The 67,426-nt window shown below is 40.8% G+C and overlaps 1 protein-coding gene across 2 annotated transcripts; it reads left to right on the top strand.

Moving 5' to 3' along the window:
* The first annotated feature begins 779 nt into the window (after positions 1 to 779).
* Positions 780 to 59,695, top strand: LOC120931542 (sodium/nucleoside cotransporter 2-like). 2 transcript variants are annotated; one of them, XM_040343095.1, is made up of 18 exons: positions 780 to 1,027; positions 10,355 to 10,407; positions 16,126 to 16,196; positions 18,368 to 18,459; positions 23,361 to 23,550; positions 28,451 to 28,592; positions 31,489 to 31,602; positions 31,725 to 31,802; positions 34,196 to 34,276; positions 34,561 to 34,641; positions 34,811 to 34,936; positions 37,948 to 38,078; positions 50,813 to 50,981; positions 52,158 to 52,355; positions 55,909 to 55,990; positions 56,112 to 56,210; positions 57,927 to 58,038; positions 59,284 to 59,695. In XM_040343095.1, exons 2-18 carry the CDS (start codon positions 10,357 to 10,359, stop codon positions 59,363 to 59,365), a joined length of 1,899 nt encoding a protein of 632 aa, XP_040199029.1. In that variant the 5' UTR covers positions 780 to 1,027; positions 10,355 to 10,356; the 3' UTR covers positions 59,366 to 59,695. The 2 variants fall into 2 exon arrangements, with proteins under 2 accessions (XP_040199029.1, XP_040199030.1); XM_040343096.1 differs by lacking the exon at positions 16,126 to 16,196.
* The last annotated feature ends 7,731 nt before the right edge of the window (positions 59,696 to 67,426 follow it).

A 67,426-nucleotide genomic window follows, 5' to 3' on the forward strand; every position in this document is an offset into this window, starting at 1 on the left:
CAGTGAATCCTGGCCACTTACAAACAGGCAAAATCAAGCTATGGATACAGTATAAGTTTTCTTTCATTTTATGCTAAGTTGCAACAACTACAGGCGGCCCCCAGGTTACAAAAAAGATGGGGTCTGTAGGTTTGTTCTTAAGTTGAATCTGTTTCTATGTCAGAACACCTCACTTTCTGTCCCAATGAAAGTTGGATTTTGAAAATTTTGGGTTGTTGTGGAAACGAGCCTTGGTGATAAAGCATCAGTGGAGACACCTTTTTCCCATAATAACTCTTTAAGGAGTGAATTTCACCTTCCTAGGGGTAGATTTCCTCTCACTTCCTGTTGTCTCCCTTTGTTTGTAAGTAGAAGTCGTTTGTAAGTCGGATGTTTGTAACTCGGAGACCGCCTGTACTACTGTTTGTAGCACCAACTGGGAATCAGTAGATACACCAGATCTCTGGAAAATTGTGACAGCACTTAGCTGAAGGTAGCAGCGTAGTTATGATTTGCATATGTTATTAAACATAACTTTATCTTTCATTTTATTGGTAGCAATTACTTTGAGTAAAAAAAATAAGTTCAAGGATCACAAGGGGTGTGCATTTTTACAATACCAAGGAATTGAAAGGTTAAGATAGTCAAGAAGGTTTTATCTGAAATAGTAACAATATAATAATGTCCAATGTACACATGATGTGTTAAATTCCAAGGGGATCATTAAAAAAAAAACATTGTAGTCATCAGAATTTATAGACATTTAAACGATTGAAAGCTTCTAGAAGATATAAGTGCCATGGACAGGTAACAGCACAAGTGTGGGTGTGCTGATCACTGACTTATAATAAGTTAATCTACTTTTAAGCAGTAAACCATTACATGGTAGTGGGAATCACTAATCAGCTGACGTAGTTTTGGACTTTGCCGTTATTTGATCATTCTATACTGCTGATATTATTCTCCAAGAATGAGGATACGAGCAACTGAAAACTCCTCATAACTTCTTAAAACTTGGAGAACCAAAAGCGGATAAACAGCAATTCAAGTAAGGTCCTTATTTTATCATGAATAAATAGCACACTTTTTAATGACACTGTACTTATACTTATAGTCGATTTTTTTAGGAAGGGGAAGCTGCCATTGTTCTCTTTTTTCTAAAAAAAAAAAAATATTATTGACTGGATGTTATCCTAACCACTAACTCTTACAGTTTACGAATTACTGACCTGAAACAAGTATACAGATCAGCAGTAAAGTCAAATTTAAGTATTGTGTTTGCATGCTTGCTGAGCCAGTAATTTAAAATATTGAAGCAAGAGAATGTCAGTATGGCAGCCAGGTAACTAGCAAGATCAGCAATGGGAGGCACCATGATTCTCTCTTTACAGGTTTACTTTAAGTTAACTTTAGCAATTGAAAATACACTTCATAAGGGTCAAAAGAAATGCTACTTCTTCTGTAATTATATTTGTTTTTTAAATGTTGCTTTAGACTCACCAACAAGTTACGGTACATCACAATTTTTACATTTTCTATTAAGTTTGAAATCTGAATGTGTTCTTATGTTAGAAGAAAATTGCATAACAAATTAAAAGCTATTTTACATATAGATCATGTATGGGATACTTACACTGCATTGATCTCTGATATGGACAGAGTCAACATGATACTGTATATAAGGTGGCAAGAAACGTATAGGTTTCATATACAAATCTGGCACTGTAGCAAAGATCCTCACATTCAAATTCTAAAAGTTGCAGCCAATTATATCATTGATTTGGAGGCAAAGGGGTACCTTTAACATAAGATTGCTCTCAAGTTATTCATTGCAATATATTGTACACTGTATCTAATTTTGGGTGCTCAAATAGATAAGAGTAGGGACCAAACTTTACCTTTTGGCATTATGCCTTGCCATTACAACAAAGATATATAACAATTCAAATGTATGAGCTTGTGGCTTGATTGAGTAAAAGGGAACTTTTTTAAGGTTTGTTTTCACTCTCACAAGGAATAGCTTCCACTATACCACTATGACAAACATATTTTAATAAATATATTATGTGTTAAAGACTGTTCTAAAAGGAATGTAGGCAATTTTCAGTTTTGTAGTACCAACTAAAGCTATTACTGAAGGGTTAGATGAGTGACAGAATGAAAGTTGTTGGTTTTATTTAATGGGATTGCTGGACAGCTAGTCACCTGTTTATTAGATATTGCTTATTGCGGACACTTTGAATATCAATTTTTAATTGTCCTTAAACAATTTAAATGTATGCATGAACGTTATATATGAAAACTATTATCTGGGGTTGGTGGCCTTTTAAAGTCAAGAACTTTACCATTGAAAAACAACCATGTTTCTCTCATTATATCAAAAAATTTGAATATCTCTCCCTCAGCGATAACAGAGAAATTATTAAATCAATAAATGAGTAAGCAGCCACTATAATAAAACAAGATAAATCAAGAAATATGTCAAAGCAATAATTACTAAAACATTAGCAGTGCTAATACAAACTGAAAAAATAAATTTGCTTAAAAGTCCGCTTATGAAGAGGACATGAATCGTAGTCCACTTAGATAGTGCACCCTAGTGACAGTCCATGTTAAAGGAAAGGGTGAATGTAAAATTGTCCATCATAAAGGAAAACGTTACAACGATCCGAATGCAGATCCGATCTCCTTCACCACACCACTTGTGTCACACACCCTATAGGTAATCCACTTACCAGATAGTGATGGATCATACGCTTATCAATTAAAATATGTTGTCAGCTCACTGCACACTTTCCATCTAGATGTTGGTCGTCACAAGCAATGGATAAAAGATACACATAGCATAATCCAGTACTAGAGTTATTTATTCATTAAAAGTTTCTCACGATAGCACACTTACAATAAATAAATAAAATAAGGGCAAGTAACAACAATCTATGTAGGTTTCGCACTCCTGTCTAACCTCTCACTGCTCTGGCGGTGTTCCCGGGTAAGGAAAGCAAGGAGAAGACAGCGACATAGGTTACACAGTATGGGGCAGATCCACATACATCTGCGTGAGATACGCTACGCCGCTGTAACTTACTTTTCTATTCTTTGAATCCTGAAAGAATTTGCGCCGTAAGTTACGGCGGCGTAGTGTATCTCTCGCGGCGTAAGGGCGCGGAATTCAAATTGGGCGGGTAGGGGGCGTGTTTCATTTAAATGAAGGGCGTCCCCGCGCCGAACAAAACTCCCAGGGTGCATTGCTCCAAATGACGTCGCAATGACGTCACTGTTTTTGACGTGAACGTAAATGGCGTCCAGCCCCATTCATGGACGACTTACGCAAACTACGTCAAATTTTCAAAATTATACGTGGGAATGACGGCCATACTTAACATTGAGTACGCCACCAGATAGCAGCTTTAACTATACGCCGGAAAAAGCCGAACAGAAAACAACGTAAAAAAATGCGACGGCCGCTCGTACGTTCGTGGATCGTCGGAAATAGCTAATTTGCATACTCGACGCAGATAACGACGGGAACGCCACCTAGCGGACGTCAAAAAATTGCATCTAAGATCCGAAGGCGTACGAAGACGTACGCCTGTCGGATCTAACCCAGATGCTGTCGTATCTTGTTTTGAGGATTCAAAACAAAGATACGACGCGGGAATTTTGAAATTACGCCGGCGTATCAATAGATACGCCGGCGTACTTTCTTTGTGGATCTACCCCTATGTGACTGTCACCATCACATTCTGAGCACTTAACTATAGCTTTACAACCCCTGAAAAAGTGCTCTATAGATGCACAACATCTGAAACCACGGCATAGGTCCTTAGAAACTCCTTTTCCCTGAATGCACAATGCTGTGGATGCAGAGAATGAGACAGTAAGGAGTCTGGATAATTTTTCCTGTTTTGCTGTTGCTGCTGATAGTGGGTATAGGCCCTGTCTTTCTAATGGAGACAATGTTTCTAGAGTCTATGTAATTATTTCTCAGTTTTTCTCTTATTATAGTTGGAGGCTAGGACTGTTTAATGTGTAAGCAGGTTAGAATAGGTAGGTAGGTTCTGTCCCGGCTGGGAGAGTAGGGGATAATGATGTTCCCAGTCCTTTTTTCTTTTCTGGCAGGTTCTGCTCAGTCAATCCTGTGTGATATAAAAAGGATTTGGTGGCTGGGGGCAGAGCAGGATAGGAAAGAGAAGAAAAAGAGAGAAGGATAATGATAGGGGTGATGATAAGAGGAAGCAGAGGTCCAAGTTCCATCCAGAGAACCCCCAGAAAGGGAGTTAGAAAGAGAGCGAGTGTCTGTGAGGTAGAGAGATTGAGAATGATACCCACGAGGAGCAGAAGGAGTCCATTCAGACCAGCCTGCAGAGAAGGTCTCCACTGAGGGAGCCAGGGTTGAGCTGCCACTCCAAAGCACTTTCCATGACATCTGCACCCGCCCAGGTTGAATCAAGCTGTTCTTTGGAGGCTACCTTTGAATTGTTCCCATTTCCATCTTCGCCCATCGTCAACTCTGGTGATTATGAAGAAGGACCTGACAGCTTTGACCCACTGTTGGACCTGTAGCCACCAGAACTGTCTGTTGTACCCCTGTGGGAAGACAAGCCACAGACTGCTCATCAGTCAACGCCCTCCCGGAGCCATCCAAGAGGGATTTCTTGAGAGAGACTGAATTTTGACCTGGATAAAGAGTTCCCTCATCCACATCCTCCTTTTCCATGGGAACCTCAGGCTGCTGCTACAGCCCTTATAGAGCATATGGGATACAAATTCCAAGGCCACCTGACCCCTGTTTGCCACAAGGGTCCCTTTACTATAAGACACGGATTACCCATTTGACACAATTACAACGCTACATGTAAAAGTATGTAAATGCCCAATACCGGAGGACCTTTCCATATATGCCCAAACAATCGTTTTTGCAATCAGAGGATAAAAGGCCAAAAATTTACAGCAGAGCCAAGTGGGAGAAAATGCTTGTCCCCGAGCACATGCTGAACTCTTCTAAGTAGAATGAATATGTGAAGGCAGAGTTACACCGACTCTATTAGTACTATAACAACGGATGCCAAATCTACATGGACTGGATGGAGATAGTTAAGCTTGGTGGCTGCCTGGTGGTGCATCGAGTCCAAGGTCACCACCCCACCTCGGGAGTTCCTGTCTTTCTGTCCAATCCAGACTTCTATGTTCGAATTGTTGTCATAGTGTTGTGCCTCTTCAATGCAGTATATTGTATTGCTGTTGCCATTATGTGAAATGTTGCTTGGCCTGTTATGGCACTGCAGAGATGGCTTGAATCTAAGGGGGAAGGAATGTAGGTTGGAATAGCTAGATAGGTGCTGTCCCAGGCGGGAGGGTAGGAGTTATTACCATTCCCGGTTCTTTGGTATTTTTGGTGGGTTCTGCTATGAGCCTGGCCCATTGGTCATGTGTGATATAAAAGGGATGGTGACCAGAAGCAGTGAAGGATAGGAAGTAGAAAAAGGATAATGATAAGGATGATGATAAGAGGGGGCTGAAGTCTGAGGTCCATCCACAGAACCCCTGGAAAGTGAGTTAGAGAGAGAGCGAGTGCTTGTGAGGGAGGGAGAGAGGCAGAGAATGATACCTGTGAGGAGCAGAAGGAGACCATCTCTCATCATCCAAATGTGACTTGCATTTACATGAGAGTGCCTTTGAAGGACTTCAATTGCTTGGACTTCACCTTTGCAGATATACCAGTGCAGCACAAGCCTGTAGTTAGGAGTAGGGGACTGTGGAATGTTAATTTTTGCACTTTTAAGTAAGTAAGATATTGAAATGTTGTCATTGCCTGGTCTGAAGATACTAACAGATGTGTATTGCAAGTAACTGGCACACACATAGTTCACTGGGTGGGTCTTAACACATTGGATTATGAAGACATTGGTGTGGAGTCAAGTAGTGTGAAGACATAAGTGGTTACCAAGGGTAATGGAAGTGTAGCATGCAGTCTGTCGGTAGCATATACCCGGTATAGGTGGAAAGGCCTCTAGCAGCAAGGGAGATGTTGTCCGCACTCCTTCCACCAGCAGTCTGTCTCCCAGGACAAAGGGAGCGGATTTGCACCACAGAGGTTCCAATTCTGTACAGAAGTACAGACATTCAAGAGTTAAGTACACATGTGGAGCCCGTGCAGAGTGCATGTTGGGGGCCCCACTCTGCTACTGGGGATAAGTAGTTGAAAATGCTGGACAAGTGGATGTGGACATTGGTTCAGTGTGACCCCTTGATAAAGTCCAATTTTACGAAAGGCATCAGGCAAAGTTTCTGGTACTGACGTCACAATCTTGGGTCAGCAGCAGCTTCTAATATGAGTTATTTTGTTTGATTTTGCACCTATGTATTTTAAACAATATTTTAATAAAATAGTGAATTATTTTGGAATTATCTTTGGCTCCTGGTGAGCTTTATTTACCCTAGTTCGAGTCCATCTGAAGGTGCCATTAAATACAGCGCATTGGGGATCAATGCACGCACTTCAAGGAGATTTGACATGTGTCACAGGCGATTCTGCTGTTGTGATGACAGCCATTTATTCTGGTGAGTGTTGATTTCACAAGGAGAAGATGGATGGTTCTTTGAGCACCTTAAAAGAGTAATATACACATTTAAAGGCGGTGGATTGTTTCTTAAATGTTCATGTTCTGATTCACTGTGAACAGTGTTTATTGGGACATTTATAAACATTTTGTATTGACTTATTTAATTTAAACACTTTTTAAATTTTTATTTTTGGTGCTACACATTTTATTTTGTCTCCCTCCTAAATGCAAATTACAGAAAAGGTGTACATTGTCACAGGGACCCAAGAGTTAACTGGAGAACAGTTATGGTGCGGGTGTACATGGTGTACGTTCATATCTAATGCCGTGTACACACGATCGAATTTCCGATGGAATTTTTCATCGGAATTCCGATGAAGCTGACTTTCATCAGTATTGCCTACACACTATCAGACTAAATTACGACCGTCCAAAACAAGGTAACGTTAAACACTACGATGAGCCGAGTAAAATGAAGTTCAATGCTTCCGAGCATACGTCAACTTGATTCTGAGCATGCATGGATTTTTCTCCGATGGAGTTCCACACAGACAATCGGAATTTCCTATCGGAAAAATTTAAAACATGTTCTATTTTTTTACACCGATGAAAAAAGTCAGATGGGGCCCACACACGATCGTTTTTTTCCAAACAGACTTTTTTCATAGGAAAAACTGATCATGTGTACACGGCATTAGAGTGGAGGCCTGCCTTAAGGTTGAGAATTCACCCATGGCAGCCTCAGCCTTGTCTTAGGGCATTGATGAAGACAGCAGAAAGCAAAGGTACGCTATGTGTAGTAAAGTGATCCTGTACAAGGTGCCTAGAGTAGTTCAGAATAACCCACCCTGGGGTAGGCCTCTCATGTGACCCTTGCTTGGTGCCCATCGAGGAGGGGAACATGGAAGACATGACAAACAACCCCCACTCTACCCTTGCTTAGATATTATTGAGAATCTTGGATCTTTCTTGCTCTGGCTTGTTGCTGCTGATAGTGGGTATAGGCCCTGTCTTTCTAACGGAGACAAGAGTCTGAGTTAATATTGGTCAGGTTTTCTCCTATTATAGTTGGGGGCTAGGACTGTTCAATTATTCAGAAGCTTGGATCTTTCTTGCTCTGGATAAGCATTTGATGAATGTTAAGGAAAAGTGAAAAGGGTAAGAAGGACAATTGACATTGCTGCTCCTTATACTTGGAATCCTCTGTTGCCCATTTTTTACTGATACGAGCTACAACCAGGTTAACACTATGCACAGTGTTTTTCCTTGTTTCGCTGTTGCTGCTGATAGTGGTTATAGGCCCTGTCTTTCTAATGGTGACAAGAGTCTGAGTAAATATTGGTTAGGTTTTCTCCTATTCTAGTTGGTGGCTAGGCCTGTTCAATTATTGAGAAGCTTGGATCTTTCTTGCTCTGGCTAAGACTTTGATGAACTTTAAGAAAAAGTGAAAAGGGTAAGAAGGACACTTGACATTGTACCTCCTTGTACTTGAAATCCTCTGATGCCCATTTTTCGTGGATACTAGCTACAACCAGGTTAACACTGTGCACAGTGTCTAAGTAGCTAGGGTCTGGTAGATGTGGGCTTTCCTCTGCGATTTCAAGGTCAAGAGGAAAATCAATTATTCCATGGAATTTTTGATTGTCTTTTTTGGATAATTTCAGAAAGTCCTGTAATCTTTTGAATAAAGCTGGCTACATACTAGCCGGAAATTGGCCAGTTCAGCAGGAACTGGCTGACTTTTGGTCAATGTGTACATCTGTCCACCCAACAGATGTCGGTCTAATGTCCAGCTTTTGTCGAAGGGACAAGCTGGAAAACCAACATACAATCAGCGCTTGCAACCAATATCTGTAAGCGCTGATCAGTGTATTCTGGCAGGGGGGAAGGGTCCCTGTGACCTAATACAAAGACACAGTGGGAGAGATCACTGCATCAACATTGCTTGTGTTTTTCATTCAACCCGACAGACTGACAGTGTGTACCCAACTTAAAGGGGTTGTAAAGGAATTTTTTTTTTCCCTAAATAGCTTCCTTTACCTTAGTGTAGTCCTCCTTCACTTACCTCATCCTTCGATTTTGCTTTTAAATGTCCATATTTCTCTGAGAAATGCTCACTTCTTGTTCTTCTGTCTGTAACTCACCACCGTAATGTGAGGCTTTCTTCCTGGTGTGGAGAAAGCCTCTTGAGGGGAGGGGGTGAGCAGGAGTGTCAGGATGCCCACTAACACACAGCTCCTTTCTCTGCAAAGTAGAGAGTGTCCTGACTTGCCTGCTTGCCCCCGCCCCCCTCAGGAGGCTTTCTCCACACCAGGAAGAAAGCCTCGCATTACGGTGGTGAGTTACAGACAGAAGAACAGGAAGTGAGCATTTCTCAGAAGAAATAAGGACATTTAAAAGCAAAATCGAATGATGAGGTAAGTGAAGGAGGACTACACTAAGATAAAGGAAGCTATTTAGGGAAAACATTTTTTTTCCTTTACAACCCCTTTGAGTTGGGTACACACTGTCAGTCTGTCGGGTTGAACGAAAAACTAACAGGTCATTGCATCAACACAAGCAATGTTGATACAGTGATCTCTCCCACTGTGTCTTTGTATTAGGTCACAGGGACCCCCCCCCCCTTGATTTATGCATTGTTTAACTGCATTGCTTTAATACATTAATTTAACCTACTACCAGTTTCTTTGCCTACTTTCTGTGTACTGTCATAGAGTGGTAGCATACTAATGCTTAGGTTACACAGGTGTGTCAGTGAGGACTGAGCAAAACAGAGAACTTATCATCATCACCAGTGGCTCCTGCAAAGGGCTTTTGCAGGAGCCACACACCTAAGTTGCTTCTGGCTATGCACAAGCTTGGGCAGTTTGTGCTTTAATGGCTTCTTGCTTCTTAAAGCAGTACACTTCCATTTCTGTTTCAGAATGGGTCGTTATCAGTGAGGGTCCCTGTACTCAGGAGGTTAGTGATGATTACTGTGCATTGGACCTTAGTGATCTGGAAGATCTCTTTAATAGCTTGCTGGAAGCAGAATAGCAGTGTGTAGTTTTATGCTATTGTGAAATCTTGTCATCTGTCCATGACTTGGCATGACCATAACATGTCTTTGTTGGCTAAACGCAATAAAGTTATTTAGTTCTTGAATGTACTCCTCTGTTTTGAAAGAGAATATTTCTTGTCAGTCTCTTATAGCTTTCATAATCACCTTTTTGCTATGAATATGCACTGCTCATTTTCGCTACATTATTGCATGTTTGCACACAGGGTGAGTTCAGAGCAGGGTTGCCAACTTTCAGTAAATTTACAAACAGTTTGTAAAATCCATAATCGTTGCATCTGTCCATAAATGTCAGTTACGGACATGCAGCCTACATGTCCGTAATGGAAATTCAAGGACAGATGCAAAAAGTACAGATTTTACAAACTGTTAGTAAATTTACTGAAAGTTGGCAACCCTGGTTCAGAGCCCCACACCTGCGTGCACCCACATGTCATATTGGGACACAGGAGCTGTGACTGTGCAGTTGCGTGTCCCGATAGAAAACAATGGATCGCTGGCATAGGGATGCATGCAAGAACTGTGCATCCCCGTGCCGGGTAAAGGGGGCCTTGCACGGGACAAGGAGCTAAGCCCCCCTGTGTGAATGGGGTGTAATAGTAAAGTCTCGTAGGTAGCACATTTCAAATCTTGTTTAATTGTTTTTCATTGTTACACTGTTATTCTTTATTTTGTAAAATCCACACAGAATTTTTTTATGTAACCAATAGGAATGTTGCAGTCATTAAATCATACTTTATATCCTGAACAGAGATGGAAATGTCAGAAAAACAAGGGATTCAAAACGATGCTTTTAATGCAGAGGTAAGGTAATGCACATTATATATATAGGCTTATGTTCATGTTTTGCAATACAATGAAATTACAACAAATTTTCTTCAAAGGGTATATAATATGGTAAAAAAAAGCTTCCTAGAAGGAATATGTAATTAATAAAGATACACCTGTACAATTTCTTCTAGTCAGGTTACATTTTTTAAATGGTTTTAGGCAACTCTTTCTGTATTAGTCAATCACGTTACACAAATGTTTCTATCCACATCGTGACATGACCCATGAGAAAAATGCATTTTATCACTGTATTTAAATAGTAATTATTTAACAATAATTCATATTATTTAGTGCTAAGTGCAGTTGCCCATAGGAATCCATCTTATGCCGTGTACACACGATCATTTTTCAGCATGAAAAAAACGTTGTTTTTCAAAAACGTCATTTAAAATGATCGTGTGTGGGCTTCACATAATTTTTCAGGTTCTGAAAAACGACAAAAAAAAAATCATAGGAATCTATAAGGATCCATCTTGAACTGACCTGATTTCAGTCGAGTGAATTCTTATTAGTTGCTGCAATGAAAGTTCTATTAGATATATATATAGACATATATAATAAGTACATGCAAGTTCACCCCAATTCTGGAATTTACAAGATTTGATGCGGTATAGTCACACTCAATCAGTTTTCCACCTTATTCACTGTTAACCTGTTTGCCAGATACCTCACATTAATGGAGATGATGATGACAATTAACCAATTTCTTTTTTTTCTATAGGCTACTTCTAGCATGACAAATATACTGTAGAACCTGATTGTTAACTAAAAAATTGGCCAATGTATTTAGCCATTCCTTTACTTCCTAAACTTTGCAAAAATATCTGAACAGTGCATGCTTTTGATTGGATGCAGGCTCTTTTCCACTGATAATTTTTCACCTGGCTCCTTCAGTTTTTCAATTGAGGGATGCTGAGCGGGGGGGAACCCACAGGGCCTGATGAACCGGCCAAAATGTTCTCTGTGTATGGCCAGCTTTAGAAAGCTAGTAGTAGTTAGTCAAATTTAACTGGATCAGTTCTGTAATGCTGAAAAGGTTTCACAGCTTATCTAATATGAAAGTGATTGTAAAGTAAATCTTTTTTTTCCTAACCGCTTGCCAACCAGCCGCCGTCATTATACTGCGGCAGGTAGGCATGAAACCCCTGCGACCTGTTGTAGCTTTACTTCAGCTCCTTTAAGCGGGATAGCAGGCACAGCGGGGGTGCTGATGCTCATGGCCGGTGGTTGCGATGACCGACAACCATGCGCGATCTCGGTCACGATAGGAAGAACAGGGATGTGAGTGTGTAAACACTCACATCCAAGTTCTGTAAAGGAGAGGAGAGAGAGATCGTGAGTTCCTATGAGCTAGGAACCACGACCTGTCATCTCCTACAGTCAGCCCCCCCTACAGTTAGAACACACACTAGGGAACACAGTTAACTTCTATTGTCAACCCCTTCCCTGCCAGTGACATTTACACAGTAATCAGTGCGTTTTTTATAGCACTGATTGCTGTATAATTGTCAATGTTCCCAAAAATGTGTCAAATGTGTCCAATATGGTATAGATAACTGCCATTACTAATAAAAAAAAACTAATTAAAAAAAAAACTAATAATACAAATTCCATAAATCTATCCCCTGTATTGTAAATGCTATAACTTTTGCGCAAACCAATCAATATACGCTTTTTGCCATTTTTATTACTAAAAATATGTAGAATAATACACATCGGCCTAAACTGAGGAAAAAATTGGCTTTAAAAAAAAAAAAAAATTGGGGCTATTTATTATAGCAAAAAGTACAAAATATTGTGTTCTTTTCAAAATTGTTGCTCTTTTTTTGTTTATAGCACAAAAAAAAATGCAGAGATGATCAAATATCACCAAATGAAAGGTCTAAAAGGACGTCAATTTTGTTTGGGTACAGCGTCGCACGACCGCGCAATTGTCAGTTAAAGCGACACAGTGCTGTATCGCAAAAAACGGCCTGGTCATTGAGCAGCCAAATCTTCCGGGGCTGAAGTGGTTACATAACAAACATGTCTATACTTACTTGCACGAGCCTCCTCTTTCCAGGTCCCCACCGGTGTTCCTGGTCCCTCCCCTCAGTCCAGTTCCCCAATGGGAAGCCACTGCCTATGGGGGCACTTGTGCATGCTCGCACCTGGGCCCCGCTGCTGCGTCTATTGACACAGACAGCGGGACCCGGCCTCATCCCCCGTCCCTCGCCAATGGCTCCCAGTACACCTGCAAAGCCAGACAGACCAGAAGTGAGGGGAGAGAAGAGCTACAGACGTGCACAGTACAGGATCGAATGAGGCTCATGTAAGTAAAAGGGGGGGGGGTTAGGGGGGATGCTGACACATAAATACAAATTAGGCTAATGCAAGGAATGCATCAAGGTAAAAATTGTTTAGGCTTTACAACCACTTTAAATATAACTTGCTACTACAAGCTATACCATGGCTGGATAATGAGAACCTCTACAGACATTCTTAGAAGGTTGTTGATGGATCAAATGGAGAAGACTTTCCCCATTTCATGTTCCAGAGACAACTAAAAAATGTGGATTTTCTCTGACTTACAGCCCCATTGTCAATGGTCATCCAGACAGACAGAGAGGGTGAAGCTCCCCTGCAAAAGACACACACAGCAGTAAAAGCCTAACTTTTACCTACACTGGACATTGGGCGTTTGAGTAAAAAATAGATAAAAGGCTTATGTGGGAACTTAAAGGGAACCATTTAAAGTACATGGGCATTATTCAACACTTTAGTCCTCACATAAAATGCTCCAAACCATCACTTAATAGCCAGAAAGAGAACAGAATAGCCAACTGTGTATTTTACTAGATCTTGTGTATATATACGTAATTCGGTGCACAGGTACCACCCTGTATCAGTAAAAATCCTATAGGGTGGTTTTGTACCAGTTAAGGAAATTCACCTTGTTTACCATTATCACTGAAAGTGAAAGAAAATCCCCAGAAAAGTAATAGATGGGAAATCTTCCAATGGGGACATTAGTTCTGGTGACCTGGGGGGCCCCAAGTGATTCCCATAATTGTCACAGATTTCCTCTTACTTCCTGTTTTGGCTATGGGACAGGAAGTGTAGAAAAATCTCCCCAGTCGGATACAAATGACAAAAAAATCTCACCAGGGTTATAACCCACCACACTCTATACAAAAAACTAAAGTTTTGCCTATAGTTCTACTTTAAATAACAAATGCTGATTGTATTTTCATGGGACAAGCTCATAACAATTAGTCTGATATTTTTGATGATCTAAGAATTAATAGCGCTATAGGTAAACAGACATTTTAAGCCTTTGCATTGTATTTGTTTTATGACTTTCTATGAGTTGCTAAGACTAGACCATTTGGTTATATCCACAGGTGTTAAATAAAAATATTTTCTGTGTTCTCTTCTGTAACGAAACCAGATTTTTCAATAACCAGTTTATAGTAATTGTACATTTAAAAGGCAAGATTATCAAAGCTAGAAGATGGTATATAATTTAGTCCCTGTTCACACCTAGGCATAGCAGAAATACAAACAGAAATTAACGCTTCTGCTTATGTTTCAGCACATGCACGAAAAACGTGCAAAATTGTGTGACACAAAGGTGCTTGGCTCAGTTCCAAAATTTGAGCATCTTTAGTGAGTTTTTGGAGATCATGGAGGCCTACTCAAATGGATGTCGAAACTCCAAAAATGCACTAAAAAAATGAGGTGCCAAAAACACAACATGGTAGGGCCACTTAAGTGTGAATGGAGCCTTAGGGCCTGATCCACAAAAGGGATACGCCGGCGTATCTACTGATACGCCGTCGTATCCCTGTTTCTATCTATGGAACTGATCCACAGAATCAGTTTCTCATAGATAGGCAGAAGATCCAACATGTGTAAGGGACTTACACTGTTGGATCTTAGGATGCAGTACCGCAGCCGCCGCTGGGGGTATTTCTCGGCGAAATCCAGCATCGGGTATGCAAATTAGCACTTACGGAGATCCACAAAGCTTTTACGCTTCGTTTTTTCTCCGTAAGTATTAGTTTGCCGTCGTAAAATTAGGGCTGCTTTTACAAAGTGTAAAGTTAGTACACCATGTAAAAGTAGACCCTTCTTTCCCGCGATGCTGTCAAATTTCTTTTTAAAAAAAATTTTTTCCCGACGCAACTTTTTTTACCCAGCGCGATTCACAAAACTCGGCGTAACGTAAAACCGCGCAAAGCACGTCGGGAAAATAACGTCGGGAGCATGCGCAGTACGTCCAGCATGGGAGCGCGCCTAATTTAAATGGGACTCGCCCCATTAGATTAGGAACGCCTTGCGCCGGATGGATTTAAGTTACACAGCTCAAAATTTCTAGGTAAGTGCTTTGTGGATCGGGCACTTAGGTAGAGATTTTGCGGCGGTGTAACTTAAATGTCAAAAGTTAAGTTACGCACGTTTTTTGTGGATTAGGCCCAAAGTAACTATAGGTGAACCAGTAAGAAAAACATCTCTAAACTTAAGGGCCAGTTCACACCAGATGCAGTTCCGTTCAGTTCCGTGTGATTTTTTTCTGCACAAAATGCATGCACAGTGTTTTCCATGTATTCCAAAGGCTCTAGTTCACACCATGCAGTCAGTTTCCGTTCAGTTTCTGCACCAGAAACTGAACGGAAACTGACTACATGGTGTGAACTAGAACCAACTAGAGCCATTGGAATACATGGAAAACACTGTGGGCCAGATCCACAGTGAGAGTACGCCGGCGTATCTACTGATACGCCGGCGTACTTTCAAATTTCCTGCGTCGTATCTTTAGTTTGAATCCTCAAACCAAGATACGACGGCATCTGGGTTTGATCCGACAGGCGTACAGCTTCGTACGCCTTCGGATCGTAGATGCAATACTTTGCGTCCGCTGGGTGGAGTTTGCGTCGTTTTCCACGTCAGGTATGCAAATTAGCTATTTCCGACGATCCACGAACGTACGCGCGGCCGTCGCATTCTCTTACGTCGTCTCTAGTCGGCTTTTTCCGGTGTATAGTTAAAGCTGGTATTTTGCGGCGTATAGTTAGATTTGCCATGTTAAGTATGGCCGTCGTTCCCGCGTCGAAATTTGAATTTTTTCTTTTTTTTGCGTAAGTCGTCCGTGAATCGGGATGGACGTAAGTCACGTCTAAGTTTAAAAAATGACGTAGTTGCGACATCATTTCACGCAATGCACGGCGGGAAATTTCGAAACGGAGCATGCGCAGTTCATTCGTCGCGGAGACGCGCTTCATTTAAATGAAACACGCCCCCTAATCGTCGATTTGAATTCCGCCGCCAGAAATACACTACGCCGCCGTAACTTACGGCGCAAAATCTTTGAGGATTTGAAACAAAGCCAAGTAAGTTACGGCGGCGTAGCGTATCTTAGATACGCTGCGCCGGTGCCGATCTATGTGGATCTGGCCCTGTGCGTGCATTTTTAGTGCAGAAAAAATGCACACGAAAGTGTACGGAACTGCGTCTGGTGTGAACTGGCCCTTAATGTAAAGTGTGGATCAGATTTTTTCTTCTTTTTACAAAATGTGTCTATGAGCTGACCAAAGACTGCTTCATTTAGGTATATGTTATATACCGCTATATCATTGGTGAAATATGTTCTTTATCAGCTGTGAAGTCAGCCGATCGTGTCTTCTCTAAATATCGATTGTATTTTTTAAGGAGCAAGAGTATTCAAAACCAACAGATCTTTATGATGACATAGGCATCAAAAAATCAAGAAATTTTGTAAGGTGAGCAATTTTGGCAAAATTATTATATAGATTTATAGCATTTGTGGATGACAAAGAAACACAGGCATCCCAAATCGACCCATTTAGAAATCTAGAGGGTGAACCTTGGCCGTCATATTCAGCCCTATGCGTCAGGGTTGCCAATCTCCTTTTTACTGTCAAAACATGGAAAATTTACTGGCGGAGCACATTTTGTTTACTGGCAACCTGAGAAATTACAGAACTCCTATTAAAGAGAAAACTAACACAGTGAATATTTGAACAGTAGAAACATGATATGGAAACACTGACAATACCTATAACAAAGTAATTTGCTTGATTTACACTTAAAGGGGTTGTAAAAGAGTTTTTTTTTTTTTTTTATATATAACAAACATGTCATACCTACCTCCACTGTGCAGTTAGTTTTGCACAGAGTGGCCCCAATCCTCGTCTTCTAGGGTCCCTCGGCAGCTGTCTCGCCTCCTCCCCGCAAGAGCTAACCCCCCTCTGGGAAGCACTCTTTCAAGGGGGTTAGCTTGCAGGCACGCTCCCGTGTATCACTTGTCCCCGCCCCCAGCACGACACCTCATTGATTTGATTGACAGCAGTGGAAGCCAATGCCTGCACTTCTATCAATCATCCAATGAAGAGCCCACAAAATCTGGGGGAAAGCAACGCGGGATCGCACCCACGGAGATACGGGGCTTAGGTAACTAAAACGAGAGCTCGGGGGGTGACGGAGAGTGCAAGGGTTTTTTTCACACGGCATGAAATTAACAGTACCTAATATTTACTGGCAGTTGTAAAAAAATCACACATTTCTATAAACTGTCAGTAAATTTACTGGCGGTTGACAACCCTGCTATGCATGCCAAGTATGCTGATAATGATTGTGGCACAGAATTTTAATTAACTGATCTCAAATTTAGTATATCACAAATAAATTACCTATTGTTCAGGACTTTAAAAGCTTTATACATTTTGTAGAGGCAAACAATTATTCAGCCACTGAAGTGAAAACTCATGACCCGCAAGCTTTTTCTGGGTCAATCATTAACCACTTCAAGACCGCAATGCCTATATATAGATTGCGGCTTTTAAGTGGTTTACCGGGGTTATGCCTGAAGCTATAAGCCATAACCCCAATTCTTTTTATTTTTAAGCCGGCAACTGGATTTCTCATGAAAGCTTTCCGAGCGTCTCGCAGGTATTTCTCTGGCTCATGCCGCGATGTAAAAAAACGACGTTTTCTGTGAAGTAAAAAACGACGTTTTTGAAACTTCAATTTTCAAAAACGATGTTGCCTACACACCATCGTTTTTTCACAGTGCTCTAGCAAAGCGAGGTTACGTTCACCACGTTTTTCCATTGAAGCTCGCTTCATAACTAGCTTCTGGGCATGCGCGGGTGTAAAAACGTCGTTTGAAACGTCGTTTTTTGCTACACACGGTCAATTTCTGTGAAGTCAAAAACGACGTTTTGAAAAACGACACATAAAATTGAAGCATGCTTCAATTTTTTTTGGTCGTTTTTCAGAAGACATAAAACGTCGTTTTCTCCCACACACGGTCAATTAAATTGACGTTTTTAAAAACGTCGTTTTTTTACATCGCAGAAAACGACCGTGTGTACGCGGCATTACAGTTTTTACTGGTGTGCCCGAGAAACGCTCCGAAGGTGTGGCCGGCTTGTCCCAGAGGCGATCAAATACTAGATCATCTTTGATTGCTTCTATGGCCTTGGAAGACCGGTGCCGCGTCATGATGGCACTTCCAGTCCAGGGTGGAAATAAACATTTTTAAAACGAAAGATCCCATTTATTTTTATTTTTTTATTCTTTGGTTTTAAAGGTAGAGGAGAGATTTGGGGTCTTTTTGACCCCAGATTTCTCCATAAAGAGGACCTGTCATCCTTATTTATATTACAAGGGATGTTTACATACACTGCCAGCTTCAGTGTCAGCAGCTGTACTAATGATCTGACATTAGTACATGATCTGGTGGTCCATGTGCATTAGACCCTATGTGGACCAAATCTGTATGAAAACCTCCTGATAGAATAGTTGGTAAATACAGTAAATTCAATGTTTAATTTTTAATATGTTTTTCTTTTATAGAAGATTATTTGTTTTTCTTAATTAACAGTAACTGCTTCTAAAATCTAACATTATTATTTTCATCCTTTTGCAGCAAAATAGCTGAGCCATATGACAGAGCAGCAGAATATGCCAAGAAGCATTCCCGTATTATAAAATACGTTGTTATTGCAATCCTCTGTGCAGGTAACCATTGCATACAAAAATATTTTGAATGTCTTTCTTTTTGGATAATCAAGCTATAGTTACTGGCCTATTTACTGTATGGCCATTCTTCTTTAACCACTTCAGACCCCTTTATGACCAGGCCAGGCCATTTTTTGCGATACGACACTGCGTTACTTTAACTGACAATTGCCAGGTCGTGGGCCATTGTACCCAAATAAAATGTCCCTTTTTTTTCCCACAAATAGAGATTTGTTTTGGTGGTAGTTTATTACTTTTGCGTTTTTTATTTTTTGTGCTATAAACATAAAAAGACTGCCAATTTTTTTTAAAAAAAGTATACTTTTTACTTTCTGCTATAAAACATACCAAATAATAAAATGTAGAAAATCAAATTTTTTCATCAATTTAGCCCAATATGTATTTTACTACATGTTTTTGTTAAAAATCACAATAAGCATATAGTGATTGGTTTGCTCAAAAGTTATAGCGTCTACAAACTATGGGTTATATTTTTTCCGAATTTTTAATTATTTATTTATTTTTACTAGTAATGGCAGCGATTAGCGACCTATAGCGGGACTCCAATATTGCAGCCAATAGTGCCTCAGTGCTGCTAGGCAGAAGTGCAAACCAGTTAGCCACTGTGCTGACACATGTATGGCTGCATCTCTGTGGTGTCAAACTGTCCCAGTGGTGCAAGAAGTTAATAAATGCAGATGTACTGTGGAAGGCCAGAGAGCCATTAAACAACCTGTTTCTGGCATATGCCATCTGTTTTGAAGGCTGGTTATGGCTGATTACTGTCAGCATGCTGAGAGATTAACAGCTGTCATTTTGTCGGTTTAGACTTGGTAAGAGGCAACAATTAGTGCCGGTGGGAAAATGTTAGATGGCTTAACTGACAAATTACTGAAGTTTGAAGTTATAACTTCAAACCATTAATTTCACAGAAAATAGATAAATAATAAATAATTAAGTTATAACATATAGCATAATAATATTTTATTTAGCTTGATTAAAACAGTACTTTTTCAGCAACAGCAGCAGAGTCTCCCTCTTAACAGTGTGAGAAAAACATGGGATTATGAGTAATAGAGGTAATAATAAGCCCATGTTTTCTCCTTGTAGTTAAAGTGGAGTTCCACCCATAAATATAACATTACATCAGTAGTTCTAAAAAAATGTCATTAGTCCTTTAAGAACATTTTTTTTTTTTAGATGCCTTCAAAGTGTTGTTGCTAGGCAGAATAGTTAATCTTCCCACTTCATGCACCTAGGTGCTTAAGCTTCCTAACCTACACCGCACAGACTCCTGGGAATGTAGTGGGTGTAACTTTCCAGGAGTCTGTGCACTCCCCAGTCTCGAAGAATCATGTGACTTGGACAGTACAGGTGCTGAAACCTGATCTGAAACCTAATACACTGCTTGTGCTGCACTGAGCATGTGCGAGATCTGCAAGGCTGAAATCCAGGAAGTCATACAGTCTGGCTTCATGATGCCCACACTTAAGATGGCCCCAGTCAATTTCTATTTTATAAAGTGTCTAAATGCTGTAACAACCTAACAAAACGGACCTTAGTTTACAGACTAACTTTACTAGAATACATTAAGCTTGTGTATTACAGGGGTATTTATATTTAAAAAGTGAAATTGTGGCCGGAACTCCGCTTTAAGAGGCCTGGGCTTGGAAGAGAGCATTTGCCCTTTAAACAAATGCCCCCTTCTATGACACTGCAGGGGGAGAGGGGAGCCTTCACTGCAGCATTTTTATTGGACAGCTTGTTCCTATGGTGCTTTACCATTGTTTCAAGGCTCCAAGCTGTCCATTGAGCTCAGTGCCTCTGAAAAGAAGTGAGAGGCACTGTGAGCTCATCCTCTGAGTCTGCTGCAAACAGTGTGTGCCAGTTTGTATTTAAACTGGTCATGCTGTATGTAGCTTCTGACAGGCTGTGCATTGAGCCCTGTATCTCCGGAACCATAGGTAGCAGGAGCCCCACATTTCTGTCTCTGTGACCCCAGGTCGCCGAGCTATGACCCTTCAAGTCAAGTCAAAGCGGGACTTTGAGTTTATATATATATAAAAAAAAAAAAAGAACACATTTCAGGGAGTGGAAACTGCATCTATTTTTGCAACATTAATACACTTATCACAGCGTTTAACTAATGTCTGGAACGTTTCTGCATAGAAAAATGTGTCATTATGCCTGAACCATCCTAGGACAGCCTGCTTCACTTCCTCTTCAATGCTGAAATGCTGACTTCCGAAGAACTCTTTTAGGGGTCCAAACGGATGGAAATCACTTGGAGCAAGGTCTGGGCTGTAGGGGGGATGCGGCAATACCTCCCAGCAGAGTTGCTTTACTGTGCACGTAGTGCAGTGAGCAGTATGTGCTTGACCTGGAGAAACACCTTTAGAGATCAAACTAGGCCATTTTTTCCACAAGTGCGTATGCACATCACTCAGAACATGACAGGGTAGAAAATCCAAATAAACACGATTGTCCCAGAAAATACTTGCCATAACTTTACCTGCAGAGACAATTTTTCAAAGCGTTTGTGGGTAGTGGTGCGTCTACATGCTTTTACGGCTTTGATGCTCGTTTTGATCCTGGAGTGAAATGATGTGTCAAGGATTCGTCATGTAATGATGTGACCCACAACATCCTGTCAAAACACTCCTTCAATGCAGTGCAACTGTCGAAAGTGGAAAGGTATCTTGGCACGAGCGTGTGCTAGCTTTTCGAAAATGTGAATGTTCATGAATGATTGTGTTCAACGTTCCCACAGAAAGATTCCTATTAGTAATGGGACACACTTAACATTTACTACTGCATGTATTACCCAGGGCCGGATTCCTGACAAGGCCACCGAGGCCAGGCCTTGGGGGGGGGGGCAGTGGGTGCAGGGGCGGTGCCTCTTCGTGTAGTACATTTTTAAAATTACACAATTAATTGTTCAATAAATTGTGTCATTTTAAAAACGTACTACACCAAGAGGCTCTGTATTGTCTCCAATCTCTCCATCTATGCCCGGTTTTTTGAGCGGCCCTTACCACTGACCCACACTGTATGAAGTGAAGTACCTATTAGGATCTGCGTACACTGGGATACCTTGGAAGGAAGGAACCCCCCTATTTTAGGTGATCAACCCCTCCACCATATTCTGAAATGCTGCTTACCTTACAGCAGTAAGGTAAGAAGGTAGTACACCTACGGGTGTTACTCACGCCGAAGAGCCACCGATCATGGAAGTCACAGTGTCACCTGTCATTGTTACAGAGCACCTGTACACTGCACTCTGCACTTTGGATCCAGAAGAATTTTCTCTTTCTGAGATTCGTCAGCACTAACAGCACCTTTGTTATTTTATTATAGACTTTATTTAATTTTATGATCATTACACTCACCGATTTTAATACCTTTGCTTAATATTTATTCACCTGAGTCACTTGTTACAGCACGAAAGCACTTTATTGTTCATTTGCATATTCTTTGCTCAGTTTATCTGAGATTTTATTCAGCAATTATTCATATTTACTTTTGCTGCTATTCACCATATACAGGTTTATATATGATTTAGTGTGGGAGCGCAACACCATCTTTTGATTTTTCAGCTCAGTAGATTGCTTTTAGAAAGGTCTGGATTCTTTCCTAGGTGTACATAATATAACTGGGTACTGACATGTATAGGTAAAGCTAATCCAGGGAATATCTGATTTCCTCTCAAGGGATCAGGAAGGAATTGGATCATGCTTTGCTAGAGTTTTTCGCCTTCATCTGGATCAACTATGTGTATGTGTATAGGATTGTGAATATGGGATTGTTTTTTTTTTTTTTTGGGTTAAACTAGATGTACTTGTGTCTTTTTTCAACCTGACTAACTATGTAACTACGTAATCACAAACAGAGACCAGTAGCTCTCAGCACAGAAACCTCAGCCAGCATGGACACTGTGGATCTTAGGGCCAGATTCAGGTAGAAGTGCGGCGGCGTAACGTATCGTAGATACGTTACACCGCCGCAAGTTTTCATCGCAAGTGCCTGATTCACAAAGCACTTGCGATGAAAACTGCGGCCTCCGGCGTAAGCCTGCGTAATTTAAATGGGCGTGTGCCATTTAAATTAGGCGCGCTCCCACGCCGGACCTACTGCGCATGCTCCGTTTCGTAACTCCCGTCGTGCTTTGCGTGAAGTGACGTCATTTTTTCGAACGGCGACGCGCGTAGCATAATTCCGTATTCCCGGACGGCTTACGCAAACGACGTGAATTTTTAAATTTCGATGCGGGAACGACGGCCATACTTTATACAGCAATACGTTTGCTGTGTAAAGTTAAGGCACCAAAAACGACGACTAACTTTGTGACGGGAAACTAGACTAGCGGCGACGTAGCGAACGCGAAAATCCATCGTGGATCGGCGTAACTCCTAATTTGCATACCCGACGCTGGTTTACGACGCAAACTCCCCCCTGCGGCGGCCGCTTACTGCATCCTAAGATCCGACAGTGTAAAACAATTACACCTGTCGGATCTTAGGGATATCTATGCGTAACTGATTCTATAAATCAGTTGCATAGATACTCTGAGAGATACGACGGAGTATCTGAGATACGACGGAGTATCTGAGATACGACGGAGTATCTGAGATACTCCGTCGTATCTCCGCTGTGAATCTGGCCCTTAAGGCCCACTCTCCTTGCTGCCATACATATGGATTATGCGGTCGTAAGAGGTTAAAATACATATTGGGACTGCTGGTCTCTTTTTCAGTAAGCTATGTTTGAAAAAGTAGCGCAGTTCATATATAAACCTTTCTTAAAACCCTATAAAATGCATTGTGCATCATTTTGGTATTCTTTATTTAATGTATGTTCTTATTGCTTGTTTCTTTGCTCATTCACTCTTCTTTGTTTACCAGGTTACGCTGCCTATTTCATTGCAGCTTGTGTGCTGAACTTTAACCGCGCCGTGGCACTGGTGGTTATAACATGTGTTGTACTTTTCTTTCTCGCTTATGATCTTGTGGTGAAGTTTTATGGCAAGACAATCAAAAATTTTCTAAAACCAGTTGGAACATTCTTAAGCAAATTCAAAAAATGGATTAAGTGGTAAGTTACAAAGAGGCGAAGAATCCTGCCTAGATACAAACTTGGAGTAAGAACAGTTTGCAGTTAAAACTTCCATTTGTTACATTGCAGATTAAACTTCTCATACAGTTCACAAATGTAAACACAGTCAAGAAAAAGGAAAGGTAGATAGCGCAAAAAAAAAAAAAAAACACACTACTTAAATTAAGTGTAGATATGAATATGAGTTAAACACAACATGAGTCAGTGCAAACAAAGTGTAAATATATATATAAGGTTAATACCCCTCTCAAGAGATACTAACAAATAACACACAAAATAATAATAAAAAAATAATTAAATTAGTGTCCAAAACGTGATACTGTTGTAATGTCCAATTTATATGGTGACAACCAAAAATGTAATCAAGTGAAGAGAAGAATCCACCACCGATTTATTGTGAGTTGAATGGACGTAACTGTTCCTCACAGTCGCACCAAAAGTGGTACGTAAACACCCTTACCAGAAGTGTTGGATCCCCTGTTAGATGAGGTCATACAGGCATCAATATCCACCCTGACGGGTAATAAGAGATCCCAGCGGTAGTACGTAGCTCCTCTCCCAACGAATCCTTCCTCGGCTCCGGGCTCGGAGTGTCCCATCCAGATAGGAACCCTCAGGCAGATGATTCACCTTGTGCCAAACGGTCAGCTCCTAGGCCAGAAGATGACATTGAAGGCGAATATAAAATACTTGATGCAGCAGCTGACCTCAGGCCCCTTGTAGTGTTTCCCGGACATGGTACATGAAGGCAGATCCCCGGGCTGTGTGCGGGGGAGATCAGGACTCAGAGCCCTGGCATCACTGTCTCCACCTGGCTCCCTCCTGGGCTCTGAGTCCAGATCTCCCTCGCACACAGCTCGGGGATCTGCCTTCATGTACCATGTCCGGGAAACACTACAAGGGGCCTGAGGTCAGCTGCTGCATCAAGTATTTTATATTCGCCTTCAATGTCATCTTCTGGCCTAGGAGCTGACCGTTTGGCACAAGGTGAATCATCTGCCTGAGGGTTCCTATCTGGATGGGACACTCCGAGCCCGGAGCCGAGGAAGGATTCGTTGGGAGAGGAGCTACGTACTACCGCTGGGATCTCTTATTACCCGTCAGGGTGGATATGACCTCATCTAACAGGGGGTCCAACACTTCTGGTAAGGGTGTTTACTTACCACTTTTGGTGCGACTGTGAGGAACAGTTACGTCCATTCAACTCACAATAAATCGGTGGTGGATTCTTCTCTTCACTTGATTACATTTTTGGTTGTCACCATATAAATTGGACATTACAACAGTATCACGTTTTGGACACTAATTTAATTAATTTTTTATTATTATTTTGCGTGTTATTTGTTAGTATCTCTTGAGAGGGGTATTAACCTTATATATATATTTACACTTTGTTTGCACTGACTCATGTTGTGTTTAACTCATATTCATACCTACACTTAATTTAAGTTGTGTGTTGTTTTTTAGCGCTACCTTCCTTTCCTTTTTCTTGATTCTGTTTACATGAGTATCACATGTTTTTTAGGTGTGCAGCTTTTCTTTTAAAATTCAATTTTTATTCATCAAGTTTTTTCTTAGCGCAGTATATTTCCTTGTTTTATTAAATATAAACATAGAGCTTATATATATTGATGTCCAGTTGCGGCTCATCCAACCACTCCTGGGTTATTAGATAACAAATATAGTAGGGAAAATATTTATTATTAGAATCTGTATGGACTTTAATGGACATGTATGGACAACAATACAAAAGTCTAAAAAAAGTTTCTGTTATTACAACAAACAAACAAAAAATACACACAATATTGTGCCAATTTAAAGGCACTAAAAACGCTCTCAATTTAATGGATAATTACATAGTGACACCAAAATGCTGATACTCATGGTCTATTACAAAGAATATCCATATCGTCTTGACATCTTTCTCAGGAGTACGTTAGAAAACAATCTTATCTATAAAGAGACAATAACGGTTATAATGGTGAACGAAGTACAGTACAATGTAAATAGTTGATACAGTTGTAATAAAAAGTATGTGAACTCTTTTTGAAATAAACAGCTGACACGTTTCACATTGAACTTCAATGCTTAGTCTTAGCTATGACTAAGCATTGAAGTTCAATGTGAAACGCGTCAGCTGTTTATTTTCCACTGTATGCTGTTTTTTTGTAGTGCATTTCTTTTTACCCAATAAAGGGCACGTCTTTTTTAGACTTATTGGAGTGCGGCTGTCCATATACATTCTTTCTCTTTGCATGCTTCGTGCATTACCAGCACCCGTTGGTTCTTGAGTGGACATTGATTACCGTAGGTGTGCTCACCTGGAGCGGCAGTCTCTCCTATCTAGAAATAGAACATGTTTTATTTTTTTCCAATGGAAAAAATCCAATCGGAAATTCCGATCGTCTGTGTGGAACTCCGACCGAGAAAAAACACGCATGCTCAGAATCAAGTCGACACATGCTCGGGAGCATTGAACTCTCGGCTCGTCATAGTGTTTTACGTCACTGCATTTTGGGCGGTCGGAATTTGGTCTGACAGTGTGTATGCAAGACAGCTTGAACGGAATTCCGACGAAAAATTCCATCGGATTTTATCCCATCGAAAATTCCGATCCTGTGTACAGGGCATAAGAATACACATTACACAGATAATTGGAGCTGGCAAGTCATACATCACAGTTATGCATCATAATACAATATTTACATACATACTAGTATCGGTATCGGGATCGATACCAAGCATTTGCCCGAGTACTTGTACTCGGGCAAATGCTCCCAATGCTTCACTCGATACTTGTACAGTCAGCGGTGATCAGTGCGTGGGGAAGTTACAAGCACGGATCACCGCTGTATAGATTTAAAAGTAATTTCTCTGCTTCTCTCTTCATCCCCCCCCCCGCGGGTTTCAGCTGCTTTAAAATCAGCAGTGATCAGTGCTTGTAACTCCCCCACACACGATCAACGCTGACTGTCCCGTCACCTCCTCCAGCCCCCCTCCGTTTTGCTGCAGTCTCTCTCCCTCTATGTCCCCCTCTGTGTTTCCTTCTCCCTCCATGTCCCCCTCTGTGTTTCCTTCTCCTCCGTGTCCCCTATGTGTTTCCTTCTCCCCGTGTCCCCCTTTGTGTTTCTCTCTCCCTCCGTACTCCTCCTCCACCCCCTGGAACTGTCAGGATGGAGAGCGGAGGTAGGAGCCGGTAAATCCGGCCCCTTACTGTTCCGAATGGACAGAGTCAGTGATTACTGACTCTGTCCATTAACATAACTGAAACATCGTAAACTGTGTTAACAATGTTTCAGTTTATGAATGAAGAGAAGCGGCTGTCTTCTGTCCATTCATTTTCAGCGCAGCTGAGGCTGCTGAGAAAGGGACTGGGAAATCTGTGTCCCTAGTCCCTTTCCCTGTCTCAGAGGGGAGATGTCAAAGGTCTGTTAAGACCCCTGATATCTCACCAAAGCCCCCCCAACAGGGCTGATTAAAAAAAAAGCAAGGTGGATGGTGGAATCATCCTCACTGGGACCTTCTATTCTGACAGCGGGGTTGTTTACTTTTAGAATACACTGATCAGTGTCTGCGGCCATTGATTGGAAAACATTTTCCAACATTCCTGTTTGACAGAAGCTGTACTAGCAATTGACTTTTGTGGCCATATATGGATCGAAATTCAACCAGTCCCTGCTGAACTGGAAAAATGTTGATCTATTCTATGAGCTGCCAACACTATGCTGGTTTTATTTTGTGACTGTGTATCCAGTTCCTTCCAATATCCTTCCAATATACTAGAGATTAGAAGAGGTGAAAAGTTTGGGGCAAATTTAAGCTGTAATTCTGTTTATCTGTGCTGGTGTGGAGCTCGAGAGTGACCAAAGCTCATCAAAAAATGCCCTTCACCCTACCTCATGGGTGTCTTCTCACCTGCTCCACTGGACCCCACTATGCTATAGGAGAGCAAATGCGCTTTATGAAAAGCGCCTTTGAGAAAGCCAGTTAGGCACGATGCATCATTCAGGTGGTGACGTCATCATGATGTGGGTTAGTCAGTCAGAACAGCTTACTGAGGAGAAACAGGAAGTGAGAAATTCAGACAAAGAAAACAGAGAAAAAAAACATTTAGAAGGGAAATCAAAGGAAAAGGTAAGTGAACCAACAATGCACTAGCTTAAAGGATCATATTTAGAAAATAAAAAACAAACCTTTACAACCCCTTCAAATGCATTGATTTGCTGCCATGTGATTGGGTGATTAGCAATTTGTGTTACAAAGCAATTTAACAGGTATACCTAATAAAGTGGCCGGTATAGCTTCTTAGCAAAAATTGATATGTTGCCATCTTACTTAAAGGGGTTGTAAAGGTTCATTTTTTACTTTCTAAATAGGTTTCTTTAAGCTAGTGCATTGTTGGTTCACTTACTTTTTCCTTCGATTTCCCTTCTAAATGTTATATTTTCTTTGTTTTCTTTATCTGAATTTCTCACTTCCTGTTCCTCCTCAGTAAGTTGTTCAGTAAGCTGTTCTGGCTGACTAACCACTGCTCGGAGGATGGTGGAAAGCTTTCTGAGGAGAAACTGGAAGTGAGAAATTCAGACAAAGAAAAAAAACATTTAGAAGGGAAATCGAAGGAAAAGGTAAGTGAACCAACAATGCACTAGCTTAAAGGAACCTATTTAGAAAATAAAACACTAACCTTTACAACCCATTTAACCATAAAAAATGCCTCATTTATTTTATTTTAAATAAAAATTATGAATTACCCTCTCCTTGTTTTTCCATTACTGACTCTAATTTAGAATCTTTTTAGAAATAAATATAAAAATTAATGCATGTCCAGATAACATTTCATTCACTTGGTGTCACTTTTAATGTGCGTTTATATTTTTAGGGTATTTGCTGCATTGGTCCTAATCGGTCTTATTCTTTGGTTGGCATTGGACACAGCTAAAAATCCGACACATCTTATATCATTTGGCGGTGTCTGCATGTTTGTTTGTTTTCTATTCCTTATGTCTAAACACCACCGTGCCGTAAGTGGATCAATTTTTAAACGTATAAATGCAACAAAGACCAAATCACTTTTTTTTATTTCTTTTTTTATTATTTTTATTGTCTAAGACCAAATCACTTTGATAAGCTCCCCTGTTATATAATACTATGTGAAATGTGAATACAGTATAGTTAAGTCTGTGAAATTGTTTATTTTTAAAAAAGTACATATGCACTATTTAGTTGTGAGTGTGCTATTAAACATGTAAATTATACTTCATAGATAAGGTATAGGTAATTTCAGTCCATTCCTGATATTCTCGGAGCTTTAGGATTCTCATATTGACTGGGCTTTTTATTGGAGCACCAATTGGGTTCACAAAATGCTTCAGGCAAGCAATGTGATCAATAAGGCCTGGTGACAGTGTTTTAGAATACCCATCTCCATCCTCCCGACTTTGTTTTCTACAAGGTATTAAAGTAAACCATTGGAGCAGAAAGATGAGATATTTCTCTCCTGTCCTACATTAATGACACATCAGACGAGAAAGGTAACAGTGCCACCTGAGAATACAGGCTTCCCCCGCTTTAAGTACACTCACTTTACGTACAATTGCGAGTACGGACATACCCGCGAGTGTACGTAAAGTGGCTTGCAAGTACAGACATTCTGTTGACAGGTACTCTGATGGGATGGTGACAGATACTTTGATGGGCTAGTGCAGGGCCGGCCCTATGATGGGACCGGGTGGTACCATGGGTACCAGGCGGCCCTTTTAGGGGGGCAGCATTCTGCCGACCGCCAGACAGCCCACTCTGCTGCCTGTGAGGACACTCCCAGCCAGAGGGGAGCAGTCTGCGAGTGAGAAAGGCAGGCGCCGCTCCCTCTGAGGAACCTGTTGTGCCCAGAATGGTTGCCCCGTCGGAATCTGTTGCCCCCTGTCTCTCGGCTCCGATCGGAACTCCGCCTCTCCAGCCCTCTGCATTGCCGCTCCCTCCTACTCTACCCACAAATTTTTATGATCCTAATACCGCCCCGTCCCCGGTACAATGTTATTACTCATTATGGCAGATTGGATAGCAGCGTTTGCCCTGGGAGACAGTCTGTGTACAGGATATATCTAGGCCTATGTGGTTCAGATGACTTTGACTATTTTCCTCTCTTGTCTGTCCTGAAGAAGCCTCACGGTGAAACGCGTAGACACACAGGGGACATTTTTCATACCTGACATCTTGTATGGTTTTCTTTTTAATGTTGTTTTATGTAACTACTTTGTAATAAAATTATATATTTTTTTGCTTTTCCTGTCTGTGTTGCCTGTAAAGTCTGACCATTGGTTGCTTTCCTTAAGCACTTTTGTCTTTATCACATGAATAGAGCCATGACAGGTCCTCTTTATACATGTATAGAGCCATGACAGGTCCTCTTTATACATGTATAGAGCCATAACTTGATTTTTTTGGGGGGGGCAGCATTTCATTCTTGGTCCCAGGCAGCAGAATGTCTTGGGCCTGCACTGGGGTAGTGACAGGTACTCTTTATTGCTAGGGGCAATTAGTGTGATTTGGTGCACACTGTGGGGCAGTAGCGAGCTGTTACCGCAAACTCCTCCTCACACACTCGTGTATGAGGAGGAAAACCCGGTAACTACTTGTTACCACGGCTTGTTTGCATTCCGTGACCGGCTTTTTTTGTCAAAGCTTAATTTTTTTTTCTTTTTGTCAAAGCTTAATTGAACACGCTGAAATTAGAAGCCGATTGGCTATCATGCACAGCTGCAAAAGATTTTGCACTCTCCAGTTTTAGTAAATCAACCCTTATGACACTTTAGCAAACCTATAATTCTCAGTGAGCGAAGTGCCATTTTCTATATAGTAAATGTGTGTGTGTGTGTGTGTATATATATATATATATATATATATATATATATATACACACACACATGTAATATATACTGTATATTGGGGAAGGGTGAGCCCGTGCCTCTGTGTGATATGGGAGTTTACGCCAGGATTTCCTGCTGTGTGTGGGGTTTATGTTAGTGACAGAGTTGGAGGACAGTGCCCCACCCACCCAAGAAAGTCAGTGTGTGAAGGGAGCCGTGAGAGTTGCTGGTATGCACCATACTGTCCAGGTCAGGACAGACTAAGGTCTGAGCTGGAGAGGGAGTCCAGGAGGGATAAAGCAGCTAGGGAGTTGCAAAAGTAAAAAGGCAGAGCTGAATTACAGCATCTGTGTACGAACACTGGGACGTGTTTGATGGTCAGGAGGACCATAGGGTACTGCTCGGAGCAGTAGAGCTTCCACAAGAGAGCCACGAATATGAGTGTTATGTTTGTTGCATTGATTATGAGAACCCCCTGTGTGGGAAGATATACAGTACCTGTATGAACCTTTGGGCGTTTATTTAAATAAAAATGGGCAGGAAAACCCTGAGAATATATCGGGCGTGAGTAAACTCACTTTTTTGGCACTACCATTGAGCTAAGAAACCCCAACATGTCACTATATATATATATATATATATATATATATATACACAAACAATATATAGTAACGTTCTCAAAGTGGATCTCCAGGCTTTTTCAAGGTGCCAAATGTGGCAGCAGAGGGGGGTAGGGGGCAAATAAGCGTAGCGTCCCCTTTTGCATGGAGTTCCACTTTAAATAGAGAATGAATAAATATGCTTTTTGTATTATATTTTTGGATCTTTGAAGGAGCAGAGTTTACATAAAATGCTTATGATTTCAGTCAAATATTGGTTGATCTGTAAAAAATTTTAACCTGACATAATTTTCTTTCATGTCTCAGTTTATCCTGTTGCTGGATCTTAGCTGACACTTATTTGAAAGATTAACAGAAAAAAACACTATTAACTACATAATTTACTAGTACATCAGAAAGGTTTACTATCCAAAGTGTTCTATGTTTCCTAGGTGTCGTGGCGAGCGGTATCCTGGGGGTTGGGACTTGAATTTGTTTTGGGTATCTTTATCATTCGCACCGATCCGGGGTACCAAGCCTTCAAGTTTCTTGGTAACCAAATTCAGGTAATATTATTTTTATTACAGTATAGTCCTCAGTCATCATATTTCATTTTTATTTTTTGTTGAATGTATATTTTCTTTAACTGGTTCATTTCTTGAACTAACATACAATTTGTCTTTTGCAGACTTTTCTGAATTATACAACAGCTGGGTCAGGATTCGTTTTTGGAACAACACTGATAAATGAAGTTTTTGCTTTTCAGGTTTGTAATGACGAAATAAGAGCCCAGTTCTAGGTGTTAGTGAATAGTTTGGCATGCAGGCTCAATCCCAATACACAATAAAAAAAAGTTTTTAAGCTGGTAAATAAACTTGTTTGGATCATTTGTGCATATGTGGGTATGCATGTGGAATCAGGACAGTAAGAACATGGAGAAAACAATGATAATTAGTTGAAATGACCCTAAACAGACACTTACTATTTCTTTCAAGAGTAGATATGAGGATGAAATGAAAATAGGTAGAATTGGGTAATTATCATACCATGTCTATAGCCACATTTAGATCCATAAATCTCAACACAATGACATGATATGCTTTGCAGAGGGTATTTTGATTTAAAGGAAAATTCCACCTTTTGCAAAAAAATATCATATGCACCAATGTGAATTGATTTAATTTTTATTTATTTTTTTGCATTTGAACCTGGAAGCATTGCACCCAGAAACATTAGATCATGGGTGCAATGTTCTGGCTCCTACAGACTCTCCCTCCAGCTTAGATCCCTACCATATTACGAAACTTCAGTTATGAGGCTAGATTAAGTATTAATAGACTACAAGTGCTGTGACATCAGCACCCTCATTCTCTATTGAGATCTCTGGGGCAGTGGCAGAAGGTGCCTTGTAATTTTTCCATAACTCTGTGAATTATTGATGCGGCTGTTGGGCAGATTGACCATTTAAGTGTGGGGGCTGTGACCATGACCGATCTTGTTGCACCCCAGATGTGGGTATAACATTAAACATGGTCCAAAAGGTGGAGTTAGCTTTTAAAGTAGAAGTTCATCCTAAAACTAACTAACTCTAAATCTACTGGCAGCCACATTTTAAGACTAATCTATCTAACCCTGTAAAGCAACAATCGTTATACATACCTTTCCTGCAACCGATCCAGTCCAGTCTCCAGATGCTGTGTGGAAGAGACAGCCGACAAGGACTGTGAAATGCCTAGGAAGTGATGTCACCCATAGACTTACTATGGGGCTTCCATTGTTGGCTGCCTCTCTTGCACCCGCCTCCACAGAGAAGTTGACAGCTCAGCATGGGACCGAATCGGCTGCAGAAAAGGTATGTATAGCGATTTTTGCTTTACAGGGCTAGATAGATTAGTCTGAGGCCTCGTACACACGACTGAGGAACTCGTCGGAAAAGACACATCGTTTTCCTCGATGAGTTCCTTGTTAGGCTTGTCGAGGAACTCGACAAGCTTGCTTTGGGTACACACGGTCAAGACAAAATCTCCTCGTTCTCAAACGCGGTGACGTACAACACATACAATGGCAGGGGAAGTTCGATAACACTGGCACAACCCTTGGGGCTGCTTTTGCTAATCTCATGTTACTGCGTGTTAAGTACAAGTTTGGTAGGAGACGATTTGCACTTTTCAGTCTGTTACAGCGTGAAAAATGTGTTATCTCCATTACAAACGCTACTTTTACCGAAGGTGCGCTCCCGTCTCATACTTTATTATGAGCATGCGCAGGTTTCTTAGCATACACACGCTCACGTTTCTCGTCGAAAACCAGCCCGACGAGGAACACGACAATGAAATTGAGACTCCTGTCAAGGAAAAAGAGAACTTGTTCACTTTTTTCCTCATCGAGTTCCTCGACAGTTTCCTCAATGAAAAAAGTACACACGACCAGTTTCCTCGGCAAAAAAGCTCTCCCACCAAGTTTTTTGATTGATTCTATCGAGGAAAATGGTTGTGTGTATGAGGCCTTAGAATTTGGTTTTTAGTAGATTTAGCGTTAGTTCCTTTTAGGCTGAACTTCTACTTTAAGAAAGACAGAGGTGTTGATTTACTTAAACGGGCAAGGGAAAAATATGGTGCAGCTCTGCATAGAAACCAATCAGCTTCCAGTTTTTTTTGTCAAAACTTAATTGAACCACCAGAAGTTAGAAGCTGATTGGCTACCATGCACAGCTGCACCAGATTTTGCACTCTCCAGTTTAAGTATATCAACACAAATGAATCTGTCTGGCCTTCGATATCAAATTATTTCCTTCTTTCATAGAGGAGCCACAAAATACATATTTGGAGCAAAAATCCATGTTTTTAGACATATGCAGCTTCACTCAAACTATTAATTTAATAAATCCTGTAGACTTTTATACACAGTTTTGCTTACTGGAAAAAGGAGGGTCTGTCTGCATGTCAGACTACACACAGGTCACAGAGTAACATGCAATAACAATACTGCACAGAGTGGAATTGTGTACCATTTGTAATACACAATCTGCACTTTATGAAACATTGCCATGCCACAAAATGAGTTAAAATATTTAAATGATGTCCTACCAAGGCTATAACAGCCTCATTGTTTGCTATACATTTATTTATACTGAATAACACTGTGGTTTCTCATTTGCAGGCCCTCCCTATTGTGGTCTTTTTCAGCTGTGTCATGTCCATTCTCTACTATATTGGCATAATGCAGTATGCCATACTTAAGGTATGTCTTTTGAAAAAACCTAAATGCTTTGGTACAAGTGAATGGGTTTATTTTAAGCATAATTTGGAGCATTTTCAGTATCTAATTGTCCAACAAATTTACTAGCCTGTCGAGATCTCTTCTTCCCAGACGTAACTTCAATAGTAATTGTTAGCATTAGAACTGCATACAGTATAATCTCTTATCCAACAAACCTTATGAATAGCATTTGCCTAATATTTAGTGTCTGATCAAGTCACTGAGGTTTTTATTTCGTTTAAATTAACGGTCATCTATGTTTACAGATTGCTTGGCTCATGCAAGTTACAATGGGAACAACAGCCACAGAAACGCTGAGTGTAGCTGGCAATATCTTTGTGGGGCAGGTAAAGTAGAAGCAGTGTATTCTGGTCTGATATGTAAATGATTGAATGAGCTCACACTAACTAATGTTTATATTCTTTGTTTGTGTCTCTCTGGTAAGCATTTGCCGAGCTAATGCATATAATAAGGGTTGTACCTTTCATTATTGACATATTTCTTTTGCAATTTTAGACTGAGGCACCATTGCTGATCCGCCCCTATTTGCCAGAAATGACCAAGTCTGAAATCCATGCTGTAATGACTGGGGGCTTTGGGACCATTGCTGGAAGTGTAATGGGTGCCTATATTTCCTTTGGGGTAAGATACTTTCTCACATTTTTTTTTTCATATATAAGTTACCTAAAGTATAACTAAAGGCAAAACTTTCTCTAACTTTTGGATAGAGTGAAGAGGGATTAGAATACCTGTCAGGTTTTTATTTCTGTCTGTACTCCTGTTAGGGAGATTTACCCTCTCTATTTCTCCTGTTTACCATTGTCATTAAAAGTGAAGGCAAAAGAAAATCCTACATTTTGGGTTATCCTATGAACAAGAATAGGGTGGAAAAATTCCAATGGGGACATTAGTTCTAGTGACTCTGGTAACAATCAGGGGTTCCCTCACTTTAAAGAGATTTTCTCACACTTCCTGTTTTGGCTATGGGACAGGAAGTAAAGGGAAATCTCTCCAATAGGACAATGGGGCAAAAAATCTGACAGAGGATATAACCTTCTCCTACTTTAAATATACTTACTTCGTACCTAGACGATGCCCTAAAAGGGCAAGGTGACTATGTTATTGCATGCTTTCCCTTTCTCAATTGCATAAATGTCGAGTTTAAATGATACCCATTGACGGCTAACTAAAGTTATTAAAGATTTAAGCTTGGGGATGCCATATTTCCCATCAGACTTTATACAATTTACAAAAATGCAATACAATATAAATATTTAACAAAAAAATACTGTATTTTCTTGACACATTTGACTAGTAATGGGTGTTGTAATTAGTTTGGATATATCTACGGTATATATACCAACAATGCCAAGCCCTCTGTAAATATGGTACAACATTCCAATATCACACCATGTCATATATCCATTTGTGGTGTGATTTCTAAGGTGTTCTAGGCACAAGAGAGTCATGTCAATTAGTTGTTACAATATCATACATAATAGTTAGTGAAAGATAAAATGTTCCAACAAACACATTTACCCTCTCCTCTATACCTCTTTTGTATTTTGAAGGTAGAAAAGTGTACTTCCAGAAAAGACTGGTGATCACAAATAGAAGGGTGTTAAATCATTTGATGCAATTCACAGAATAAATCTGCTTTTTCAGAAAGGACAGGAGATTTCTATAATTAGGTATAATCCGAAATATGAGTGTACAGTAATATATCTTCAATATTACAATATAACATTTCTGGTAATTCACTTACATATAAAGTCAAGCCCCAGCTAATTACATTACATGGGGGACTGCAGGGAGTTAAACACAGTGGCCCGGATTCAGAAAGAATCGTGTATCTTTAGGCGGGCGTAGCGCATCTCATGCGTAGCGCACTCACCGCCGTAACTTAGTCAGGCGAGTAGCGTATTCAGAAAGAACTTGCGCCTGAAGTTACGGCGGCGTAGCGTATATGGGTCGGCGTAAGCCCGCCTAATTCAAATGATCCAGGCAGTGGGCGTGTTGTATGGAAATTAATCGTGACCCCACGTAAATGACGCGCTTAACGATTGGCGCATGCTCAGTATCAAGTCGAATTTTCTCCCAAAGTTTCGCCGGCTCAATGTTTAGTCGACGTGAACGTAACCTACGCCCATCCCCATTCACGGACGACTTACGCAAACGACGTAAAATACGACGCTGTTCCGACGTTTCCGACATCCATACCTTAACATGACTTACCCCTGCTTTATGAGGGGTAAAGTTACGCCGGACCGTCGCCTTACGTAAACGGCGTAGCTAAATCCGACGGGCGCAAGTACGTTTCTGAATCGGCGTATCTACCTCATTTGCATATTCAACGCGGAAATATACGGAAGCACCCCTAGCGGCCAGCGGAAATATGCACCTAAGATACGACAGCGTAAGAGACGTACGTCAGTTGTATCTTAGACAAATTCTGGCGTATCTGATTCTTTGAATCAGGCGCCGAGATACGACGCCTCACATTCAGACTTACAACGGCGTATCTGGAGATACGCCGTCGTAAATCCTTTCTGAATCCGGGCCAGAATGTGAGTGGTGGAAACATCTTTTCATTGAGGGCTAGCTAGTCAATGAATAACAGAGCATATGATTAGACTTCCATGGGTGCAAAATGCATATAAAGAAACTTTTTTATTTTTTTAAGTTTTTTGGATAGCATAGTAAGTACAGGGGTCTATCATCAAGCAACGTCTATCAGCTGTTGGCCACTTCCAGGAGGAACAATAATTCTATAAGATATAATTGTGCGATATATTACTGTAAATTATTATATTGTACCTATTTGCAGGGATTCCCTGTATTTTCTGAAGGAGCAGACGCATTCTATGAAATGCATTACAGGAATTATCACCCTCTTCTTATTTTTGATGATCAGTGTATTCTGGAAGCACGCCTTTCCTTTCACAGAATATAATAGCTATGTAGATGGGAGGATAAGGGTAGTGTGTATGCAGGGAAATGTTATTCACCAACTAATTGTGTATGATTTTATAACAATTAAATGATTGAAATACTACTGCTTTTATAGAATTAATTATATTATTAAACATTATATCTGTATCAATAGTAACTTAAGAGTGTTTTTTGGATTAATGACTAGGTGATAAGAAGTCCACAATTTGAATATCAAAGGTTTATAGACTCTCATCCTCACTTAAGTAGCATATGCTGTGAGGTCATACTTCTGATCTGTGGCTGCTGGTGGTATATTTGGGGGGTGGCAAATAATGCACTCCCAATCCCCCCCCCCCTCCGTGGCTCGGTCAGTTACACAGCTGTCAGGTCAGGCTCAGTACAGTACTCACACCGGGGACTGTTGCTCCTCTCTGCCCATACACGGCTCTGATCAGCAGCTCCTCCTCCATACAGCTCCGTGGCCACAAAACTCTCCAGCAGCTCCAGAGCCCACTGCCATGCCATTCCTTTTGTGTTATGTAATTTATCAATTATATTTATTATTTTCATATCACCTTGTACAACGTTTAATACTGTCCAGAACAACACTTGTTAATAAGCATTAAAAATGTACTGACTAGCTGGGACACAAGAAACAACAACCACTGATGATGGAATCTGGTGATGGACCCTGAACAAATTGATTACTACCATTTCAGATTGACCCATCCTCACTAATTGCTGCCTCTGTCATGGCCGCCCCTTGTGCTCTCGCTCTCGCCAAATTGGTTTATCCTGAAACAGAAGAATCCAAGTTTAAAGATGAGGAAGGTGTCAAGATAGAAAAAGGGTAAATTTTACTTGTTTAATTCATATTCCTAAAAACCTTTGTATGATTCACAAATATAAACATATCTTTAAGCTACTTCACTAGCATGATAATTGTTAAATTTTTACTAAATTGACATGTGCTGCTCAAGGATACACTGTGTCAGGACAGCAACTGCTTGAAATGCAGACAAGAACAGAGCTCGTCCCAGCTGTAGACAACTGATGGAAAAGCCCTGGAAGCCACACATCTCTGCAAAACTTTATAGGAAAGTGTATGACAGCCTAAGCCCAGGCTCCAACCAGGCCACGCCCCCAATGCATTTCACTATGCCCATTGAGCATAGTCATAGGGATAAGGATCCCATGCAGGGGTGGAAATAAATGCATCATTGGCTGCCATTTATTTAAGAAAAATAGAAAAATAGGTATCAGGTGAACATTAGCCTTATGTACACGGTTGGAATTTCCAAAAACAAATGTTCAATGGGAGCTTGTTGTCGGAAATTCCATCGGAGGCTCCATCGGACATTTGCTGTCTGAATGTCCAACAACAAAAATTTGAGAGCTGGTTCTCAAATTTTCCGACAACAAAATCCGTTCTCGTAATTTCCGATCGTGTGTGAATCCGACGCACAAAATTCCACCCCGGCTCTAAATCAAGTACAAGACGAAAGCACTCGGTCTGGTAAAACTAGAGTTCGTAATGGAGATGGCACATTCGTCATGCTGTAACGGACTGAAAAGCATGAGGCTGAAAAGTCTCTCACTAAACTTCTACTAACACGACCGCGTTCTTGGGGTTCAAAATTTCCGACAACATTTGCGCGACAGTGTGTATGCAAGACAAGTTTGAGCCAACATCCGTCAGAAAGAAATCCACGGTTTTGTTGTCGGAATTTCCGATCGTCTTTACGCTGGATGACACTGCATGAAAACAGCATGAAAAAGGTGATGTGCAAATGCAAAAAGAAAATATATGTCCAAAAAACGCCAAAACATACTGAGGATAAATATGGGCACTAAAAAAACTGTGATGACAAATAATGAAAAAATAATAAAAATGAATGGGCCTAATCCTCAAAAGAGATACGACGGAGTAACTGCTGTTACTCCGTCTTATCCCTGGTCCTAACTATGGAACTGATCCACAGAATCAGTTTCCCATAGTTAGGACGAAGATCCGACATGTGTAATTGAATTACAATGTCGGATCTTAGGATGCAGTACCGCATCCGCCGCTGGGGGCATTTCGCGTCGAAATGCCGCCTCGGGTATGCAAATTAGGACTTACGGAGATCCATTCAGCTTCGTTTTTTCTTCGTAAGTTTTATTTTGCAAACGCAAAATTAGGGCTGCTTTTACAAGGTGTAAACTGTTTACACCTTGTAAAAACAGACCTTTCTTGCTGGCGACGCGATTTTTTTTTAATTTTAAATTTTTTAATTTTTTTAAAAATTTTTAATTTTTTTTTTGGCGCCGTATCTTTTTTTTTACCCGACGCAACTTTATTGTCCCGTCGCAATCCACAAAGCCCGACGTAACGTAATTTCGCGCTATGCACGTCGGGAAAATGACGTCACAAGCATGCGCAGTACGGCCGGCGCGGGAGCGCGCCTCATTTAAATGGGAATCGCCCCCTGGAGAAGAGGAACGCCTTGCGCCGGCCGGATTTAAGTTACACCGCTCAAAATTTCTAGGTAAGTGCTTTGTGGATCGGGCACTTAGGTAGAAATTTTGCGGCGGTGTAACTTAAATAGGAAAAATTACGTTACGCCCGCTGGCTGAGGATTTGGCCCAATATGTGTCCAAAATAGAATAAGCCCAAAAGCAGCTCAAAAACAAAAAAGCAAGAAGGGGAAAGAAAAATGTTCCTAAAAGCATAGGGTATGGAGTCTAAAAAACTTGCATTGATTTTATTATCAAACTTAAAAACAACACCTACACTGGGATAAATTGATTCCTTACATTCCTTCCTAGAGTGCACTCTAATACAATAATATACAGTATTTCACAAAAGTGAGTACACCCCTCATATTTTTGAAAATATTCTTGAAAATATTTTATTATATCTTTTCATGTGACAACCCTGAAGAAATTAAACTTTACTACAGTATAAAATAGTGAGTGTACGGCCTCGTACACACGACCGAGAAACTCGACGTAAAAGAAACATCGTTTTCCTCGATGAGTTCCTTGTCAGGTTTGTCGAGAATCTTGTCAAACTTTCCTTGCATACACACTGTCAAGACAAAATCTTGTCGTTCTCAAACGCGGTGACGTACAACACGTACAACGGCACTATAGAGGGGACGTTCGATTCCACTGGCACAACCCTTTGGGCTGCTTTTGCTAATCTCATGTTACTGCGTGTTAAGTAAAAGTTTGGTAAGAGACGATTTGCGCTTTTCAGTCTGTTACGAATGTGCTATCTCTATTACGAACGCTACTTTCACCGAAGGTGCGCTCCCGTCTCACTCTTTATTCTGAGCATGTGCGGGTTTCTAAGCATACACACGAACGTGTTTCTCGTTGTAAACCAGCCCAACGAGAAACACGACGAGTAAATTGAGTCTCCTGATGAGAAAAAAGAGAACTTGTTCTCTTTTTTTCTCGTCGAGAACCACGACAGTTTTCTCGACAAAAAACATACACACGACCGTTTTCCTCTGCAAAAAAGCCTACAGCTTGTATAACAGTGTAAATTTGCCGTCCCCTCAAAATAACTCAACACACAGCCAATAATGTCTAAACCACTGGCAACAAAAGTGAAAATGTCAAAATTGGGCTCAAAGTGCTATTTTTTGTGGCCACCATTATTTTCCAGCACTGCCTTAACCCTCTTGAGTATGGAGTTCACCAGAGCTTGACAGGTTGCCACTGGAGTCCTCTTCCACTCCTCCATGACAACATCACAGAGCTAGTGGATGTTAGAGACCTTGCACTCCTCCACCTCCCGTTTGGGGATGCCCCACAGACAATGCTGTATCTTGGCCTAGGCCAACAAGGCCCAGGCCTAGGGCAGCACTTTGCAGGGGGGCAGCACGAAAAAAAAGAGTCCCTGGGGCGATCTGGGCCAGGAGGCAAATTAGTCTAGTGCCCCATAAAGCGGCCGCACTACTGCCAGTATAATATTACTGGCAGGGACACCATCGGGGGGGCAGCCCATACACATGAAGGAGGTTAGTGCGGCAGACCCCAACCAATGAGTTGATGTGTGGGAGGGGGGCTTTGCATCGCTTCTAGTTTTGATTGTCCTATCATAACAGTGGACCTCCCACCTGAGTTCTCAGCTAGAGAGAGACAGATGCCATGCCGGGAGGCTAAAAACTGTCAAAAAGTCAGCTGACGGGCTCCATAGCAAAACAGGAAGTCAGAGTAAATCCCTGCAAATTATGGGACTCTACTCACCCGCCCCCCCCCTGCCTTCAGAACTAGTGTCCCCATTGAAAAATTTCAGGGCGGGTCTTAAATGGGGGGGTGGCTCCGACAGGAAAGGGTGGGTCACATTTAAATTAGGGGGTGCATGAGTTTCGTCTGGCCTAGGGCAGCACAAAACTGTAATACACCACTGCCCACAGATGCTCAATAGGGTTTGGATTTGGAGACATGCTTGGCCAGTCCATCACCTTTACCCTCAGCTTCTTTAGCAAGGCAGTCATCTTGGAGGTGTGTTTGGAGTGGCCATTATCATGTTGGATTACTGCACTACGGCCTAGTCTCCGAAGGAAGGAGATCTTGCTCTGCTTCAGTATGTCACAGTACATGTTAGCATTCACGGTTCCCACAATGAACTGTAGATCCCCAGTGCTGGCAGAACTCATGCAGCCCCAGACCATGACACTCCCACCACCGTGCTTGACTGTAGGCAAGACAAACTTGTCTTTGTACTCCTCACCTGGTTGCCGCCACACACACTGGGCACCATCTGAACCAAATACGTTTATCTTGGTCTCATCAGACCACAGGACATGGTTCCAGTAATCTATGTCCTTAGTCTGCTTGTCTTCAGCAAACTGTTTGTGGGCTTTCTTCTGCGTCATTTTTAGAAGAGGCTTCCTTTTGGGACAACAGCCATGCAGACCAATTTAATGCAGTGTGCGGCGTATGGTCTGAGCACTGACAGGCTGACCCCTCCAACCTCTGCAACAATGCTAACAGCAATCATATGTCTATTTCCCAAATACAACCTCTAGATATGAAGCTGAGGATGTGCAACCATGGCAAGGCCTGTTCTGAGTGGAAGCTGTCCTATTTAACCGCTGTATGGTCTTGACCACCATGCTGTACCTCAGTTTCAGAGTCTTGGCAATCTTCTTATAACCTAGGCCATCTTTATGTAGAGCAACAATTCATTTTTTCAGATCCTCAGAGAGTTCTTTGCCATAAGGTGCCATGTTGAACTTCCAGTGACCAGTATGAGAGAATGAGAGCGATAACACCAAATTTAACACACCTGTTCCCCATTCACACCTGAGTCCTTGTAACACTAATGAGTCACATGACACCGGAAAGGGAAAATGGCTAATTGGGCCCAATGTGGACATTTTCACTTAGGGGTTTACTCACTTTTGTTGCCAGCGGTTTGGACAGTAATGGCTGTGTGTTGAGGTATTTTGAGGTGACGGCAAATTTACATGTTATACAAGCTGTACACTCGCTACTTTATATTGTAGCAAAGTGTAATTTCTTCAGTGTTGTCACATGAAAAGATATAATAAAATATTTTCAAAAATGCAAGATACTGTATATGAATAATTATATTACAATTTACAATTACTTGATGCATTATTCATATTTATTCTTGTATCAGACTGTACTCTTGTAGGGAGTCTATTTATCCCAGTTTAGGTGTTTTTAGGTTTGATAATAAAATCAGTGCAAGTTTTTAAAGGACTATTTTGGACTCCATATCCTAAGCTTTTGGAAAGATTTTTTTTTTTTTTTTTTGAATGAGCTACTTTTGGGGCTTATACCCTTTTGGATACATATTCATTTTTATTATTTTTTCATTGTTCACCATCACTTTTTTTATTGTGCCCATATTTATCCTCTGTATGATTTGGCTTTTTTTTTAACATTATATATTTTTTTTTTTACATTTGCACATCAGCTTTTTCAGGCTAATTTTTACCTAATACGGTACCTACTTTTCTTAATTAAACGGCAGCTGATGATGCATTTATTTCCCCCTATGCATGGGATCCTTATTCCCACGACTAAGCTCCATGGGAGGAGTGAAACGGGTTGAGGACATGGCCTGGTTGGAGTCCGGGCTGAGGCTGTCATACACTTTCCTATGGGGTTTTGCAGAGATGTGCAACTTCCAGGACTTTTCCCTTTTCCATTAATTGTTACATTTTGTTGCCAATTTTTTATAGTAAAGTAGCAAACATTATGTAAGAATGAAGATGGCAAAATCTGTGAAGTATCTATTTAGAAAATACAGGCCTATAGGAAGAAGAAAATATCACAGCAAAAGTACAGGCATACCCCACTTTTAAGTACACAACGGGACCAGAGCATTGATGTAAAACGAAAATGTACTTAAAGTGAAGCAATGCCTTTTTTCACTTCTAGGCTGTAGTGGGGGTGCCAGGGGCTTTAGTGGGGGCATCAGGGGAACACTTACATGTAAATAAGCTCATCTGATGCAAGGGGGGCCGCTCCAATCCATCCCCCGGACATACAAAGGACAGTGCTATTGAGAGGCTGGATGGCATTCTGTGGCTGACAGGGAAGCCTGAGGGGATGTGATGTCACCGGAGGTGGGGAGGCAGCCAGGATACAGAAAGAGCACACTGGAACTGGGCAGGCTAAGTGCTCAGAACTTCAGTTCCGTCTAATGCGGGTGCACGGCGCAGAATATTTGTACTTATAAGACACTTTACGTACACTCGCGGGCATGTCCGTACTCGCGAGTGTACGTAAAGTGAGTGTCCGTAAAGCGGGGTATGCCTGTAGATCATTAATCTTCATTACATTACATGCTTCCATTAGGAAATTACTGTTACTGCTATTATCTGTTGTAGTGCCTACAAAATGTAGTGTGTTCATTCCTTAGTGCTTTACAAAAGGAAATGCAATAAGAACACATACTCATATTGTAGAACATAGTGGAAGACAAATGGAGTCATGTGTTGTTTACAATAGATGCGATTTCATGCAGTTTAAAGTTTTTTTAGAACGCAGAAAAACTCCATGTTACTTTAAAATTCCATTCATGTCAATTGAGTTCATTTGCACCACTCAAGCCTCGTACACACGACCGAGTTTCTCGGCAAAAACCAGCAAGAAACTTGCTGGGAGATATTTTTTTGCCGAGGAAACTGGTCGTGTGTACATTTTCGTTGAGGAAACTATCGAGAAACTCGACGAGCCAAAAAGAGAGCAAGTTCTCTATTTCCTCGACGGGAATGGAGAAACTTGCCTTGTCGAGTTCCTCGACAGCCTAACAAGGAACTCGACAAGGAAAATGATGTGTTTCGCCCGTCGAGTTCCTCGGTCGCGTGTACGAGGCTTAAGGTGTTGTAGGGCATTTAGAAAATATCCTGCTTGCTGAAGTTTAGGTGTGCTCTCTTTGGGAATAATGTTTAGGGGGAAGCAAGCCTATATATTTTTTTTATATATTATAAGGTACCACATCCCAAAATAGTCAAGACATAGATCAACCCTACCTACAGGAGCTACAGGACTTTGGAGGCACTATCCATCACAACTTTATTTTACCAGTAAACAGGGTAAAACATTTTTTTTATTGTAATCATTTAAATATTTAAAAAATATTTTCCATAAAATATATAAAGAGTGCTACTCATCACATACATATGCAAAATGTACATGATTTCTCCAAAATACCTCAATACTGGGTAATTTAGCGTAGATATTCAGATGCATATCACGTTACCATTGTGTTTTTTAAATAGGTATCCGGATACAAATTCTCAATGCGTTTCTTGGGTCTGCTCCCACTTTTTAGGACAAAATTAGAGATATATATATCTTAAAGTGGATGTAAACCCCAATTTTTTTTTTATTTTTTATGTCACAATGTAGAGAATACGATTTCCTATCATCTGTGCCCAGTCTTGCCACACAGAGTTAATCAAGCGCTGAGCAATCCTATTTTTATTGTTCAGTGAAAAAAACAGACTTCCAGATAAAGACCAAAGTCCTTGCTTGAGTGACAGGTTATTTACATATCTCGTACACTAGCTTGCAGACATGCACAGCTTCTTGTCTATGTATATTCTGATGGCTGTTTACACTGAACTGTGGATCACCCCATATTTTGAAAACATTTAATCAAAACACAGGAAAGAGAATTAAAAACATATTTAATAGACCAATTTCGTGGTTCGGGAGGATAAATGTAGTAAAAATGGTTCTTATCCCAAAAATCCTATACAAGTTTCAAATGGTCCCAATATACCTACCACCGTCATATATTAAAATAATTAACTCCCTCATAATGAACTACATTTGGAAAAATAAAAAACACAGGGTGTCCGCTCAAATCCTAAAACGGGCCAAGAAAAATGGAGGCTTAGCTATACCCGACATAAGATTGTATTATAATGCTTCGGTCCTCTCACGGGTTATAGAATGGGCTAAAGAATCCCAGGACAAAAGATGGATAAATATTGAATGCACATTAGCGAGGGCACAGTTAGGGAGATTAATTTGGAACCCACCACAACACAGATCCTTACACACCTCAACACACACAATTACTCATAATGCATGGAGGATCTGGGATAGATTGCACAAACAATTAAAAACAGAATTCAACTCACCCTTTATCGATTTAAAAGAAAACGAATATTTCACCCCAGGGACAAAAGAAGTAGGGGGGAATTGGATCACAAATAGAACACAGTTAAAAGATATAACACTAGATGGCAAAATTAGGTCACTTCACGATATTAAATATAGGACTGGAATTAGGGCGCTCGACGAGTGGAGATACTTGCAGTTAGTGTCATTCGTCAAGCACCTACCACATCCTTTGAGGTCACAAGAGGATTATACCTTATTGGAACAATTGTGTAGCATCGAAAGCTCAAAGGGAAATATATCTAAAATCTATAGTTACTTGCTGAGAACGGAAGAGTTGGACACGCTTAAATACATCCAAAAATGGGAAACAGACTTAGGGGTCCCAAGGGGGAAAACGACCATAGGAAGAATCCTGAAAATGACTCACACCTCGGCAGTAGATGTAAGAACTGCCGAGATGAACTTCAAATGTTTGACGAGGTGGTACGCCACCCCAGACAAAATGGCAAAATTCAGAGGGGGAGAGTCAGAGAAATGCTGGAGAGGTTGTGAGTCTAGAGGAACAATGGCACACCTTTGGTGGGACTGCTTGAAAATTAAAGCTTACTGGAAAAAAATCTTGGCCCTTATAAAGGTAATAACAAAAAAAGAAGTGGAAGATAACCCATGGGTAGTGCTCTTTCATGGGGGGGAGATTCCAGAGAAGGAGTATAAGGGTTCACTGATCCCTCATTTGTTGAACGCGGTGAAACGTTTGATTCCCCTTAAATGGAGAGACGCGAAAAGTCCGCAAATGTGGGAGTGGATCGACTCCGTAGAGGACACTTATAGGAGAGAGAAATTAAAATACGGGAGCTATAAACACAAGGTAGGGGAAAAGGATATATGGGTACCCTGGTTGGAATTTAAAAAGTCCTGGAGGTTCGCAGAAAACCTGAGAGAGGAATAGTAACGCATTTTTCAATTAAGGGAATGAATTCTTATAGTGGAGTCGTGGGATGGTCAAGGGCGGGGGTGGGTAGGGGGGGGAGGGGGGATTTAGTCTTGGGAGGGGGGAAATGGGGGGTTGGGTATTTCTTTGTCACGCAGATAAAACCTTTTAAAAATTCCGTACTCACTATAAAAGAGTGAGTTTTAAACGGTGAGGAAAAAAAAAAAAAAAAAAAAAAAAAAAAAAAAAGGGAAAAGATAAAAATAAACAAATAAACAAAATAAAAATTATATAAACTTGCAAAAGAAATACACCACAAATGATGCTAAACCAGATGTAGAGACGGAATTATGAATAAAATCATGAGCAAGTCTCTCGCTGTGGTGAAGTCTGAAGTGGCAAAAAAAAAAAAAAAAAAACACAGGAAAGACAGCCAATCCTGGGAGAGCTGGACGGGAGAGGAGAGGAGGAGAGGGGAGGGGGATGTGAATTGTGCACTTTACAGAAGCTGTGCATGTCTGCAAGCTAGTGCACGAGATATGTAAATAACCTGTCACTCAAGCAAGGACTTTGGTCTTTATCTGGAAGTCTGTTTTATTTCACTGGGCACAGATGATAGGAAATCTTTGGGTTTACATCCACTTTAAGAGCAGCAAGAATTTTACAAATACATTTACAAATGTGCATATTAAAAGCAAAACAATGTCCCTAGTGTAATGTCAGCCATCCAGTGGAGGAGCCTGGTCGTAGAGCCGGAGAGAGGGAAGCAGTCACATGCAACCTTATGTTATAGTCCCACTTTTTGACAGACAGGATGGCTCCTTAGGCATCCACATGGACAGGACGCTATAGCATTGTGCTTCCTGCAGTTTGGGTTTATAAATAGGTTGTCTGAAGACAGATTTCCCAGTTCAGCTTGGAAGGAAACATGTGAGAGAACCAAAGCAGGGGAGCTGAGAAATGCATGAGCAGAACATTAAAGAAACTGTAGCCATCAGAGGTCTAGACTTGCGCACCAACATTTGGGACGATTTACCAAAAGAATAGAGGGTGTTCACCTAGCGAGGTAAATGTTCACTTTGCAAAGTGAATGTTGGTAAATAAGGTGATGCTGTGTTTGAATACCCAAACGTGTTTTCGGGAAATTAACAGATTTTTGCTAGCCAATAATTGGGTATTCAAAATGAACAAAGCTTCACCTCAATCATCAAACTCACACTTTACTAGGTAAAGGTAAACAGGGTATTTTGAAATCCATGTTCATCACAAGAAACAACAAAACAGAATCATTTAGTAAAAGTGAATGAAGACCTCCAAAATCACATCTCAGTTGATCTCAAAATGCATAAAAACATGCATTAAATCACACACGATATTGCTTGCCTTGCAGTTACATCTGGTGTGAATGAGTCCTAAAGGATGTACCTATTAATTTTTAAATCTAATAGGAAGTCTGTTATCATTTGTGTATATAATGCCTATACATTGGGGTTTATTTACTAAAGGAAAATCCACTCTGCACTACAAGTGCACTTGGAAGTGTCGTCTCTGTAGATCTGAGGGGGACATGCAAGGAAAATAAAAAACATAATTTTTGCTTGTACATGATTGGATGATAAAATCAGCAGAGCTTCCCCTCATTTCAGATCTTCCACTCAGATCTAAAGTGATTGCACTTCCAAGTGCACTTTCAATGCATTTGTTGTGCAAAGTGGATTTGCCTTTAGTAAAAAAAAAACATTGTCTATATATTCCACACACTGAGCCTGCATACACCTGTATAGGGTGAAGCGCGCTTGCTGCGGCCGCTGCCTGACCACCCAAAGATCAGTCGCTTGATACGGATCTGAGTCTCCATAATCTGAGGCCAACCCTACTGTGGCTCTGTGCACCTTGGTTGCATTTTCTGTTGGATTATTATACATTGCTGTCTTTTATCTGCAATCTGGTAAGCTGCTTTCCATGTGGTGGTGGTGTCCACGGATGTCAAGCGCACCTGGATGTTGTTCGTCCTGAGTTTTATTACCTGAGGCGTCCATTCAATATTCAACATTCAATTGGACTTTGTTCATACTGTCATATTTATACCAGCCTTGCTTGCTGAGTATATGTATTTGTTGGCGCAATTTTCTCTTTTCTCTATATATTCTGAAAGAAATAAAGTTAGCACAAATTTAAATAGAAAAAAGAAAAGTAATGGTAGAATGTTCAAGACATGCTTATTAGCTTATTAACCCCCTTAGCGGTATCCCCGAGCGTGACTCGGGGGGGGGGGTTTCCATGTTAGGATCGGTATCCCCGAGTCACGCTCGGGGTAGATGTGCAGAGCGTGCAGCGGCGCAGCTTACCTTTCGCAGCATCCACAGACAGGGATTTACCTAGTGGTCTGCCCAGTGCCCTACATGTACTTTTATATAATAAAAACTGGCCCAGATTCAAGAAGCAATTGCGTCTGCGTAACCATAGTTACGCAGCGCAATTGCTTACTTGCGCAGGCGTAACGACTTCTACTGATTCAGAGAGCTCGTTACGCCGACTGCAGCCTAAGATACGTGTGGCATAAGGCTCTTATGCCCTCATATCTTAGGCTGCATTCTTACGCAGGCCGCTAGGTGGCGTTCCGGTAGTGGTCAGCGTATAGTATGCAAATTGCATACTAACGCCGATTCACTACCCTACGCGAGCCCTGCGTATGCAGTTTTACGTCGTTTGCGTACGTCGGTTTTTGCGTAAGGCTGCCCCTTCTAATAGCAGGGGCAGCCAATGCTAAAGTATACCCATCGTTCCAGCGTCGCGAAATTTGAAATTTACGTCGTTTGCGTAAGTGAATCGTGAATGGCGCTGGACGCCATTCACGTTCACTTTGAAGCAAATGACGTCCTTGCGATGTCATTTACCGCAATGCACGTCGGGAAAGTTTCCCTATTGAGCATGCGCCCTACGCTCGGCGCGGAAACGCGCCTAATTTAAATGATTCACGCCCCCTACGGGATCATTTAAATTGCGCGCGCTTACGCCGGGCATTTTGCCGGAGCGCCCACGCAATTTACGGAGCTACTGCTCAGTGAATCGCGGGTAGCGCAGAAAATTTGCGGGGGCGCAGGGCAAAAACGGTGCCCTGCGCCTACGTAAAAAAAGCGCAAGGCTACCTGATTCTGGGCCACTGTTCTTTCTGCCTGGAAACTGTAGATTGTCCATAGCAACCAAAAGTGTCCCTTTGTGTCAAAAACGGTTTTAGAGCAGCTAGAAAACAGCGATAATAAATTATAATCACTTGCAGAATTGTGCGATAGCGATTTGTGGGGAAATTCGTCATAAAAAAATAAAAGTAATGACAGCGACAATTCTGCAACTGAGCAAATTTCAGTGATTTTGAGTTGATTACATTATTGAATAAATTTTATTATAGTTATATTATTATTTGTTATAATTATTTATAATTATTTATTATATTATAATTTTGTTTTTAAAAAAAATTCATACTCGGGATGCCTACTAGACTCTTGTTTGGTCAGATTTAAATGAGTTATTCCTAAGAATTGCAGGCCTACAGTATAAAACGCTGAATTTCTTTGCAAAATAATAGTACCGCTTTTGGTACATAATTCCAGACAGAATCATACCGCCAGGGAGGTTAAATCTAAGAGCCCATTCACACCTCCGCGTCAAAACGCCTGACGCCGGACGCTCGTGCCGCTGGAGGGGAGAATTCCCATTGCTGTCTATTGAGATGGTTCACATCTCATAGACGCCGTACGCCTGTCGCTTGAAAAAAAGTCCCGGACCCTTTTTTTCAGGCGACATTGGCGTTCGGCCATACAAAGCAATGGGAAGGCTTTGTTAAAAAAAAAAAAAAAAATTACTCACTCCCGGCAAAATACGCCGCGTACACGGCGTATCTTGTCGCGGAGGTGTGAATGCAGCCTTAATCTTTCTCTTAAAATCTGTTTTCACGTGTCAAATATGCTTATTTTCCCGTAGAGTCACATTTTTGTGTCTTAAGCAGATTTTGTCATCATTTTGTGTATGTTCCTCTCTGCCTAAAGGGAAGAAAGAACCATACTAGAAGCTGCTAGCAATGGGGCCTCTACCTCTGTGGGACTGGTTGCCAATATTGCTGCCAATCTGATTGCATTCATGGCCTTGCTTGAATTTGTCAACTCTGCTTTCTCCTGGATTGGAGGAATGGTGAACTATCCTAAACTTACTCTACAGGTAAGCCAACACTAACAATGGTATCTCTTTTGGATTGTCTGATTCGATTCACTTGCAGTAAGGTATGCAGCTGTTTTTAGTGTCCATAATTTAGATATTGTTCACAGCACCAGTACAAGGGCCACTTTAACCACTTCAGCCCGGGAAGGATTTACCCACTTCCTGACCAGGCCATTTTTTGTGATATGGCACGGCATCGCTTAAACTGACAATTGCGCGGTTGTGAAATTCATTTTTTTCCCCACAAATAGAGCTTTCTTTTGGTGGTATTTGATCACCTCTGTGGTTTTTATTTTTTGCGCTATAATCAAAAAAAGAGCGACAATTAAAAAATATATATATATTTTTTTACTTTATGCTATAATAAATAATACCCCCCCCCCCAAAAAAAAAATCTTCCTCAGTTTAGGCCGATATGTATTCGTCTACATATTTTTGGTACAAAAATCACAATTAACGTATATTGATTGGTTTGTGCAAAAGTTAGTGTCTACAAAATAGGGGATAGATTTATGGCATTTTTATTATTATAATTTTTTTTACTAGTTATGGTGGTGATCTGCGATTTTTAGCCGGACTGATCGGACACTTTTGACACTTTTTTGGGACCAGTGACATTTATACAGCGGTCAGTGCTATAAAATTGCACTGATTACTGTATAAATGACACTGTCAGGGACGGGGGCACTCAAAGGGTTAAATGTTCCCTAGGGAGGTGCTTTCTAACTGTGACTGGAGTGAACTGACAGGGGGTAGAGAGATCGCTGTTTCTGATCACTAGGAACAGACAATCTTACTCTATACTCCCCTGACAGAACTGGGATCTGCTTTGTTTACACTGGCAGATCCCCGTTCTGCGTCTCTGTAGAGCGATCGTGGGTGGCCGGCGGACATCGAGTCTGCTGTACTCGCTGATTGGCCCACAGAACGCCCGACGTACAATGACGGCGGCTGGTCGGGAACTGCTTAACTAAAGCTAGTCATATGGGCTTATATTTGCATTATAAACTTTGCTAGCAGTAACTGTGAGCCCATCTAATTGAATGTGTTTGCTAAATATTAACTCACAATAAGCACTTACTAAAATATAAGATAGCATCCCTATATGCTTTGTTGCCGCAAATGAAACATTGCTTTACTTCTGAGATTTACTTAACAAACATTTATCTTTCCCAGCTGATTCTATCCTACATATTCATGCCTGTGGCCTTCATGATGGGGGTACGGTGGGATGAGGCTGGCCCAGTTGGTGAGATGCTGGGAACAAAGATCATTCTGAATGAGTTTGTGGCATATAGAATACTGGCTGATTACAAAGCTAAACGGCTTGAAGGTGTTGAGGAATGGGTAGGCGACTCCAGGCAGTGGATAACGGTAAGTAGAGCAACTGTGGTGAAACCATATTTTAAACATATATGTAATATGTAAAGCTGCAAAATAAATAAAAATAGACAAGAAATCATTGTCATAAATAGAGATAAGTGAAAATTTGTGAAAAGCTTGTAAAAATTCAGACTCCATGCTTTCATAAATAGGTTTGGTAGCAGAAAGCAGATATCTGCTCTCTGTTATACACCACAAACCAGCAAGAAAACTGCTTCTTGCCGAGATTACCGTTGGTGTGTACGAGGCATTCAGGATTCTCGTCAGGAAATCTGGCCAGAATCTTGTCGAGATTCTTGTCGGCCTGTTTCCCAACGAGAAACCCGAGAGTGTGTATTCTTACCTGTCGCAGTGGAGCTCGAAATGACTTTGACGCATGCGCGGCAGCTTCCACGAAATGGGTAGGGTGAAGCAAGATGGCGGCGACGGCATCGAATGTGACGAGTGCATGCTCGTCATACGCAATGACGTCACCGCGTTCTTTCCTTTCAAGAGAACCGCGGTTCTTTTGAAACGAAAGTCTGTACATTCGGGCGGCAAGAGTTTCTTGCCAAGAATCTCGTCAGGGAAAACGACGGGTTTTTCTTGATGAGATTCTCGGTCGTGTGTACGAGGCTTTAGGCTTCATTCACACAGACGAACAGGTACAGACAGCAAAAAGAGATGCTAATGTTGGAAGCTTGCATCTAATACTTGGAGCATCCTGGAGTGTTCAGGTGATCACTTCTGTGGGATTTTTTGTGGCAGTCTTTGGGGATGTCAGCATATCCTATTATTATTATAATTATTATACAGGATTTATATTGCGCCAACAGCTTGTGCAATGTTTTACAACATGATTTCAGTTACAATACAATTAAATACAAGAGGAATTAGAGGACCCTGCTTGTTAGAGCTTACAATCGAAAAGGAAGGGTCAAGTGATACAAAAGGTAATAACTGTGGAGGATGAGCTGATGGAAAAAGTGGAAATACAGATGTTCGGTGGAGGTGGGATAGGCTTCTCTGAAGAGAGGGATCACCTAAAAAGTGGACAGAGCAGGAGATAGCCGGACAGATTTAGGTAGGGAGTTCCATAGGATGGGAGAGGCTCTGGAAAAGTCTTGAAGGCAAGCATGCGAGGAGGTGACAAGGCAGCTAGTGAGCATGAGCCTTGGGTATAGTTAAGGAAAACAATTTGGTTGGTATTTTGAGACTAGCTTAGTGATTTAGCTGGGGGCCAAATTGTGGATTTTTTAATTTATTATTTATTTACTGTTGGTATTTTAGGTTTAATTCGTTGGGTGAGTGGCAGCCAGTGGAGGGATTAATAGAGAGGGATAGCAGACACTGAACAGTTGGTAAGGTGGACGCATCTGGCAAGGCGTTAAAATTAAGAATACTGTGAAAACGACACTGCATTTTTAACCCCTTACCACCACCTGCTATCAGTCCTTAATGCTGGGAACAGATGCAGGCTTTCCGATCATGAGACTGCTGTAATTGGCTGATAAAATAGAAAATCTCTTCTCTGATGAAACGCAGGTCAGTGTCCAGATCTGAACCTAGTAGCTCTCCCCCACTTTGTGTCTCTATGCCCCATGTTGGCATGGTGTCCACCGTAGAACCTACGATGGCAAGGCAGTGTAGGACTGGCCAGAAGATGGATTACTTTGATGCAGTTGGTCAGCTTAAACATGGATTGCAATATATGTGAGCTAAACATCCCTGTTTTTTAAATGATAGAGACAGAACATCAACCAAAAATCCAGAAAAAACACATGATACATGATGTTATAATGTATAATAAACTAAGTATTTGATCCCCAAGCAAAACATGATTTGGTACTTGGCAGAGAAACCCTTGTTGGCAAGCACAGAGGTAAGACGTTTCTTGTAGTTGGTGACCAGGTTTGCACACATCTCAGAATGGATTTTGGTCCACTCTTCTTTACAGATCTTCTCTAAATCATTAAGGTTTCTTGGCTGTCACTTGGCAACTCAAAGTTTCTGCTCCCTCCTTACATTTTCTATAGGATTAAAGTCTGAAGATTGGCTAGGCCACTACATGGCCTTAATGTGCTTCTTCTTGAGCCACTGCCTTGTTGCCTTGGTGGTATGTTTTGGCTCATTGTCATGCTGGAAGACCCATCCATGACTCATCTTCAGTGTTCTGGCTGAGGGAAGAAGGTTCTCATCCAATATTTTGCAATACATGGTCCTGTCCATTAGCCCCTCAACAGCCCCAATGCATATTGTTTCCACCTCCCTGCTTGACTGTAAGACACGGCGAGTCAAATTAATGCAGAGGAGCTAAATTTTAGTCTCATCTGACCAAAGCACTTTCTCCCAATCTTTCTCTGCATCATTTTAGATGTTCATTGGCAAACTTCAGATGGGCCAATACATTCTTGAGGAGGGAGACCTTGCGAGCGCTACAGGATTTCAATCCATGGTGGCATATTGTGTTACCAATGGTTTGTTTGGTGACTGTGGTCCAAAATGCGTTGAGATCATTCTCTAGCTCCTCCTGTGTAGTTCTGGGTTGGTCCTTCACCTTTCTCATGATCATCCTTTCCCCAATGAGGCGAAATCTTGCATGGAGCTCCAGACAGAGAGCAATTGATGGTTATTTTGTATTTCTTCCATTTGCGAATAATCGCTCCAACAATTGTCTCCTTATCACCAAGCTTCTTGGTGATGGTCTTGTAGCCCATTCCAGCCTTGAGCAGGTTTACAATCTTGTCCCTGACATCCTTTGACAGCTCTTTCGTCTTGCCCATGATGGAGCAGTTTGAATGGAAGAAAGAGATTTTATTTACAGGTGTCTTTTATACACACAACAAGTTATTGTTAGGAGCACCTTTTTAAATTGAAAGGACCTACATGTGTACCACAGCAGCCAGTCTATGTGAGCCAGAGTTATTGTTGGATGGTACTGGATCAAATACGTATTTTACTCACTGAACGGAAACTCAATATATAACATTTGTGTATTTTCTTGATTTTTGGTTGATAGTCTCTATCGTTTAAAATACACCTATGATAACAATTATAGACCCTTCATTTCTTTGTAAGTGGGCTAACTTACAAAATCTGCAGGTAATCAAATTAATATTTTACCTACTGTAACATTATAGTAACATTTTATCCCAGATAAGGGGGCCCTAAACATTTTCTATATTGAGCTGAAAAGCTATGTACAACATAAGGAAATACATCATTTATCAGCTGGAAAACAGCCGAGGGTGCAAAGACAAATTGAGAGTCTCATACAGTCCAAAAAACCCAGTCTGATATGTCTGCTCTAAATGATGACATTTTTGTGGCATCACTATGATTTTGTAATCTATATGTTTATCCTGAGTGAGTGACTAAAAAAAATACTGATTCAAAAGACAGTCAGGCAACTAGCATCTTCACAAAGAAGTCATCAGTGATAGACTCCATATTTCTCTCACTATAGGTCAATAAAACAGTTGTTTATTGAAATCGTATTTATTAATAATGGCATAAACTTGTCTTTTTGCCAGGAGCATGTCCTAAAACTATTTTTGTTTTACAGGAGAGAGCGGAGGTCATCACTACCTTTGCCTTATGTGGATTTGCCAATATTAGCTCCATTGGCATCATGTTAGGAGGATTATGTAAGGTTACATTTTGTAAAAGTCATGCTGAATCAATATCCCAAAGATCTATTTTTTGATTTGCAAAATTTTCAAAAGTACCTTATCATGCCATCAAATTTTTTTTTTTTGCATCACACAGCTACCATGGCACCTCAACGGAAAAGCGATCTATCCAAGGTTGTGGTGAGGGCTCTGATGACTGGAGCTTGTGTCTCATTTGTCAATGCTTGTATTGCAGGTATATTAAGTCTGTCTTCTGATGATGGTGGAAGGTCTTGTGTATGATATAGGAACAATTTGAAGGGGAGACTGCTTTTGTTTTTTTCCATTAGATGGAGTGGGAAAGATATACTTAAGATAAGATAACTTTCTGTTTTTAGGTTTAGCTTTTTTTTCCCAATGACCCCATTAAGAAGATTTTCCCTCTCATCCTGTCATTGAGACACTATACAAGAAATAGGGGGTGTGGGTGTCACAGAAGTAGTAAGGCACACACAATAATTTAAAAAAATGTGTGAAATCCCAATCTTAGTAAAAAAAAAAAAAAAAAAAACATTTCTATCAATTCCTGCCCTGACAGGAAGTACGGGTAAATCTCAATAAGGAAGTCAGCAATGAAAAACTGACAGAGGCTCTAAGCCTATCACACTTTATTAAAAACTAAAATCATTTTGGGAGGCTGGGCTAATAAGCATTTACAGAGATTCACACATATGGTGTAATATACAGCTTTGTCAGAGCTGGGAAGTTGAAAATATAGATAATCATTTACCTCTTTGCATTTATTACAAGTGCTGCATGCAGTAGTGTATTTAGGTTTTGTGCTGCCCTAGGCTTGACTAAACTCGTGCACCCCTAATTTAAATATGACCCACCCCTTTCTGTCAAGGCAACCCGCTTGCTGTTTAAGACCCTGACATTTTCGAATAGGACACTAGTTCTGAGGGCTTGGGGGGGGCAATGAATTCCCTTAATTTGCATACATTTCTTCTCACTTCCTGTTGGCTATGGGGCAGGATGTGAAGGGAAATCTCTGCAATGGGTCAGGGATGGTAAAAAAATAAACTGACATGGGGCTTTAACCCTCCCTTACTCTATCCAAAATGAGAAAAAAACTGTTGCCTATAATTCTACTTTAAGCACAAATGTCTGATAATTTTATGGAGAGGACTAAGAAGATATAACCATGCCAATAGTGAAGCAGAAACCATATAGCACAGTGAGGAAGGTTTGTGGTCCAGGATGATAGGAGAGTCAAAATAAGAAGCAGCACCTTTATAGGGGCGCTAAACTAATTTGTCTCTCAGCCCAGTCCACCCCATAAGACTGGCACTACACTAACAGTGTAGCGCAAGCCGGTGGGGACTCTTTCCATGCTGCCCCCCTGAAAAGTGCTGCCCTAGGTCTGGGCATTGTTGGCCTAGGCCAGGATACAGTGTTAGCTGCATGTCAAAGTTGGGGATTTCCATCAATAATACCAGAATACATTATTTGCCTTTGGGTACTTTATACGTTTCTTCTTCTATAGCTGGGAAATGGCCAAGCATTAACACTAGGGAAAAACTGGGAAAAATTAAGCTAGCTTGGCAGGAACTACAGGTCTATTAGATACCCCTGCCACCTAGAACACATTTCCAGGGTGCAGAGCATGTTTTTGCCAAAGCACCATTTTGCTAGAAAAAAAGTCAGGTGGTTATTGGCTGGCTAATGTTCTCCTGTTAAAATATTTTTTTTAATAATTTACGGTATTGTATTTAGTAATTTATGCACATAGTTACTTTATGAAACACAGATATTATTTCTGAGACATTTAGATCTTTTTTCTTTTGCACATCTGACCCTGAAGCATTCACTCCATGGGTGTACGTTTTGGTTCTCATACAAAATTACTTTCACTCTTTTATTTTAATGTTTGCCCAATAGTCAAAAATAACAAACCCCTTATTTTTTCCAGGAATTTTACATACCGAAAGAAATGTAAACTGTGTGGACTTCTTTGGCACCACTGAGGCTTTCCAAAATAAAACGTATAACCTTTATTTCTGCTGTAAAGATATTTATACAGGGTAAGTGTGCCTACTATCTAAAATGGATGTTACAGTGATGAATATACATTCTTATCAGGGGAAATGCACTGCTGGGGAACAGTTTTTAACCACTTCCCGACGGCTGTACGACTATTGACGGCCGCGGGGTGGTTCTAATTCTCTGAGGCGCCGTCAATAGACGTCCACCCCTTTGCTCGTTCCCCGCTCGCGCTCCCGAGCGCGCAGCGGGGAACTGCTGTGCTGGCCGTGTCCCTTGGACACAGCCAGTCACAGATCGCCGTGAACGGCCAATCGGAGCGGGCGTTTCCTAGGCGATCTGTGCGGCCAATGAGAGATGATCTCATATGTTTACATATGAGATCATCTCTCATTGCCGGCTCTCGCAGACAGTGGTGCTGTCAGGGAGAGAGGAGACGGATCTGTGTCTCTTGTACATAGAGACACAGATCGGTCACCTCCCCCCAGTCACCCCCCTTCCCCCACAGTTAGAACACTAATTAGGGTACACATTTAACCCCTTCCTCACCCCCTAGTGTTAACCCCTTCCCTGCCAGTCACATTTATACAGTAATTAGTGCATATTTATAGCACTGATTACAGTATAAATGTGAATGGAGCCAAAAATGTGTCAAAAGTGTCCGATGTGTCCGCCATAACATCGCAGTTGCAATAAAAATCGCAGATCGCCGCCATTACTAGTAAAAAAAAAAAATAATAAAAAAATAATAATTCTGTCCCTTATTTTGTAGGCGCTATAACTTTTGCGCAAACCAGTCGCTTATTGCGATTTTTTTTTACTAAAAATATGTAGAAAAATACGTATCGGCCTAGACTGAGGATAAAAAAAGTTTTTTTTTTTTTAAAATTGAGCCATTTATTATAGCAACAAGTAAAACATTTTTATTTTTTTTTTCAAAATTGTCGCTCTATTTTTGTTTATAGCGCAAAAAATAAAAACCGCAGAGGTGATCAAATACCACCAAAAGAAAGCTCTATTTGTGGGAAAAAAAGGACGTCAATTTTGTTTGGGAGCCACGTCGCACGACCGCGCAATTGTCAGTTAAAGTGACGCAGTGCCGAATCGCAAAAAGTCCTCTGGGCAGGAAGGGGGTTTAAGTGCCCAGTAAGGAAGTGGTTAATATTCTGCCTATGAGAATTGTTTAAAAAATATATTGATAGCATATGACAATCAATATGAATTAACATTTTTTTTTTCTGTTGAACTTTTCAATGTTGATTTCTTTCTTTCTTTTCTTAATACAGGTCACATGAAAATGGAACACAATTAGAGATTGTGAGACAATGTTGTAGGTTTTACAACAATACGATGTGCAATGGGTTATAAACAGATGCAACGTTTTACACTGAATTGCGGACTTTTATTATTAATGGACAAACATTCTTCACAGTTCATGATTGGGAATGACCAACTTTGATGACTGATTTCTGTGAAAGCCGATGAAGATTCATTCTACCAGTCCCTCAAAAAGCATGCACTGCAAACAATACTTCAACTACTAATGTATAAAACAACATTCCACCTCTGTGTATTTATGTCCTATGTAAATGTATACATTTTAAATTTCTTGGATGTATTGGGGCAGTGGTGTACCTAGCACACCCCCAAAAAAAGAACTGGTTTAAAGAAATAAAGCGTAACGAAAAGTTCACTGTGGCAAATAGTGGGTGTGGTCAAAATGGTATAACAGTAGGGGCCTGCTCCACCTATACTCAGTGTATGCCACATTCTTCTTGCCCACAAAATATGCTTTACTGACTGTGCCACAAATAAGCGTGTAACAGACAAACCACAGCACATTCATTTAAAAAAATAAAATAAAATTTCCATTACATATGCTTTTCTACACACAGCCTATCCTACAGAAGAATATAATGTTCTTACAGTGCAGTAGTCAGGATAATGAAATGTAAAATATATTGGGAATTAGGCACTTGCTTACTGGGCACTTATACCCCTTTGATGCCCAGGCAAATGTTTTCAGCGCTGTCACTCTTTGAATGACAATTGTGCAACATTGTACCCATATGACATTTTTATAATTTCTTTTCCACACAGAGCTTTCTTTTGGTAGTATTTATTCACCACTGGGTTTTAAATTTTTTGCTAAACAAACAAAATAGACTGAAAATTTAGAAAAAAACAAACAAAACGTTTTTCATATTTTGTTATAAGATTTTGCAAACTGTTCGTTTTTCTCCTTCACTGATGTGCACTGATGAGGCAGCACTGATGGGCACTGATAGGCTGCACTGATGACCAAAACTGGATGCAGACAGAATCTGGAGCAGCTGTGCATGGCAAACAACCAGCTTTTGTCTTCAGCTTGTTCAGTTTTGAAAATGAATGCTATGAGCTGATAGGTTACAATGCACAGCTGCCTCAGATTCTGCCTGTTTTGATAAATACCTATCAGTGTCTATTGAGCAGGAGTTAGGGGTGCATAACAGACAGGCCACTTTACAGAGTACAGCCAAAATTACCCTCTTATGCTGATACGTGAAAAACTCACCTACCAGCATAGAAATGTCCTTAAAATACCCCAGGATTGGGTCCAGCCCAGCTGGTAAAAGCCAGGCTTCTACAAATGTGATCTGGTAGATCTAGAGGTAAAGATAAACCAGAAGAATTGATTCTTAGGCCCTGTACACACAGGCAAGAATCTCGTCAGGGGAAAAAAACGTTGTTTTCCCTGACAAGATTCTTGGCAAGAATCTCTTGCCACCCAAGTGTACACACTGACCTTTGAAAAGAACCGCGTTTCTCTTGAAATGCAAGAACGTGGTGATGTCATCGCGTACGACATTGGATGCCGTCGCCGCCATCTTGCTTCACCCTACCTATGCCATGGAAGCTACAGTACCACGCATGCGTCAAAGTAATTTTGAGCATGCGCGAGTTTCCACGGCGACAGGTAAGTATACACACTCTCGGGTTTCTCGTCGGGAAACAGGCCGACAAGAATCTCGACGAGAAAAAAGAGAGCAGGTTCTCTTTTTTTCTTGTCGAGATTCTGGCCAGATTTCCAGACAAGAAACCTGAAAGCCTCGTACACACCAACGGTTTTCTCAGGAAGAAGCAGTTTTTTGCTGGTTTTGGCAAAGAGAACCGGTCGTGTGTATGAGGCTTTAGTTTTTTTTATAGTAGATGTTCCCAGAAAACGTATGGTAGATACTGACACATATGTTCTGGGGAGGAAATTGTGTTCTTTTCTTTTCTGCCTACATTTTGTACCACTTTTCACAGTTCTGGAATTTTGAGCTGGAATATTATACATTGATATTATACAGCATTATTTATGAGTATGCCAATATTTCTATACGGGATGGAGATATTTAATTCTTTAGCTTTTGGCCTTCTTTTTGCTGCACAAGAACTGTGAATAACTGTATCTCTGTTTGGTTTTTCAATAAACTTATTTTCTGATTTAAAAAAAAAATGACCTTCTTACAACTCTTCCCAGTACAAATCGCCCCCCCCCCCACCCATTTCCCCCACAGTACAAATCTCTCCTAACATCCGTAAATACCCCTCCAATCCTACCCCCTCCTCTTCAGATTGACCCCCAAAACACAGAATCCCTAAGTACAGACCCACTCCCACCACAGACTGGCCCCTCCAGCACACACATCTCAGTATAGACTCCTTCTTCCAACCAAAATATAGACAGCCCCCCAACAATCCCCCCAATACAAACCTTGCCCCAGTGCAAACCCTTAAGCACAGGTACCCTAGCATAGACCCCTCAGTACAGATGGACCCCCCTGTTTTTAGAGCAAACAATTTAGTACAGCCCCACCAGCACAATCTCCCTAGAACAGCCCACTCAGTACAAATCTCTCATTGAATACCCCCCCCCAGCGCAGACTAACCTCCACAGCACAGGCACAGACCCCTCAGTACAGATTAATCCCCCAGCACAGGTTGACCCTCCTGTACAGACCCCCCCCCCCCACACACACTCTCCACTACAGACCCCTCAGTACAGAAATCCCCCCCTCCCCCAGCACAGACCGTTCAGTACAGACTGCCTCCCCCAACATGTGTACATATTTCCTCTAGTAAATAAACCCCTCAGTGCAGAAACCCCTGGCCCCCTCTCCAGGACAGACACTCCCTATTCTTCCTAGGGTACAGACAGTACAGAACCCCCAGAACCACTCTACTCCTCCCTAAACACACTCAAATGATCATATACAGCAAGAGCTCACAGTGAGGTGAAGTCTGGAGCAAGGAAGGAAAAAGATGAGTAGAGAGGGGGGAAGACTTGCTTTCACTCTGATTCAAGAAGCAGATGGGGACTCGCAAGTGGTGTTGAAGCTGTCTGACAATTTTCTTTTGTATTGCACAGTGCTGTGAAACACAAAACAAATTCATGTCAGGGAGCCACAGACGGTATGGACAGCACCACCTACACCCCCCTTAGTACACCAGTGATTAGGGGCATCAGTGTACATTTCATATTTGTATGAATGGCTTCTGTTTCCATCAGTTTGGACTAGTTTTATACAGACTATCACTTGTACCATGGAAACTGTGCCCAAAAAAGCCAAGCAGAGGGCAAACGATGGGTGACCAGTATTGATTGTGGGCTTCCTGTAGCTGCACTACTGGTTTACTTCATACCTGGAAACCAGGGGTGGACAAGGTCTACAAGGAACAATATAATAGTGTTCTGTCTAAATACAACAATTACATTGGTAACTATTGTAAAATTTACATTGACAGTCATCATAAATTCCTCCTTTACATTGGTGAACATTGAGAATTCCATTACTAAGGAGGGCAGTATACATTCTCTAAATACATTGACAGTCATTGTAAATTCCCACATTACTTTGGCGATGGGTGAAAATGCATCTGTTACACTGGTGTTCTGTGTAAATTCCCCCATGATGTTGCTGGTCAATGTAAATCCACTTGTTACATTGGCGGTCTGTATAAATTCATTATTCACATTTGAGGTCACAATGCCATACCCCTTTACATTGGCGGTGTGGTCAGTATAAATTCTCCATTTATGGCGGTGGACTTCAAGCTGAGATTGAAACACGCAATCTGAGCAGACAGTGTAGCCATATACACTTCAGAATTATCCCTGCTAGTTTCTCACAGCAGTCATATGATCAGTACTCACTAGTGACCCAGTTCTATGGACAGCCATACCACTGCCTCCACCATTTTTTACACATGATGTGGTATGCTTCAGATCATCAGCAAATCCTTCCCAACTATACTCTTTTTTCCCCTCATCCTGGTACATGTCACTCGTAGTGTTATCTATCCAAAGAACTTTGTTTTCGAACTTGGCAGGCTTTTTAGATATTTGCTTGCAAGGTCTAATCTGGTCTTCTTATTATTAAGGCTTTGGAGTGGTTTGTACCTCCTGGTAAACCCCCTGTATTTACTTTCATAAACGATCCTCTTGATTGTAGACTTGATATGCCCACCTCCTGGAGAGTGTTCTTGGCTTGGCTAGATGCTGTGAAAGTCTTTTTATTTCCCATGGAATGAAATCTCTATCACAGTTGTCTTATGTAACCTTTGGTGTTGCTGTGATCATCAGTGTTTTAGGTCTTTTTAGGAATGTACCAAATTGTTGATGTGTCTTATTCTAATGTTTCTGTTATATCTTTGATGTGTTTTTTCCCCCAGCCTATTAATGGTCTGATTTTCTTTCAATTTGAGCCCTTTAGAACCCATATTAGGAGTTCAAAGCAACAGCTCCCAAATGCACACTCCACCTGCCCACACCTGGCCATGAAACAGATTGTCAGTCATTTGTGTAATTACGGAGTATTTATGGGAGTGGGAAAGGTTATATGGGCTGTCCTAAAACCTTTATTTGCCAGTGTCCTGAAGGTGAAAGCATATAACCTGTGGTCCAGACCTAAAACAGTTGCTGGCATTACAAGAAAAAAATAAATCCAAATGCCCTTTTTACTTGTATAAAGCCATGATAACGAGACGCTTCACTCAGGAGCCTTCTCTCTTCCTTTGTTCACATCCGGCAAGGTCCTTCTTCGGGTAGCCATGTCATTGCGATGTGGACACTTCATATTGGTGGCCTATTGGAGTCCTCCTGGGATCCATTTATTTTTTTTGCAGAAATTGCCTTTATGGAGTGAACAAGAAATGTGCATAAATGCCATTTCTATATTTCCTCACCTACGGCATAAAATAAAGAAATAACGTTTGTGTGGAAAATGAGATGCGAGACCTAAAATGGATATACTGTATGTCTTAATGAACTTTAGACCATCACTAGACCATGTAGATATTGGATAGAAAAAGAGAGACCTTGGGGTAGTGTTTAAAGGACATTTTCATTGCTCTGTTTTATTTTCTATAGTTTGACAAATTGACACTGAGGAGTGAATTTAAAGCTGACTGTCTGCACTTTAAAAAATACAAGTTTGATTTAATAAAGACAAATAGACTGTTCACTTTGCAGGGGTAGTTTCATTGAGCTTAGTGAATGTGGTGAAAATTCAATTCCATGCACATGATTGGATGATGGAAGTCAAGAGAGTGTTGCATCATTCACTAAACTCACTAAAATTCCTTTGCAAAGAGAAAAATCTATTTGCTTTTAGTAAATCATCACGTATACTTAAAGTATAACTAAATGCAATTTTTTCCATTTTTTTTCCATTTTTGAACAGCGTGGAGAGGGATTAGAACCCCTGTCAGTTTCTATTGCCATCTGTGCCCCTGTTAACCTCCCTGGCGGTATGATTATTTCAGAAAAAAAGGTGCTGAAAGCGGTACCATTTTTTCAAGGAAATTTGGCGTTTTATACTGTAGGCCTGTAATTCTTAGGAATAACTCACTTAAATCTGACCAAAGAAGAGTCTAGTAGACATCCCGGGTATGACAATTTTTTAAAAACAAAATTATAAATTATAATATAATAAATAATTATAAATAATTATAACAAATAATAATATAATTCTAATAAAAATTATTCAATAATGTAATCAACTCAAAATCACTGAAATTTGCTCAGTTGCAGAATTGTTGCTGTCATTATTATTTTTTTTATATGACGAATTTCCCCACAAGTCGCTATCGCACAATTCTGCAAGTGATTATTATTTATTATCACTGTTTTCTAGCTGCTCTAAAACCATTTTTGACATAAAGGGACACTTTTGGTTGCTATGGACAATATACAGTTTGCAGGGAGAAAGAACCGTTTTTATTATATAAAAGTACATGTAGGGCACTGGACAGACCACTAGGGACAAGGGGGGTGTGTATTTTTTACATACAGTACTGTAATCTATAAGATTACAGTATACTGTATGTATAGTGTTTGTTTACCTTTTTGAATTTGGCGCCGATCTCCGCCCCTGTGCGTTGTAACGTCGCAGGGTCCCGCTCGCTCACACAGCGCGGTGGCATCGCTGGATCCAGGAACAAGGTAAGCCAGCGCGCGCTGCAGGCTCTGCATAGCTACCCCGAGCGTGACTCGGGGATACCGATTTTAGCACAAAAAATCCACCCCGATTCACGCTCGGGAATACCACCAGGAGGGTTAAGGAGATTCACCTTCTCTATTTGTCCTGTTTACCATTATCATTGTCCCCAGAAAAGTAATACAGGGGAAATCTTCAAATGGAGACATTAGTTCTGGTGACCTGGGGGTCCCCAAGGAATTCCCTTAATTTTCAGGGATTTCCTCTCAATTCCTGTTTGTCTATGGGATAGGAAGTGAAGGTAAATCTCCCCAATAGGACACAGATGGCAAAAAAAAAAAAAAATCTGACAACATTTTGCATATAGTTCTACTTTATTTTAAAACTGGGTTTCAAAAACATTTGCACATGTAAGCGATGAAATATTTTTAATTACTACTAGCTTATTACCAGGCTGGTAATACTTATTATGGGTTCTATGAGGGGTCCTTAGAGGTGAAAAGGAAAATGTGTTAATTGAGTGGTGGTAAAAATAATTTGAAAATTAAATAAAAAACTAGAGGGTTTTAATGGTTGAATAGTTATTAAATGTCTATTTGGTGTGAACAAATTAATTAACACACTAAGAACAATGTTTGTGGTTTGACCTTTTAGAAGAAAAAAATGATTATCATATAAATACTAACTGCGGTACATTGGCCCTATTCTCAGCATTGATGATATCAGTCATTCTCACAATTATTTTGCTGCACCCACATCAAAAATAAAATACAGTAAATAAATATATATGCATGACAGTTTTTTTTATGTTCCTTGAACATGATTGGGTAGTTTTTCATGAACTCATTCACTAAACTCTGGTAATAATTCCCTTGCAAAGAGAACAGCCTATTTACCTATACTAAAATCACCAAAATCATTACTCATGAAGAATACATCGTCTCAGCTATGATATTTCCATACTGTACTTTTCACACTTGCAGCTATTTTTACACTATGAGAATTTTGTTGTTATAGGGCTAGTGATCGCGAACCTTGGCACCCCAGATGTTTTGGAACTACATTTCCCATGATGCTACTACACTGCAACATGCATGAGCATCATGGGAAATGTAGTTCCAAAACATCTGGGGTGCCAAGGTTCGCCATCACTGTTATAGGGCAATACTGATAGTTGACACATTGAGGTTGATTTAACGAAGAAAAATAGGCTGACCACTTTTCAAAGGGAATTTTCCCCTAGCTTAGTGAATGTGGCAAAAATTAATTTGCAAAGAATGCCCAATTACATGCATAGAAAGTGAAAAAAAAAAAAACCTGTATTTTTACCATGATTTGATGACACTAGCAGAACTTCACCTCAATCATGGTAAAAAAAAAAAATTTTTACCACTTAACCTGTCTGGCGGTGTTCCCGAGTCTGACTCGGGGTTGGATTTTCCTGCTGCGAGCGGTAACCCCGAGTCAGACTCGGGCTTGCCTCGCTAGATCCACAGGCACTGTTTACTTACCTTGTCCCTGGATCCAGCGATGCCACCGCGCTGTGTGAGCGAGCGGGACCTCGCTCGATTCACACAGCGTCCTCCTGTGCCGCCGATCTCCGTTCCCTGCGACGTTACGACGCACGGGGACGGAGAACGGCGCCAAATTCAAAAAAGTAAACAAACACATTACATACAGTATACTGTAATCTTATAGATTACAGTACTGTGTGTAAAAAAAACACACCCCCCTTGTTCCTAGTGGTCTGCCCAGTGCCCTGCATGTACTTTTATAAAATAAAAACGTTTCTTTCTCCCTGCAAACTGTAGATTGTCCATAGCAACCAAAAGTGTCCCTTTATGTCAAAAATAGTTTCAGATCAGCTAAAAAACAGCGATAATAAATTATAATCACTTGCAGAATTGTGCGATAGCCATTTGTGGGGAAATTCGTCATAAAAAAAAAAAAAATAATGACAGCGACA

This window comes from Rana temporaria, chromosome 3 (assembly GCF_905171775.1).
Source record: "Rana temporaria chromosome 3, aRanTem1.1, whole genome shotgun sequence".
NCBI classification, from domain to species: Eukaryota; Metazoa; Chordata; class Amphibia; order Anura; family Ranidae; genus Rana; species Rana temporaria.

Coding starts and splice junctions, on each gene's coding strand:
- LOC120931542 (XM_040343095.1), top strand. CDS start 10,357: ATGGAAATGTCAGAAAAACAAGGGATTCAAAACGATGCTTTTAATGCA. Junction 23,551..28,450: donor TTCAAAAAATGGATTAAGTG/GTAAGTTACAAA, acceptor TTATATTTTTAG/GGTATTTGCTGCATTGGTCC. Junction 38,079..50,812: donor GGTGTCAAGATAGAAAAAGG/GTAAATTTTACT, acceptor CTCTGCCTAAAG/GGAAGAAAGAACCATACTAG.